Source organism: Notothenia rossii (assembly GCF_949606895.1).
Source record: "Notothenia rossii genome assembly, chromosome: 6".
NCBI lineage: Eukaryota > Metazoa > Chordata > Actinopteri > Perciformes > Nototheniidae > Notothenia > Notothenia rossii.
The window spans coordinates 63698307-63764053 of record NC_136909.1 but is presented as its reverse complement, the minus strand read 5'-3'; the positions used below and the strand labels follow the sequence as shown (position 1 = coordinate 63764053).

The 65747-nt window shown below is 42.7% G+C and overlaps 1 protein-coding gene and 1 long non-coding RNA gene across 2 annotated transcripts; both read left to right on the top strand.

The window, feature by feature from the left end:
* Window positions 1-22291: 22291 nt before the first annotated feature.
* Window positions 22292-35748, top strand: LOC307044424 (opioid growth factor receptor-like protein 1). The gene is made up of 7 exons (XM_079689650.1): window positions 22292-22844; window positions 28897-28983; window positions 29099-29177; window positions 30575-30653; window positions 32073-32139; window positions 32328-32473; window positions 32671-35748. Exons 1-7 carry the CDS (start codon window positions 22656-22658, stop codon window positions 33116-33118), a joined length of 1095 nt encoding a protein of 364 aa, XP_079545776.1. The 5' UTR covers window positions 22292-22655; the 3' UTR covers window positions 33119-35748.
* A 1477-nt stretch (window positions 35749-37225) lies between these two features.
* Window positions 37226-40053, top strand: LOC307044430. Its single transcript, XR_013809642.1, has 3 exons — window positions 37226-37656; window positions 38365-38444; window positions 39013-40053. It is a non-coding gene; the product is annotated as an uncharacterized lncRNA (long non-coding RNA).
* The last annotated feature ends 25694 nt before the right edge of the window (window positions 40054-65747 follow it).

The window sequence follows — 65747 nt, the reverse complement described above, 5'->3', positions numbered from 1 at the left end:
GGGCCTGGCTCATTTCGTGGCATCTGCAGGCAGTGGCAAGTACTTCCGGCATCTGCCACAGAGGCCGCTACTCCGTGGTATCTGTGGCAAGTATATGCCACAGATGTGGTATCTGTGGCAAGTATATGCCACAGCCACAACTTGCCGTGGCAAGTAAATGCCACAACCATGCCAGTATATGCCACAACTTATATATGCCACAACTTGCCGTGACAAGTATATGCCACAACTTGCCGTGGCAAGTAAATGCCACAAGTTAAGAGTTAAGAGAAGGTTTACGGTAGCTGCCACCCGCCTTCCGTGGCAAATGCTGATATTTAAACCCGTATTTATCGCGTAAAATGTCGCTGTTTTGGCATGACTTTATCGGACTGATCTGTACACAAGACTGATGATCTGTTACTGATGGTCCGATCATATTTTTAAAAAAGATTAAACATGTTCTATAGGTTTTACTTGGAGAACGTGGTTTGTTAAAATAAATAAACGTGCTATTTTTATGATAATACTCAAGATATATTATTAGTAAGTTGACATAAAGATCTAACATTGTTGACCAGAGGTGGGAAATAGGCTAACTTGTATACTCAAGTACTGTACTTGTGATTTAGAAATAGCCTAGTTGTACTTTAGTTGAGTATGTAAATGGTATGTTACGTAGTAGGCTACTTACCCCACTACAATTCAGAGGTAAATTGTGTAATTGTAGCCTACTCCCCTACATTTATTTAATACACTACCTTTAGTTACTTACTACAGATTCTGATTAATGATGATACATTTAATCAAGTCTTAAATAAGACTTTATAGTTACTCCTGGAGTAAATTCACAAGATACCCTACTACAGTATACAAAGTCATTCAAACTAGCTGCACCTTTACCAGCTTTGAGAACACTTTCATGATCAATCATTATAATGAAGACATGTAATATGCACTTTAAGTATATTGTTATGCTAATCATTTTGCGCTTTTACTTGAGTAACATTTTAATGCATGACTTTTACTTGTAACAGAGTATTCCAACATTTAGGTTGGCTACTTCTACTTTTACTTCACACTAGAACCACAAGGGGTCGCTGTATAGCCTACCTAAAACCACCAACGTGTCAAATGAACGAATGCATTGATTTTCAAGGTACAATGTTATTTTATTTATCATACTAGAACACAATGAGTGTTGCCACTACATCGCCGTGGCATGTGCCTTGGCATTTGTGGCATCTCCCACAGAGGCCACTACTCTGTGGCATCTGTGGCAAGTATATGCCACAGCCACAACTTGCCGTGGCAAGTAGGCTATATGCCACAACTTGCCGTGGCAAGTATATGCCACAACTTGCCGTGGCAAGTAAATGCCACAGATGCCACAACTTGCCGTGGCAAGCATATGCCACATCTTGCCGTGGCAAGTATATGCCACAACTTGCCGTGGCAAGTAAATGCCACAGATGCCACAACTTGCCGTGGCAAGCATATGCCACAACTTGCCGTGGCAAGCATATGCCACAACTTGCCGTGGCATTTGCGCATGCTGAACGGGAGTTGCCACAAGATGCCAGAGTTAAGAGAAGTTTTACGGTAGCTGCCACTCGCCTTCCGTGGCAAATGCTGATATTTAAACTCGTATTTATCGTGTAAAATGTCGCTGTTTAGGCATGACTTTATCGGACTGATCTGTACACAGGACTGATGTGCGATCTCTATTTTTCAAAAAGATAATAAATTATCATTTATATTCAATTTTACTTGGAATAGCCTACGTGGTTTGCTAAAATAAACAAACGTGCTATATCTATGATAGTATGCTAAACATAGGCCTATATTGTAATAAAAAAAGAAATATTGGCAAGTGAGCGTTGCAACGCAAGCCCTTGGCAATTGTCGCTTCTTGAGGGGAGTTTCCACTGCTTGCTACGATAACCAGGTGTATTGTTACTAGTAAAGACAAATAATTAAAAATAAATATCTGTATTGACACAGCAACGTGTACAATGGTGTTATTAGACTTGGCTACAGACTTAGGGCAGCTGTAACTGATTGCAGTTGCCACTGCTAGTGAGATGCTAAGATTTATATTTTATAAATGAGGCAAAGGACAGTTATATTTGATTGTACACATGTATAAATGTGTTATTTTAAATCCAGGCATATGTACTTAATTTGTATTATTTTCGTTGTTAATAAACAGATTAATGTCATTGTATCTGTTTTGATTTTAATTCTGGTTGAACATTTTTATTTAAATGCTTCAGATTATTCTTATTAGATATTGATATCGGTGAATCCAAACAAACCATGTTATTCCGTTAAGACAATCATGACAGTATATTAAAAATCAAGACACAATGCATGCTTTTTTATCCAATCTTTTATTGCGTTTTGAAAGTGGTGAACAATTAACATGAAGAATGTTCTCTTAAGCATGATACTCCAAGCAATCCTCATTTAACCGTATAAAGTTGATTTAATATGTTGAGGAAAGAGGGTTACAATGTAATATAATTACACCCTTGTTAAAACTTTTTGTGTGCATCAGTAAAAAGGTTATATGTCATGCATGCAAATATCAAATCATTGTGTTGCTAATTAACATAAACAGATTTTGATATGATACGTTGTATTTAATTTATTTATCTAAAATGTTGAAATCTTTGCGTTACAGCAAATAATAATAATAAAAAGAAACAGGAAATAATTTACACATTATTAGTAGATATTTATCTACAGAGTATCTAAAGAATAAACAATATAGCCTACTGAATATGTAAGAATACACTAAAATAAACCATCTCACTAAAACCAATAGAAACATATATTTGTCTTTCTTAACCCTTTCATCCATGAATTATGAAAGCCTCACTCAGGATTTTTTAAAGTGTTTTTATTGCTCTTGGGGCATGAAAAACAAGATTTTAACTTTAGTTTATTTTTATCTATTTTTTTCAAATTTAGAACATTTAAAAATACATTTAAAAAAATAATTTTAAGGATGATGTTTTCCTTATTAATAAGTCACAAATCACAAACTCAGTAAATGAACACTGACATAACAAAAACACAGAAAATGACCACTAGTTGTCATAAAGTAAAACAGTAACAATAGGAAATTACAGTCTTTTCAAGTGAATGTATATATTTATATATAAAACAAACAATAGAAGCACACTTACTGTCAAGTAGCCTATACCAAGATTAACATAAGATAATCCTTATGTGTATTATGTATGATGGAAATCCATCAAGGGTGAAAGGTTATATCATGTGCACAGCTATTGCTTATGGCAATGAAAATCGTATTGGTCCCGCCATGCGTTTTAGAAGGGGGATGATTTTAACCGTTTTTATTTCAGGGGGGATGCCATCCCCCCTCAACTCGAGTACCGACTATTATCATAAAAATAGCACGTTTATTTATTTTAACAAACCACGTTCTCCAAGTAAAATCTATAGAACATAATTATGTTTAATCTTTTTGAAAAATATGATCGGACCATCAGTAACAGATCATCAGTCTTGTGTACAGATCAGTCCGATAAAGTCATGCTAAAACAGCGACATTTTACGCGATAAATACGGGTTTAAATATCAGCATTTGCCAGGGAAGGCGAGTGGCAGCTACCGTAAACCTTCTCTTAACTCTTAACTTGTGGCATTTACTTGCCACGGCAAGTTGTGGCATATAGCCTACATGCCACGGCAAGTTGTGGCATATATAAGTTGTGGCATATACTTGCCACGGCAAGTTGTGGTATGGTTGTGGCATTTACTTGCCACGGCAAGTTGTGGCTGTGGCATATACTTGCCACAGATACCACATCTGTGGCATATACTTGCCACAGATACCACGGAGTAGCGGCCTCTGTGGCAGATGCCGGAAGTACTTGCCACTGCCCGCAGATGCCACGAAATGCGCTTGCTGTCTCTCCAGAAAAGTGCTACTGGACGCTCCAATCAGCCCGGACGGGCTGTTCGGACCCCAGTTCATGAAGACGGCCGCAGAACAGGTGGACGGCATTCGCCAGCATGTACAGCTGGCTCCAGTCGGCTCAGCTGCCACAGCGGCACCAACGCCCGCCACAGCGGCACCAACGCCCGCAGCAGCCGCGGCGTCCACGCCGGCCACAGGAGGCCGCAAGTGGAGAGACGCCCACAGCAACCGCCCCGGCGGCTCCAGGGGCTCCGTCCCACGTCTCCGCTCCCCCGCCACCCCGGAGAAAAGGTCTCCCGGCGGCGAGTCAAATGGGAGTGAGTCTCCCCCGCTCCTGGTCGGCTCCGCGAGAACCTCCGAGGAAGCGGAGCCGGTAATTAAGCCGGCTGCCACTAATCCGTTGATTAAGTTCACTCCGGCTCTCATCATGAGGCGTGTACACGCTCAGGGGGATGAATGGAGGTGTGTGCAGTGCTGTCCACACGAGGCGTTATAACAGCGCTCATGGGTTTATTATGACCGTGTATAGGAGGAGTATCTCGACAGAGGAAGGCCGCGTGTGTAATAGATATAAGTCATGGTTGATGACCTTCCGGGTCTGTCCAGCAGAGGGCGCGTGTTGCTTGCCGCGGGTGCATAATACATAAGACTTGAAGCAAGCTAACATCGTCTCTGTTTCCTTTGTCTTATATTTTCCCCATATTAGGTGAGTTCATCCGTGAGAAACGTTATATATGTAGACTGACTGTGTATAATATTAATGTGAATAGTGATAGTTGTTAGAGGTATTTTTGGAGGGTTTCTCTAGGTTCTGTAATTGTTGTAGCTGTGTATGCTAGCTTTGCGAGCGCCGTTAGCTATGCTAGCGCAGCTAGCTATGATAGTGTAGTTTAGCTCCAAGAAGGGGAGTTTGGGTGTTAATTTGGATATGTATGTTTGTACTGTGCATTTAAAAAGTGACATCTTGTGTGTTAAATTGGATGTATGTTTGCAGTACGCGCATTGTTAGTGGTTGTTTTATATCAAGAATCCATGTTCTGTATTATACAGCGTGCTATGTGTACCATGTTGTTGGCGGGCATAATACATAAGACTTGAAGCAAGCTAACATCGTCTCTGTTTCCTTTGTCTTATATTTTCCCCCATATTAGGGGCATAACATTTGGAGGCACTGCTGGGAGATTTGATTTGAGGACCATCCCTGAGTTGTTAGTGGAATCCTCTGATCAATCATCCCCTTAAACAACCCAGTCATCGGAGAAAGGAGCTTGGAAAGGCAGTCGAGGTCGTTTTCAGACAACGTTGGTAACCTGCATCCTGAAGTGTGAAAAGTCACCACTAGGGAGCAGCAAAAAAACCTAATTAAGTAAGATAAACCCTCATTTGCTATTTCTGCCCACTTCTCTGATACAATGGAGGCTGAATTGGAGAAGCTGCAGCTGGACATTACAGGTGCATTGTATACACTGACTGTAGAACAACTGATTAAAGTGTGCAATGAACTGGAGATTTCAGGACCGGATAATGTGCATGTGACTGGTAAATCTCGCAGTCAATTAATTTCTCATGTCACAGAGCATAATGAACGTGAAGAAATGGCCGAGCTAGAGGATGAAGGCATGTCCGAACTTCTTAATGTGCAGGATATCATAGACAAAGCCAAAATTACAACAAATGTACATGACAGTGTCAAAAGGGAAGATCTCCAGAAGGAGGTAGAGGCACTAAGGTTGTCATTACAAGAAAAAGAAAATGCAATGCATGACCTAATGAACACAAGCATGAACCACCCTGCCGGGTTCAGCCCCCCAGAAAGAAATCTGGCCCAAGTACTCCCCAGTAGTTCTATGTGGTGCAAAGATCTTAAGATCGCAGGCCAAATAGGCGAGCCAGGACAAAAAGATAGGCTAACATTTTCTAGTCTGGCCAGACAAATTGAAAATGGCTTTAGTAAGGGCTACCCAGAGTCAGAGATCATTGATGCTGTAATCCGTGCCATCACACCAGGCCTGCAGTTACGGAGTTACCTTGAAGGGAAGGAAAACCTTACACTGCCTGCCCTTCGCCGAATTCTCAGGGCTCATTACCAGGAGAAAGGTGCCACAGAGTTATACAAACAACTCACCTCTGAGGTTCAGAGTAGTAAAGAAACGCCTCAAAACTTCCTGATTAGAACTATGGACATGAGACAGAAAATCCTGTTTGCTTCTCAAGAAGCCGAGTCAAACCTAAAATATGACCCAGCACTAGTCCAGAGTCTCTTCATGCATACTGTCCTGACTGGTCTACAGAATGACAATATTAAAAGTGACCTGCAGCCTCTCCTCATGCAGATAAGTACTTCGGATGAGCTGCTGCTGGAGAAAGTGAACATTGCGTACACCAATGAAAAAGAGAGACAGGATAAAAAGAAACTTGCTGCCCCATCGCGAGTAACAAATGTGAATACAGTCAAGTCCACTGAAGTTCCGGTGGAAATGAAAAGCACCAGCCAGCAAAACACAGTTACTCTGCCCACTGATCTGCTGTCAGAAATCAAAGGAATGCGCTCTGACATGGTGCTGTTGCAAGCCCTGAGAGCTGAGGTCTCCCAAATCAGAGAAACGATCCAAACGGCCACATCTGCACCCCCACAGCATCCCTCACCAAGCAGAGAACCAGCTAATATTTCCGCCCCTTATCCTGTGTTTTCACCCCAACAACCCTCTCCCTATAGGGCTGAATTCAATGCCAACAGCGTGTACCACCAGCAGCCACCAGCAGCAGTGCAGGAGTACCGACCGGCATTCCACCCGGCACGAGTAAGAGAAACGGCTCAGTTTCAACAAGGGTATGCACCGCAGCGATACTACCCAGCACCACGCCCCCGACCTAGGTGTGTTTCCTGTACTCATGCAGGCGAAGAGTACTGTCAGCATTGCTTTAGGTGTGGAAGCAGTGAACATTTCAGAGCAGGTTGTAAGGCACAGAGGGTAGAGGGACCCACTAGGCGGAGCCCTTTAAACTAAGAGGGGTTGCTCCCATGGGACATGCAGCAACCGGCCACACAGATAAGTCCCAATCTTGTGCAAATTGCAATGAAGAGAAAAAGAGTAGGGAACTACAATACTGTTCAACTTGCAAAATTACACTGTATTGTTCTAAAGAATGTCAGGAGAACCATTGGCCTGCACACAAAAGGCATTGTAAGACATACACATGTTCAGGTATTAAGAAAGCGACACAGTCACATGACAAATCCAAGCACAAACAAAATATTGCAAAAGAAAAAACAGCTACTGTGAGAGAGTTAGTAGGGAAAAAGTGCCTCATCAGGTGTTTCCTACACGAACAGAAAACTCAGGCCCTCTGGGATACAGGCTCACAAATTTGTGCTATAGATGAGGTATGGAAAGAAAGCCATCTAACTGATGTACCGCTAAGAGATGTAGCAGAGCTAATTGACCCTATAGACTCTTTACAAATTGAAGCGGCCAATGGTACAGAAATGCCATATGTTGGTTGGCTTGAAGTGTCCTTTAAACTTACTGCAAGTGATACCGAGTTGCTAATACCCATGCTAGTGCTAAAAGGTAACCAACAGCAGTGTCCCATTATTGGCTTTAATGTCATTGAGCACCTTGTGATAGCCAGTCAGCCAGGCCAGAAAAGACATGGGGATAAAGAGAAGCTTGTACAGGCAGTAAAAATTGCCTTTCCTCATCTTCGAAAAAACAAAGCAAAAGCCTTTATTAATGCTGTGAGTGTAGGACAGACATGTGACTATAACGTAAGAACAGCAAATGAGAGAGTTAGTGTGCCTAAACGTAACTCCATTCAACTCGAGTGTCGAGTACAGGCTCCATTTTTCAAAGAGGATAAAACTCTGGTTTTTGAGCCAAATGAGAACCCACAATGGCCTGAAGGATTAGAGTTTTGTGATACTCTTGTGTCCGTGAAGGCAGATACAGTCCCAAGAATTATTGTTAGTGTGCAAAACACAACAAATCATGACATTACGATGGCAGCAAGAACTATTATTGGAACTGTACAGTCAGTCAGATCAGTATATCCTGCAAACATATTTAAAACAGACCAAAAACCTGCTGCATCAATCCACCATGTCAACGCCCAGATCTCCAGTGAAAGCCCCCCTGTGCATGAGCAGTGGGATCCTCCTGTGGATTTGACTCACCTTGATGAACACCAGAGACAAATAGTCAGTCAGATGCTAAGAGAAGAATCAGACTCATTTTCCAAGTCTGATGACGACATAGGCTGTGTGGAAAACTTGCAAATGAAGATTTCACTACAAGATGCTGAGCCAGTGTCAAGAGCCTACCGCTCTGTTCCAAAACCCTTATACAAGGAGATGAAAGATTACTTACTGGATTTGATAGCACAAGGGTGGGTTGAAAAGTCCATGTCTTCCTACTCCTCTCCAATCGTCTGCGTAAGAAAAAAGGACGGAACTCTACGTTTATGTATTGACTACAGGGAGCTCAACAGGAAAACCCACTCAGATCGCCATCCCATCCCCAGAGTACAGGACATTATGGATAACCTGGGAGGAAACACACTCTTTTCACTGCTGGACCAGGGTAAGGCATACCACCAGGGTTTCATGGCCAAAGACAGTAGACACCTAACAGCCTTTGTGACCCCCTGGGGCCTTTATGAGTGGGTACGAATCCCGTTTGGACTCATGAATGCCCCTGCAGCATTCCAGCGCGGCATGGAAGAGTGCTTGGAGGGCTTAAGGGATGAAATATGTGTGCCATATCTTGATGATGTTCTTGTGTTTAGCAGGACATTTGAGGATCATATCAATGCTGTCAGAAGGGTGCTGCAACGGCTGAGGGAGCATGGGATAAAACTAAAGCCCAGAAAGTGTGACCTGTTTAAAACACAAGTACGTTACCTTGGAAGAATTGTGTCTGCTGAGGGAAATAGAGTGGACCCTGCCGATACTGCTGCAGTAACGGCCCTGAAAAACAAACACCCAGGAACTATCGGTGAGTTAAGAGCAATAATGGGACTATTAAGTTATTACAGGCAGTATATCAAAGATTTTTCACGTATTGCCTGTCTCTTGTATGACCTGCTTAAAGCACCTACAGAAACTGAAATGCTGAAAAAAACGAAAACAAAAAAAAACAGTAGAGGAGTTTCATCCAACACACCCATCAAATGGACTGACATGCATCAGTTAATATTGGAACAGTTGATAGACTGTCTCTCGCAGCCTCCTGTTCTAGGTTTCCCAGAGTTTTCACAGCCATTTGTCCTCCATACCGATGCTTTCAACCAGGGATTGGGGGCAGTATTGTACCAAAAGCAAAATGGAAAGCTTCGTGTGATTGCTTATGGTTCACGTACTTTAACAACAGCAGAGAAAAATTACAATCTACACTCAGGCAAATTAGAGTTTCTTGCCCTCAAATGGGCAATCACAGAAAGATTCCGTGATTACCTATACTATGCACCATTCTTCACCGTCTACAGTGACAATAACCCACTTACATATGTACTGTCCACTGCCAAACTGAATGCAACAGGTTGTCGATGGGTAGCAGAACTGGCAGACTTCCATTTCATAATTAAATACCGTCCTGGTAAGGAAAACATTGATGCTGACAGTCTGTCCAGAATGCCTTTGGACGTGGAAGTATTCATGGATGAGTGTACAGAGGAAATGTCATATGATGTGATTGGAGCAGCTACACAAGCAGTGGAGAACCAGGATGAATCCAGTGTGTCATGGTCCATGGGTGTCTCATTAAGTTGTGCAGCATTGACTGTAGACGCATCCATCATTCCATTGACAATAGGACAGATCAAACATGACCAAAGAAATGATCCCAATGTTGGAGCAGTGATTCAGTACAAGCTGGCAGAAAAGAAGCCATCAGGCTCAGAACTCAAACAACTCAGTTCACAAATCTTATGTCTGCTAAGAGAGTGGGACAAGTTGGAGATGAATGAGAGTGGAGTGTTGTACAGGAAAACTTCAAACCGAACACAGCTTGTGCTTCCAGAAAAGCACAAAAGTACAGTATTAAAGGAGCTCCATGATGAAATGGGCCATCAAGGTGCAGACAGGACTACATCTTTGGTACGGGACCGGTTTTACTGGCCCTACATGCAACGAGAAATCGAAGATTATGTCATGAGGAGATGTGTGTGCCTCAAGCACAAGAAACCAAGCCGTCAGACAAGAGCGCCACTGACGAACATTGTCACCACTCAACCGTTTGAGCTTGTCTCAATTGATTTCTTGCACCTTGACAAATGTAAGGGTGGTTATGAATATATTCTTGTAATTGTTGACCACTTTATACGTTTTGCCCAGGCCTACGCCACGACTTCCAAATCAGGAAAAACAGTTGCAGAAAAAATCTTTAACGACTATGTGCTGAGATTCGGCTTTCCGACAAGAATACACCATGATCAGGGTGGTGAATTTGAAAACCAATTGTTCACACAATTGAAAAAGTACTGTGGAGTTGCTGGGTCGAGAACCACTCCCTACCACCCACAAGGAAACGGACAGGTCGAGCGGTTTAACCGAACATTACTCCAGATGTTAAAGACCCTCACAGAGAGACAAAAGACTAACTGGAAAGACTCACTAAATACACTGATTTACTCCTACAACTGTACTCGTAGTGATGTAACAGGTTTCTCACCCTTCAACCTGTTGTACGGACGCTCTCCACGGTTGCCAGTTGATATGCTGTTCGACTTGACCGTGGAGCAAGGGGACAGTAATCATCATCGTTACATGGAAAAGTGGAGGCAGGGCATGGAGGAGGCATACGAGATCACAAGAGAAAATGCTCACAAAGCTGCTATGAGAAGCAAGACACATTATGGCAGTAAGGTGAGAAGCTCAGTATTACAGCCTGGTGATCGTGTATTAATCAGGAACATGACACCTCGCGGTGGTCCTGGCAAACTGAGAAATCACTGGGAAGATGCTATTCACACAGTTGTGCGTCAAGTGAGTCAAGATATCCCTGTTTATGAACTCAGACCTGAGAGAGGGACAGGGAGATCAAGGGTTTTACATCGTAATCTTCTCCTCCCATGTGACAACCTGCCGCTGGAAACTCAAGTACAGCCACGTGCAAAGAGAAAGAGTGTGGAGAGAAATGAGGAAGCGGAGCAAACAGGGGAGGAGGAAGAGGATGATGAGTATTATCTAGCACCACTTAAGCAGCAATCAAATCCATGCCCACCTGAGACAGTGAATCCTGCGTGCACTAGTACACCTGTGGAGCTTGAATGCATACACTCTGAGGAAAACCTGTCAGCTGAGCCAGAGAAAGAACAAGAAATGGCACACGAAGTTGGGTACTTGCCGGAGGGGGAGGACAGCTACGTTGAGGACAGCTATGTTGAGGATCTACCTGTGGAGAATGACAGCTACGTTGAAAACAGCTGCGTTGAGGATCTACCTGTGGAGAATGACAGCTACGTTGAGGATCTACCTGTGGAGAATGCTGTCCCATCACCTGCTCAAAGTGACCCCAGTAGTAAGGAGCTTCAAGGGCATCGACGACAATGCAGACGACCAAAGGTCTTCACATATGATAGGCTTGGCTCACCAGCCTGCTACAACATAAAAGCACCACCTCTGCATACAAACTTAAAGGTGCCATGGACACACACTGTACCGCCATACCACTTTCAGCAGTACTATGGATATGAGGGTAGTGACATTGCACACCATTGAACTGAGTAAATGCACATACATTACACTCAAAGAACACATAAAAAGGAAAATGGACGGCAGAGGTCACATTCAAAGTGATTGTTGACATGAGATACATTTATGGGCTGTGTTTTCACACAATATATCATTACATGACACTGTTACAGTCAATCATATCTCACTCACCTGTTTTAAAGGAGTGTAGTTCACTTGGACATGCTGCACAGGCAGAACTGTTAACAAGGTAGCAACGGACTATGTTGAAACTATGTGTGACAAAGGAGGTCAAAAACAAATGTATGAAAAGAGTTCCAGACTGTAACATTGCACTTTATAGGTAAATGTACTAAACATGTTTAGCCTGAAATAATGCATATTCGAGTCCGTTTCTTCTGGCCACATATGCAGCAAGAAGTAGAGCACTCACACACACAACATACATTCAGGGACTGTAAAAAACAAAAACAAACAGAGAGCTTGTGAACATATGTTTGTCATACAATGATGGACTTTCTACTAAGCCAAGGGCTTAAATGTGTAAATTGAGTGTGTGCACTTTTGCCAGACTGAACAGTGAGCGTGGTATGTGTTTAATAAATGTTATAGATGTTACTGACATGTAGGCATAATATTGTGGATTAGAATGTCGGGACGACATCTGTTTTGAAGGGGAGTGTGTAATAGATATAAGTCATGGTTGATGACCTTCCGGGTCTGTCCAGCAGAGGGCGCGTGTTGCTTGCCGCGGGTGCATAATACATAAGACTTGAAGCAAGCTAACATCGTCTCTGTTCCCTTTGTCTTATATTTTCCCCATATTAGGTGAGTTCATCCGTGAGAAACGTTATATATGTAGACTGACTGTGTATAATATTAATGTGAATAGTGATAGTTGTTAGAGGTATTTTTGGAGGGTTTCTCTAGGTTCTGTAATTGTTGTAGCTGTGTATGCTAGCTTTGCGAGCGCCGTTAGCTATGCTAGCGCAGCTAGCTATGATAGTGTAGTTTAGCTCCAAGAAGGGGAGTTTGGGTGTTAATTTGGATATGTATGTTTGTACTGTGCATTTAAAAAGTGACATCTTGTGTGTTAAATTGGATGTATGTTTGCAGTACGCGCATTGTTAGTGGTTGTTTTATATCAAGAATCCATGTTCTGTATTATACAGCGTGCTATGTGTACCATGTTGTTGGCGGGCATAATACATAAGACTTGAAGCAAGCTAACATCGTCTCTGTTTCCTTTGTCTTATATTTTCCCCATATTAGGGGCATAACACGTGCTCTGCAGGTTATTAACCGAGGTTAAAACGGGCAGGCTTCTGCAGCGAGCCCTGCTGGTAATCAACAGATTAGTGGCAGCCGGCTTAAATAGCGAGCTCTGCAGTTAATTAACCGATAGGTTAAAACCAGCAGGCTTCTGCAGCGAGCCCTGGCGCCGTGGCGCTGCGGTCGCTTCCGCTGGGGGCACTCAGCCTGGAATACTGTTTATTCCCCAATTCTGGCTTCTCTGTGATGTGCTGTGATGGTCGTCATGGTGACGAGCCACGCCATTGCCCTGGCCGCCGCTGCCCGTGAGGCGAAAGGGCTGCGAGGAAACCTCCACACGCTGAGTTTCACTCCGGCTGTGATCATGAGGCGTGTACACGCTCAGGGGATGAGTGGAGGTGTGTGCAGTACTGTCCACATGAGGCGTTATACCGGCGCTCATGGGTTATTATGACCGTGTGTAGGAGGCGTATCTCGGACAGGGGAATGCCGCGTGTGCAGGTTTATTAACCGATAGGTTAAAACCAGCAGGCTTCTGCAGGGAGCCCTGCTGTCTACTTAATCAACAGATTAGTGGCAGCCGGCTTAATTACCGGCTCCGCTTCCTCGGAGGCTCTCGCGGAGCAGACCAGGAGCGGGGGAGCCTCACTCCCCTTTGACTCGCCGCCGGGAGACCCTGTCTCTGGGGTGGAGGGGGAGCGGAGACGTGGGACGGAGCCCCTGCAGCCGCCGGGGCGGTTGCTGTGGGCGTTTCTCCGCTTGCGGCCTCATGTGGCCGGCGTGGACGCCGCGGCTGCTGCGGGCGTTGGTGCCGCTGTGGCAGCTCAGCCGACTGGAGCCAGCTGTACATGCTGGCGAATGCAGTCCACCTGTTCCGCGGCCGTCTTCATGGACTCCACCATGGCGTGGAACTGGGGTCCAAACAGCCCGTCCGGGCTGATTGGAGCTTCCAGTAGCACTTTTCTGGCCGTCTCCGTAACAGACGCCGCCGCGCTGTGGTGACGGAGAGGGGGAAAGCATGTTCGGCCGCCAAGCTGGCACCCTGCTCAGACTCTGTCTCCCCCGTCCGGGGGAGAGGAGGGAGGGGAGAACCGAACGGTGAACCGTGGAGGGAGGCGGGGCAGGAGTTGCTTCGGACTCCTGCCCGGCACTCTGCCCCAGGGACACGAGGCCCCGTCCGCGGGCTCGTAAGCCTGGACGGGCCAATCGTCCTCCTCGGCCACAGCAGCAAGAGTGTCCGCTCTCCGCTTCCTTTCGCCCGAGGGGAGACGAGCGCAGTGCATGCTACCTGCTGGGTTAGAGCCGCGTACGCGTGCTCTGACCCCCGGCAGGATTCGCATACTGCTTTTATCTCTGCAGGTCATAACTCATTATGAACCCAGAGCCACATGAGGGACAATCACGGACGCAGTTGTTGCTCATGATGATTCTCAATTGCTGTGCTTCAGTAACTGTGCTGGTTTGCTGAAAAAAAGAGGGAGCAGATTGCCGGGCCTCCTTCCTATTTATACCGGAAGGAGGCCCGAGGGTGGGGCCCATCTTGCGGGTGGGCGTGGAATACAAGTGTTTCAGTGCTGCGCGGGGGCGCAGGGGGATTACCCAATAGCGATAGCCTTAGAGGGCGAAGCCATATACGAAATAGAACCTATGGCTGAAACCTACCAGAGTAGGGGGCGGGTCTTCACAGCATACGTTTGGGGAACAAAATCAAGCTTTTTAAAAGGTGAGTGGATTTTGGCAGGCAGTGAGTGCGGACCAACGATTGAACGATAAAAAGAATGGCTCTCACCGAGTACGACTCGGTTCCCCTCGTTCTTACCAAAGAGCCGTTTAAAATAATCGGCTCGTTCGCGACAGACACATCACTAATGAATGACATAAATAGAAAGACCTGACATGACGTGAATAAACATGAAATGACAGACTTAATACATAAACATAACTAACACATTTGACGAGACACAACAAAAGGCATTGTTTGGCAAATATATTATCACTATTAATACACAATATTTCTAAACAATTTGAATACAGTAGGGCATTCTGCATGTCCACACTGAAATCTAATGTTTGCAAGATTTCTGTGAATTTTAACATGCAAAATGAATGCAGGAATGGACCCTGTACTGAACTTACAAACCTTACACGTGTAAGACATTTTGATAAGCTAGCCGAGTACAGCTTAACTTGCTTTTTCACTAAGCGGCCTGACGTCGGACTGTCAAACTTTGGTTACGGTTACATAAATTAACTGACACAATTGTTTGTATTAATTGCTTTCTTTGTCTCTTGAGTTACCATGTCCATTGGGGGAGGTTATTTCCTGGTTCAGCAAAGGGCGTGGCCGAGCGCTGAGGACTCAAATAGTGCAAGGAACAACCCACCTGCTTTCATGTTAAAGGGGGATTTGGGTTTTGTCTGTGTCCTTTGTGTTTTCTGTTACTATTAATTATCCCTCGGTTTCAACTTGGTTTGGCCAAGCCACTATATAGGTTCCTTGGTTTTTCATTATAGCAGGTCAGTTAGATAACCCCTGTTAAGTTGATGCCATGTTTCTTTGAGGTATTTTCTGTTGACCTCTTTTATAGGCCTAGTTATTAGAACTTATTGATTTATGATGTTTTCTGTGGACTTTTGGGTAAATAAAAAAACCCAGTCCATGGGTATTTCTCAATCTCGAGTACGCTTGCTAGGTAGCACATGTCTTCCGAGCTTCTAGCTTCAGAAGCGAGGCAAGGATACTTCCTAGCATTCAGAAAACGAAGAGTGGAACAGGCTGGCAAGTGTGCAGGTGTGCGTCATATGAGAGGCCCCACCTTACATTTTCCTCTACAGATTTGGGGAAATTGGTCCGTGCGCAAAGCATTGTGGGGATTTCAAGACCGCGGAGTCTACACATGTGCAGCCTTGAAATTTCTCCAAACGAAGTACGCCGGGCTCGGTAGAATTCCAAGTATGCTGGACATTAGAACAGTACTTCGGCGGCACTCGATGACACAGTATGCTTGAAATAGTGGCTCTGGAGCAGCTTTACTCAAGATTGAGAAACACCCTATGTGTCCTGTTGCCTTACTGCTTGGTCCCTGACAATTGGTCAGCAGCTTTCCTCGACATTGAGAAACTCAATGTCAAGGAAGGCTGCTCCAGAGCCACTATTTCAAGGATGCTACTTCACCGAGTCCCACCGAAGGACTGTTCCAATGTCCAGGATACTTGGAATCCTACCGAGGCCGGCATCCTTTGTTTGCTGGAAATTTCGAGGCGGCACATGTGTATCCGCCGCAGTCTTAAAATCCCCACAATTCTTTGCGCACGGATCAATTTCCAAAATCTTTGGCGGAAAGTTTAAGGCAGGGCCTCTCATATGACGCACACCTGCACACTTGCGAGCCTGCTCCATTCTTCGTTCTCCGAATGCCAGGAAGGATTCTTGCCTAGCCTCTGATGGACCTGACTCGGAAGACATGTCTTACCAAGGAAGCGTCCTCGACATTGAGAAACACCCCCAGTTTCCCATTGGTGGTGTTTACCCCGTGCTGGGGATGAAACTCTCCAATTTGCTCTGCAAAAGTTTTTTTTCTTCTTTTGTGTCAGTTTCACGTCGCCACTTCCACAATGTTAATCATGAAATTAATATCTATATATGTTATACTTTACTTGCAATACTTACCATTTTCATACTTTATATATCTTAGCATAGTCATACACACTGGTTAATACTGTTCATACTGCTCATAGGCTACTGTGTATATCTAGTGTATTCATACCCCTCACTGTTTATTCATCATTCAATTCATTCTATATTTTATTCTGTACATTGTACATTACTTTTCACTTTATTGCTTTTTGCACTCCTGGTTAGAAGCTAAACTGCATTTTGTTGTCTCAGTACCTGTAATCTGTGCAATAACAATACAGTTGAATCTAATCTTGAGCAGGAACAAATGTATTTACTTCGTACATATCTGACATTAACGATTAAACACATTTGCGCCTTCTTTATAAATGCAAACCAAATCAAGACCACTGACTGAAGCAGTTTTGAAAAGTAGTGGTTCTGTCTTTTACATGTAGGATAAAATGAACAGACACTTGAGTCATTCATTTGTAGTGATATAATAATTGTGGGGTTTCTATTGCATCCACTTGACTCTGAGCTGTCCGACTTCAGGCGAGCTTTTTGAGACCTCCCCCAGCTGTAATCGGCTATTCTCGTCTACTTTCAAACAAGCTTATTTTTTCTGTTGACCGTTTTTGTCCCTATAGTTTGTCGTTCGTTTTTGTTTATTTAATATTGTCAGACTATATTACTTCGGTGTGGACTTTCTCTTTGAAAACGCGTCACAGCCTATAGCCATTCCACATGGCTCCTGCTTTGAAATACTGACCTTTGAAACTTGACCTCGGTGCATGTTTGAAGGCTTATAATTAAGCAACAAAAGCGACTACAGACATGGGACACACTGTTATAGAGAGCTCTTCACCTCAGCTATCATGTGAGTATAGTCAAAACTGGGTACACTGTCAAATTTGGGTCAAATATGGTTAAAATGAATTTTCACCCATTTCACAATTTGATATTTAAAATCTGATTATACACCTGTGTTTAGCATCCCCTTAAACCCTCAGTGTATTCTTAATTCAGTATTTATAACTTCCAATTTTAGGAAAAACACTAATATATTTAAAAACTACAATTCCCTAGAGCCACACTATGCAGCTTGGTACAAATCATCACCACAGTTGTAGTTCTTCTGGTTTGCAAAGACATAGGGTCTTAAAAATATATATTTACTAAGTTTATAAAATATCTAGTATAGCCAAACTAGTAATTACACTGCATCAAGATTATGTATATTAAGAAAAAGATGTTGGTTTATTTAAGATATTTTAGATATTTTAGCTATTCTAGAAATGGGTTTTTTCGGTTGGTTCTTTCTTTTTTGGTTACTGTGATCTTCTACAGTACATTGTTGGTTACTGTGATTATCTACAGTACATTGATGGCTACTGTGATTATCAACAGTAAATTGTTGGTTACTGTGAATATCTACAGTACATTGTTGGTTACTGTGGTTATCTACAGTACATTTTTGGTTACTGTGGTTATCTACAGTACATTGTTAGTTGCTGTGATTATCTACAGTACATTGTTGGTTACTGTGGTTATCTACAGTACATTGTTGGTTACTGTGGTTATCTACAGTACATTGTTAGTTGCTGTGATTATCTACAGTACATTGTTGGTTACTGTGAATATCTACAGTACATTGTTGGTTACTGTGAATATCTACAGTACATTGTTGGTTACTGTGATTATCTACAGTACATTGATGGTTACTGTGATTATCTACAGTATATTGTTGGTTACTGTGAATATCTACAGTACATTGTTGGTTACTGTGAATATCTACAGTACATTGTTGGTTACTGTGATTATCTACAGTATATTGTTGGTTACTGTGATCTTCTACACAGTACATGGTTACTGAAATGTTGTACAGTTGGGACGTTACTACTGATATTTTAAAGTAACTCCAGAGGTACTGTAATTTTTGGTTGGAAATACGGTATTATACTCTAAAATAGAGTACAAACACTTTAAATAACTGTGGATTTCCCAGCCATTTTTTTTACAGTGCAGTGAAGTCTCTCCATTGAGCTCATATTTAGACCCAATGCTGATACCATCACATGGTCTTTATCAGATTAAGAGGTAAATGTGGTTGTGTTTACTTCTCCGTACAATGTTCAAAGGACTACATATATCCACCCGAGTGTGTCTATGACTGAACTTCACTAAACAGCTGTTTCTCTTAACATTTCAGAAGTATTTCTCTATAATATATTTGATTATAGTAGTCATCTGATGCAGGGCTTTCCCCTTTTTACGTTAATTGATTAGCAGTTGTAAGAATTCTGTCACGTACTCATGCGGTAGTTGGGAAGTACAACACATGCAGCCTCCAAGCTGGCATTCACTTCCATGTTTACTAAAACTGTAGGGGTTTCCAGCTTTGTTTTGTAAGATTGCACTAAAAATATTAAAGGGGCCCTATTATGCTTTTTGTAGTTTTCCATTTTGTGTGGTGTGTAGGTTTTTGTGCATGTAAATGGTCTGCAAAGGCTAAAATCCCAAAGTTCACCCCAGGGAGAGTTTCTCTTCCACACTACCCCTCTGCCTGAAAAGCCCCCATTGTTCTCCTTTGTTTACTTATGTAACAAAATGACATCACACTTGTGCTTCTATTATAGCGCTCCAACACATTGTACGTGATATAAGTGATGGGACATTTCTAACAAATCTCCAAGCAGTTAAGCAATCACAACAGAGCCAGCTAACCAATCAGAGCAGACTGGGCTCTGGTTTCAGACAGAGGGTGAAAAGAGGTGCAGCAGCAGAATCAGAATCAGAATACCTTTATTAGTCCCACAGCACAGGCAGTGTGAGAAAAATAAAGAGCTTTTTGAACATTGAAGCATGGAGAAATGTCACAGTGGAGGCACAAAATATATGAAGCTGAAAATGAGCATAGTGTTTCCTCTTTATGTTACAGGGGTCACTCAAAGGTCCAGTTCCTGTACTTGCGTAAACAGAAACTAAGCGTCGATACTGAGGTAGAGACTCGATTAAATGTATTTCCCAGATTTTATTTTGGCACGAAAGAAGACTTTCCCCTGACCTCTGTGACTCACTTCCTCCTCTTAGCATCAGCCCAACAGGAGGCCAGGACACATTCTATGATCGGTCACATCAATGTCACAGGTGTTGTTACCGCTGGCAACAACTGCAGCTTCACCTCCAGGAAGTCCTCTGCAATGTGGGGGGGGGGGTGAACTCAGGTGTGATTTTGAAGGTCGATGCTAATGTCACAAGCAGTTAAGTTTCTTGTAACTGGCACTGATAGTCTAGTAAAACAGGACACACCTTGTAAACTAAGAAGTTATGCTGTTTTCACGCTTCTATAATCAGAATCAGAATTATTATTCAATACACATCCTGTAACAGTTCTTAGGATTTAGCAGCCAGGTATATATAGCACAGTTTTAACGGCATTTATAGCACATATTGCACATAGTTGGTTGGCAAGGGGTGTTATAGACTCTAGCCACACGACGACAGTAACGAAAACGAACCAAATTCGATATAAAAAAAGTCACACGCAATCGGCACCAGAAACGTGTCCGTCCACACGAGACCGCTCGAGTTGCTGGACACGCTGTATTAGATATGCCGGGCCTGTAAGTGGAGCTGTACTTCCGCCACAAAATACACCAAAAGCAACAAGGAAGACTTCACGAGCATGCATGGGTGCCTTTCTGTTTATTCTCCACGGTGGATTTAGCAGCAGAGGTGGGGAGAGGCAGGGGCCAGGGCTCTGGCTCTTTTTCTCCCTCCCTGAGGCAAGCGTGTGCTCCTTCTGTATATCTCCCCGGTAGTCCACCAGCAGATGAAAAACACCCACATCAGTTTCCGTTATAATTTTTAAAACAAATGAATAACGACTCTATATAATAATATAAGAATAATATACAGAGTCTTTCTTTTCCTCCCCCTCTCCTGACAGCCCGTCAGTATTTTCGTTATCAGGAAATTATCGTATAGGGCGTAATCACGGAGCCGTTCGGCCCCCCAGAGCGTTGCATCTGCAGATCTATACCACCTTGGGACCCGTTATCGTTATCCTTTCTGCGTTTCCCTGTCGGCCGAACCGTCTATAAACAGAACTGTAGCGGATACGATCCGTATGGTCTCCCTGTGGCTGCAGCCTATAGTCTGTGTTGTGTTGTGTTGTGTTGTGTGTGTGTGTGTGTGTGTGTGTGTGTGTGTGTGTGTGTGTGTGTGTGTGTGTGTGTGTGTGTGTGTGTGTGTGTGTGTGTGTGTGTGTGTGTGTGTGTGTGTGTGTGTGTGTGTGTGTGTGTGTGTGTGTGTGTGTGTGTGTGTGTGTGTGTGTGTGAGGGGGGGGGGGGTTCTACAGTCAGTTTAAGTACAGAAATGTCAAATAATAAAGGCTGTGGTATAGTACAGTGATAGCATAAGGGTCTGGCCCCTCTAAAGGGTCACAAGATTAATGTGAGAGGCCGCACGTTAATCTTGATAAATGTTTTAAATTCAAGTTTTAGTGGATTAGTTGTTATTGCATATGGGGAACAGTCGTTTTTCAATTAAATTCTTCGATTTCAGACTCCCGTGAACAATAATAAAAAATAAATATATAAGTAAAACTGAGAACCTATACGATTTAAAGTACTTAATGCATAGGTTCAATATTTTTATTCGGGATAAAATATACATATAAAATATATAATAGGATTAAAAACCAACCCGTGAAACAGGATTTATTTTCTCTCAATTGTTATTTTTTGGGAATATTGATGAGTTTCGACATATTACAATGAAACTATATCAGAAGCTAAGAGGGAAAAATCCCTTTTTGATGAAACTGCAAAAAAAAAGTATTAGACATTTGAAATTTGTCACAAAAAACAAAAATGGAAATACTTGTCTAACAGTTAATAATGCGTTGTAGCCAATGTTATACATGATCACATGCTTTTTTATGTAAAACCATGACCTGAAAAATTACTAGTAACTATACCTACTATAGTAAATGTAATTGTAATGTATGTATATTTTATCTATCTCTAACTAAGTGATCAATGATCAGTAGTATCTTTACACAATTTCTCAATTTATAAAATATTTTAGGCGAGGTAAAGTGAATTGAGACAAAAGCGAAATATTCTAATATTTATTATGTTTAAACAATAAAACTGTTAAATAAAAACAAAGCTTGTATTGCCCACAACCTTACCAGCATTCCTCTTTTTACTTGAGGGAGATTGTTAATGTTATGGGGGGTGTGTAGCGTAACCTCCTCCTGTCCTAGTGTCACGTGACGCAGCTCTGGTCCTGATGCTGCTGTTACCGGGATACTGTATGAGGAGTGATTAATGCCACTGAGCAACAGGATGAGGAGCAGCAGGAGCTCTGTCAGCAACATTGTGAACCATAACATTGTGTGTTACACATTGTATACAGGAGATATATACAATATACACGCTATATATAATTTTTGGAAAACAAATTGTGATTTAGATGATGAAAAAATATATGTGTTGTAAAGCCAAAATGTGTTTGCTTGCTTTTCATTGTCATCATAAAATGCAGCTGAGGTGCTAAGAACAGTATTTTTTCTCTTAACATAACGTCTACTTTTCAGCTAGACCAAAAACCAGACCTGCAGCATTCTGGATGGGCCCAAGGTGTACAGGCCTGAAACAAATACAAATAAACCTTAGCTTCTTGAAACATAATAGTCACTTCGGGCTAGTTTAGTGACATCAGTTAGTTGTTTATGCTAATAACTGTAATAACCTAAAGAAAACGTGGTTGTAACAATAAAATAGTATTTTGGTTATTTAGATATAGGCCTATGGTTAAAAACAATCCCTTCAGATTAATGTAATGATATTTCCAACAACCATCAAGACCATTATCATGTAATCAGTTCACAATCCACGGTTTGTAGCTTTAAGACCTTCCTTTCGCTGCTTTGGGGCACTAATCACCCCCCATACACGCATCATCGGTGCTGATGTGGAAATTCCCTTTCTGCCATTTAAAAGCTCCGCTCTGAGGGCAATGTGAGCTCAATGCGCTGCGGACACAAATACCAGGTTATGAACAAAAATATGTAGGATAGCAGCTTGTGTAAAGAGAGGGACAACAGAAGAGAGCAGGTGTTGCATGTTTTTTAAATGGGAAATCTGTTGGGCAGTTGGCGTTTCAAGGAGCCGAGCACCGTTGAGGAATGCGACTCGACGTGGGGGTCGGACTCCGAGGGCGACGAGCCGGCGGCGGCTGGAGATGACAGCGGCGTGTCGGGCTCCGTCAGCCCGGCGGACAGCGTGCGGGCCGCCGGAGAGCCCGGGGAGATGTCCCCGCAGGTACAGTGAGGGTTATCTTGGCTATGTGATGACTCAACGGGGGGCAACACAGGGGACACTTTAACATGTGTGCCCCGGCAGCACGTTATTGTCGAGGCCAGGACACAGAGAGGGCGACCGAGCATGCTGCTGGGCGAGGAGGCTTCATTCGGAAATATGTCAATTTAATACTAAATGAAAAGACATTTACTCACATGGTGTGAACTGTAGGCTTCTTTACGGTGGCTGAGAGGTGCAATTGACAATTAAAAAGTGTGAAACACTTTAAAAAAGCTTGAGACAAATTTAAATTTTATAAAACAAAATGACACTATCAAAACACTTTTACCAAAGAAAAACAATTTAACATTAACAAAAACAAATTAACAAGATGCGAAACACTTTTACAAAGCTAGAGACACATTTACAAGTGTCGAAACACTTTAACATTTCCCGAAACACTTTAACATTTCCTGAAACACTTTAATATTTCCCGAACCACTTTAACATTTGCCGAAACACTTTAATATTAACTGAACCACTTTAACATTTGCCGAAACAGTTTAACATTTGCTGAAACACTTTAACAAACTCATGGGCGTAGGAAGCATCCTGAATGTGGGGGGACATTTTTAATGGGGGGTTTGGGGATCCCCCCCACGAAAAAAAAATAGATTTCCTGTATTCTGGTACATTTTAACAGGTGGTTTGATACTTTTATGTGGCTATACTAGCATGAGGAAAATGATGGGTATATTTTGTAATTTCATCCAGTAGTAAAGAAAGGAAACATATTTGATTATTAATTCAGAGCCGTCTTTGAATTAATAAAAAGCAGTTTAAATGCCCATTTTTTGTACATTTATAAACAACAATAAATATTTGTGAGTGCATTGAGAGATATTATTGTGGAGAGTCATTTATATATAAATCGCAAAATACATTTGTGAATCCTTCTGTGAGCATTTATTAATATTGAGACTGATCTGACTCCATACATATGTTAAGTTCACCTAGGAATGGTATCATTGACTTAAATGTTCAAATAAATGTTGCTCGTCAGTCTATATTGGTCATATGATGCCCCTTGACTGAAATGTTTCCTGTTCAGTATACCCACTGATTTCCTTAAAATTCTGGGATGAGAGTCCACATCACAATTTACTCTAAACTGTCATTTCCCTTTCATCACTCACCTCAGTAATGGACCTCTCTCCACTGTCCCTGTGTTCTGCCTCTGACTCAATCTCAAGCGCCTAGATGTCAAGAGAGGTGGTGAAGTGATAATTATTTATTGAGCAGTACACTCTTTCACATTGAATCATAACAAGTCATACTGAATGTAAATACAACTGACTCTAAAGTAAGTCCCAGTCTGTGACATTGGACATTTTGAAGACTCAAAGTCCCAAGCAGTAGGTAGAATATTAGCTAGTCTATGTAATGTGCACAGAAAATAAATAGTTAACTGAATACTGGGATGGAAATTGCCTATAAGCACTCAGTAAAACATAAACACACACAAAAAGCTTCTGAATGATAAGAAGTATAATTAAAACATAATGCACATTACCATTTTGAGAGAGAGTACCTTAAAGAACTCAGAAAATAATCTCTTATCGAACTGAGGCTCCAGTAAAACACACTGACTGCATCTCTGGACATCAGTAAGCCGTTTATGAGTATTATCCCGGTTATGATCATATTGGGAATATGGTGTTTACATGAGCACATAGAGATCCCTGTTTACATGATAAATATTAGTAACCTGGCATTTTGATGCCTTTTCTCATCTAAACTATTCAGTATTTGTATCTCTCTATCATGACATAAAGACGAAACTCCTCTCCAGAAGTGAGGCGCTTTTGCCGCCGCTGCCGCCATCACTGTTAACTGATTAACTGCTACAGCTGAAGACTTACTTTCCTGTTCTTTGAAAAAATTGTTCTTATGTCCATGTTGTCTGGGGGTGGAAACATATCAAACCAAGAGATCGTCAGCTTTGATTTTCGCTGTATTAACAATGTCCTGAACACTTGGTGTGTGTGCCTTACCTCTGCTACCGGCATCGCTTCATGCAACAGATCTGAGCTGTCCAACTATGGCAACACTCCTTGAACATTCGCACGCTATGGGAGAATCTGTGTGAAGCTGACAATTGAGCGGCCTGACCAAGCAATGAGGCAGAGGCAGAACGTCCAAAAATACAACCCGGTGTGGACATTTATTAAATCATACACATATGATATGACACAGCCTCAATCTGCTGCTCCTGTGCGCACAGTCACCAGCCACACCAGGATCTCACACACACTCCTTTTCTAACGGCAAAACCCCAGAGCCTAAATGCCCAACCCAATCAACCCAACAGGACACAGGTGAGGGGGGAGGAGACAACACAGGGCACCAGGTGCACATAATCAACGACAGACATGGAGGAAGGGGAACACTTTTCAACAACAAAAAAGCGAAACAACCCGTAACGGAGGCCGAGATCTATGAGCCCAGAGATCACCTCTGTGAGAATCTGCCTTGGTACAAAGTAGCAGTGAAAACATGGTACGGAGTTTCATTGATTTGGGCATTCTCTCAATAAGCAAGTGGAATGGATTTGTTAGTGAAGCACTGACACAGCGCTCTACAAAGTTTGGCGAGTGGATAGACCGATTCACAGACTTTCCACATGGTAGAAGTGGGGGGGGTCTAAACTAATCATTTCAAAAAGTGGAGGGGACTTGTCCCACCCTCATATATTGGCTGCGACGCCCATGAACAAACTAGAGAATCAAACCGGAAAGGGGAATGTCCATCATACCAGAAGTGATGTGCAAGTGATTGACACAAACTTAAGTTTGTTTTGGCGGATAGACCACCGGTACCTATGGACCTTTGTGGTCGTTAAACATGTTTTGTCCGTTCTGTGGAAACCCCCTGGGCCAAGTGACATAGTTTTGCTCATCACGATATACTTTCTATTGTGCAAGAGAAAAAAAAGTAAAGTTACACTTTGTAAATGTCGATTGCACCTCTCACCCACCGTACTACTTACTACTCCTCATGGCATCTAATCCACCCAGCTGCACTTCACTGTCACTGACACTTTCTCCATACACTAAAAAACCGAAATGTTGACTTTAATTAAGTGTATTTTGTCAACGAATGTCCCATAACTGTAAAAGTTTAGTTGAACACAATAATATTACGTTTTTATTTAAACGTAACATTATTGCTTTCAACTAACCTAACACAGTAATGTGAAAATCTGTTGACATAAAATACATTAAAGACGTGGTAGAGTTTACGCCCCCACTTAAAGAGCAACTTCCAGGTTAAAGACACCTGTGAATAAATGTGTCGGAAAATGATGAATACACTAGATTTTCCCAAAAATATACAGAAATATACAATACAGTGACATCTGGCGTCGTTTTTGTAAGAAATGTTCACTTCCGCATAAAAAAGCCTCGGCACGTGACCTCCCGCGTGTGACGTAACAAGGGAGAAACAAGGGGGAGAGCGGCCGGTGTAACTTATTAATAAACATGGATCCCAATGCTAGTTTCGACACAGAAGACACAGAAGAAGTTGAACGTGAATATTCAAATGCATATGACGGACCACAACCTTATAATTATGAGCCTGCTAGGCTAAGAGACCAGGAGCAGCCAAGGATTAGAAGAAATAACGGCCATCGGAGAGAAATTGAGCTGTGGTGTGAGGAGAACCAGTGGAGAACTGGGCAGCTATCTTGGTGAGTGACCGACGTTAGCTACAGAATGTTAGCTTACGTCACATCACAACATTGTGAAGTTAGCTATCATATATCAGGCTATAACTAAAGTAGTTTTGATAATAGAGTAACGTTACTGGCAGGACTGTTGATACTGATCCATAACAGAAACTAATGCGCAAGTATCAGCCGTATCTCGCGTTACCTAATGCAACTCCACACTACGCTGCTGTCTACCGGAGGAGAGACGCGAGATACGGCTGATACTTGACGATCTGGCGGAGAAAGGTTGTGGAGCCTCCGTTGATATGTCGTTGTAAATGGCTTGATGGGAAGCAGGTGTGTAGTCGGGGAGGGTGCACAGCTGATTGCAGCAGGTGAGTGGAGGTTGAGCCGGGAGCCAGGAGTGACAGCCACCACGCCCACACAAACAAAACAGACAGGGGGAAACAAACAAACACAAAGGAGACGGCTGGAGCAGTACAGCCACCACAGCGTTACCTAATGCAACTCCACACTACGTCTTACGGTGCCGTGTACCGGAGGGGAGAGAGAGAGAGAGAGCAGCGAAGGGGGGGGAGAGAGAGATGTAATAGGGTTTCCTGATAAAACTGTGGAGAGTATGTGCTGCAGGGAGGTGGATGCACAACGCACCCAGGAACGAACGCTAGCTCCGGTCCTTTTTACTGTGGACTCGATGTCCTGACAGGCTGGTATTTGTGCAACCTGCACAAACACAATACTGCACCATGATTACAAATGGTGAAATACAATGTAAAACTACAGAAAAATACCAGTTCACTAAAACACAACCGCTCAACTCAACGCAACTACTAACTATGCCCGCGGTCAGAGAGCGGAGATGTTTACCCTTTGTGATGTAATATGACGCGTTTGATGTATGACCTTAAAAAAAAGCCGTTTTTAAGAGCAGAGCTCAAAATTGCTCCTTTCCATCTGAATTCCTGCCCTTATGTCTCACAGACATAAAACATATCAAATCCTACATTCACTTTTTTAATTGTAATTTTCAAGCAAGTTTAACCATAAATGTAGAAAAAAAAAAACCCTGCAAGATGTTATTTAAGGGTCGTAGTGTGGGAGTATTATATTGATGTCATATAATACTACATGCATTTTTTTGGTAATTATATGGAATATGCAAACTTGGTGTTTATTTCCTACTTACACACACAGGCGATATTTAATGATCAAATAAGTTGGTTATTCGCAGTTGCTTATTGGTTTCCTCTTTATTTGACACTGTTAAACTTTAATCACCTTTTCTAAGATTTTGGTCAAATCTGACTTTTTTCAATGAATACTATTAGAAATGTGCTTTAAAACGTTTCTCAAAAGTCAGGGTGCAGTTTGTCGAAAAAAAGGTCATTTCTGTATAATTTAAGAATATCAAAAGCCTCTACATAAAATCAAAAATCAGGGAATTTTACATTTTCATAGCTTCAAGGTGTTTGGTGAAGACTTTAAAGGAATATAATGCCTGAGTTTTGGTCGTCTGTCTTAAAGGGGCCTTATTCTGCTAATTTTCAGGTTCATATTTGTATTTTGTGCCTCTACTGTGACATGTTCTGCTTGGTTAGCTGGCTGGCTCTGTTGTGATTGGTCAACCGCTTAGATATATCACGCCCCTTAGCCTATAACGTGTGTTGGAGATCTAGCAAATAGAAGCGCAACTGTTACATAGTGGTGTCATTATTTTACGGGAATAGACAAAGGAGTTCACTGGAGGGGTTTCAGGCAGAGAGGGAGTGTGTGGGGACACTTTGGGGATTTTAGCCTTTGCAGACCATTTACACGAACACAAAACGCATGACAGGAAATGAAAACCCCAAAAAGCATAATAGGGCCCCTTTAAGTTATTTAATTGTCCTTATGATAATATAAAACAAAAAAGAAGATACATTCAATTATATATAAAATACACAAGTGGAAGGAAAAAAGCTGAGGGACTTTAAAAAGAACCCAAACATTTTACAAATAGCTGTACAGTATATGCATAATAACTTTACATAAAAAAATTCAATTTCCGTACAACAAGGTTAAAAAAAAAGAAGTATATGGGAAAGTTACTTTGGAGTATCGAAGGTGGAAGTTAGCGTGGCCCAGATTTAAATTGAGAATCAGATCTAGTTTCTAGCTTCCTTTTGTAGAAATTGTACGGCAGCCCTGATGTGAATTGTCCTCCTTTGCTGACAGAAATGGATGATTGACCTCAAAAGAGAAATCAGTGCTTTATTCAGCTGAATGCCAGCTGAGTGCTGTACTGAATCTGTTTTCTTTCCGATGTGCATTTAAACTGAGTCTCTTTCTTTCCTTTGTCAGCTTACAGATTCTCCAGATTCCGTTCCAAAGATGAAGAGGAGTTTCTACGCTGCCAGGGACCTCTACAAATACCGTCACAGCTACCCGGTACATGCACGGGAAAATAAAGACGGGTGGCATACAAAAAATTCAAATGTAGAAATGGGATGCACGGTAGTTACCTTATTGTTCACACCCAGCTTTGTTCTGTGTGCATTTGCAGAACTACCGAAAGTCACGGCAACCCAACGAGTACCGTAACCTGCGCTTCTACTTGAACAAGATCCCTCTAGTGCCTGATGGTAAGATCAGAAACACACACACACACACACACACACACTGAAGGAATGTTTGCTTTAGGTTTAGTGAGGTTTTATTTGACTTGAAAAGATAAAAAGATTAGTGACAGATCCCATGTTCAAACACACTGACACACACACACACACACACACACAATCATGTGCACACAGACACACATGTGCACACACACACACATGCGCACACACGCACACACATGCGCACGCACACAAACACACCAGAGTTCCCGTTAGCCGGTAATTACTGGACTATGACCGGTAAAATATGCTGAAGACCGGCAAATCTAAATCTCTCCGGTCAAAATTATTTCCCCTTAGCACAATACTGCATCAGTTGCGCAACTTATGTGACAGACAAGAAGAATATGTGACAGAAGAGAAGAGTCAATTCTAATGTCTAACACTTAATGTGGAGAAAGAGATGTCCTGTATAGGTTGATTGTGCGTTGATCTGTTGGTAATGACTCTGGGTTCCGGTGGGCATGTAAACAAATGCATAATGCTGCGCTATACTTTGTGGCCACACCCGGTTGCATATCGACGCTTATTGTTTAGGTGTCTTTTAATAAGCAGGTAGTCATATCATTAGCTAGAACTAGCTAGATCTGATCGATATGGACATAAACGCGAGTAAAGTCTAATCTGACGGGAGAGAGAGATCAGCTGCTGCTGACGAGTCGACACGCAGCTCTGCATGATCACCTGCAGCGGTGAGCGGAACAAAACACACACTTCAGGTTAGAATATCACACGTAGCTATTTTAATTACCTCTCAAACTACCTAAACTAGTTATAGATATGTTTAGTTTTACTGTCGGTTCACTCATTACTGGATCCGCGAGCTGCATGATACTGGCGGGCTGTCAGGAGAGGGAGAGAGCGCTTCGTTTATTATTCCCGTGTTGTTATAAATTACTGTACAATTTAGAATAATGTAGTTAATCTACTATAATTAGTTTGTTTAATATCGAATCATATCAATTTGTTTTAAAGCTCAATACATAACAAAGAAGGCCTTGGACTGGCACTTTTCTAATTTTGTCCGTAAGATTTAAACTTTAACGGACATTTTGACTGGCAAATAATTATTCTAACAGGAACTCTGGCGCACACATACACACACACACACACACACACACACACACACACATGCGCACACACACGCGCGCGCGCACACACACACAGACACACACACGCGCACACACACACGCACACACACACACACAGACACACACACACACACACACACACGCGCACACACACACACACACACACACACACACACACACACACACACACACACACACACACACACACACACACAGACACACACACACATTAGAAATGTGAGTGGCAGCTAATCAGCCCCTGTTTCTTTGAAGGTATCTACATAGAGGAGATTCTGACCAAGTGGAGAGGCGACTATGACAAACTGGAGCACAATCACACCTACATTCAGTGGTGAGACATTTTATCTGTCTATTTTTGGACCTTATATACAATTGCAAAAACGGTTAGGAAGTGTGCATTGTTATTTGGGTTTTTGCATTATATGCCATAGTAACTGACAAGTCAAACCTGCTTTTTGCTGCGCGCTAAATTAATGTAAGCTGACTCGTTTTTTTTATTTAAAGGTCCCAGGACATGGCCATTTCTACTGATCATAATTCCATTGTTGAGGTCTACTAAAATAGATTTATACTGTGCAATTTTCCAAACTCACATTGGCTTCTCATACAGCATCTCTGTAAAGTATGTGTATTCACAGGTATTCACTCTCTGTCCTAAACGGCTTGTTGGAGCTCGCCCCCCCCCTGTGAGCCCAGTGTGCTCTGATTTGTCAAGCGACGTGCAGCTGCTCGTGAGGAGCTGCTGTGAGGAGCGGACAGGCTTCCGGGTTGGCGATACAGCGAGAACAAGCGAAACTCATCCTGAGCACACACAGACACTCACAGCCGAAGTAAAAACAATAACTGTGGCTTGATATTGAGTAAGAAAAAGGTTTAGAACGCTGTGAGTATGGGTCTCTGCGGAGAGCATTTCTCCGCCATCCCAACTTAGCAGTCCGAAAAACGTTTGCCCATTTAAACAGTCGTGGTAGACACCTTGTTTGTTTTAAACATCATAAATACACAAACAACAATGAATACTTACAGGTTGTGTAGCCGAATCTCCCGCTGGTCCAAACAAAGTAGGAACAGCATTGTTCTTCAGTGCTCTACGCTGTACATATCCGGCATGAATCGCTGAAAGGTTTGGGAAGCTTTGTTTCCTGAAAGGCTTGCAGATCGTGCAGCCATAGCTCTGGGCGTGGCTACTGGGTATCCCAACGTAGCGATACCCAGGAAGAAAATGAGAAATCTCCAACGAGGTATTTTCTGTGTTCGAGTTTTACTCCCTACAGGGTGTACTTTGAGGGTTTGTGACTCTGCAGACCGTTTACATGCATAAAAACCTTCATAACACACAAGGCGACGGGTAATAACCGGAAAAGCATGACATGGGACCTTTAAAAAGACTGAAGCTGTCTCAGGCGATAACATTGCATACTCCCAGTTGATGATGCACATGAAAAACAGTTTTGATGCTCGTAAGTGAGTTTGCAGTGATGATGTATTTGGGGTTAGCATCACAAGGGCTCCCTCAACAAAACCATTGGGATTTTCCATTGGATTTTGGAATATTGGAGAAACTAAAACATGTTTAGTAAATATTTATGATACTTACACTCTTTATTCAGGATGATAATCTCCACAAAGTAAATCCGGACTATACATTTTCCCTTTTAGCAAAAACTATTCAATATATAATGTACATGTATGTTTTTACCACTTCCACAAACCTTTTTTTCATTTTTCTATTCCCTTTTGCTTGTGGCAGGTTGTTTCCATTGAGAGAACAAGGGCTCAACTTCTACGCACATGAACTGACTCAGGAAGAGATCAAAGTAAGAGAGGAAGGACAGTACTGTATATAAACATACAGCTGTTTGCACTCTATCATTGGAAGTCATATTTTCCATTCATCCAATACATTTAAAACATTATTTTAATAATAGGGATGAACCTTGGTGCATTTAGTTGTGATATTGTACCTGTGTGCAGGCCTCTGACCCGCTGTGTTTAATCCCGTCAGGAGTTCCAAAGCACTCGGGAAGCCAAGCGGAGGTTCCTTGCAGCGTATTCCCTCATGCTGGACTTCTACGGCATCAAACTGCTGGATAAGAGTGGGAATGTTGCTCGGGCTCACAACTGGAAGGAGCGCTTCCAGCACCTTAATGAGTAAGCACACACACATATACAGATAAACACAGATTTCCATTACCGTCAGAATGTGTGTGAACATCCCATTGCCCATAATGAGAGTGGATACACAGTTTGTATCTCATTCCCTCGCTAATCTATTGCTGATCAAAGGTTGCATTGTAACAGGAATTATTCGTAGGAGACATTTCCCCTCATCCTGCGTTGTTTTTCAGGTCCCAGCACAACTACCTGCGGATCACTCGCATCCTCAAGTCCCTGGGCGAACTGGGCTACGAGGCGTTCAAGGCCCCCCTGGTTCACCTGTTCCTGGAGGAGTCTCTGAGCCACAACACTCTTCCCAGCATGCAGCACAGCGTCCTGGAGTACTTTGTGTACACCATCCGTCTGCCAGCCACCCGCAGGCGCCTGCTCCGCTACGCCCGCAAGCACTACCGCCCCCCCCACGGCTTTATGTGGGGGCCGCCGCCTAAAAAGAGAGGCGGGGGAGGGAGCACGGGGGCCAGGAGCAGCGGGATCAGAGCGCCCGCTCCCACGCCAGAGCAACAGAGGAGGGGGGAGGAGATGTCCCCGTCAGCAGGGAGCAGGATTATTGTGTCTTCCCATGATGCCGTGGTGTACCAGGAGGGGGCCGGGGGGGGGGCTGAAGGTCGGCCCCTCTAAAATGGCCGGACTGGAGGGGGCGCTGATGATGGCGGGGGCCCGAGGGGAGAGGAACGAGTACAATAACATCGTTCCTCTCTAGGTGTGATTGGTAGCTGTCTTTAAAATGACCCGCTTCAGTTGTTAGGTAGGGGAGATAATTACATTTTTAACGCCAGAATGTTTTTATTAGCAGTAGATATTACGCTTCTGGATTTAAAATGAAGACGGTATTAGTCAACACATTCACAGAGTCTGACGAAGATGTTATTAGAATACATTCAGGTTAAGGGCTTACCATAAACTATTGTCATGTCTTCACAGATACATCTATTCAAGTGTTCTAAATAATGGGGGGGGACTGATATGTTAGTGGAGGGGGGAGGTCATGGAACAATCCCAGAACCACCCAAACCAGTAGAGCGGCACGATCTGAGAAAAATGACTAGTGAACATTTTAACAGATTTATTTTTAGAAGATCTGGATCTAACAAGGATGTTGTAGTATACCGTCTCTGCAGCTGCTTAAACTTCATTCAGATATTTTAGCATATTTTGACTTTATTATGTATGTTATTCCATTTGTTGTTAATTGTGCTGCCCAGTAGACACCCAAATGATTGTCCTGAGGTTTTTTCTAACCAGGGCTGTGATTACATTACATTAGACAGAATGTTGCCTTATTGAATATTTTTGGTTTTCATGGTTTGGTCTTTTGATGGTTTTGGGTCAGTCTCCTCCTGACACACTGTAGCTGAGCTCCACAGCAACAAGCTGGACTGAGGACAACTATAATGTGAGAAAGGAGATCAGGTTGAAGTTGTTTATTTTTTTGCCCTGATCGTGTGAAAGGACATGAGGGAAGGAAGAGTGATAGCAATACTTTAAAAAACATAATTTTTGGACTTGAAAACCTTTGTTGTTGATAATATCAGGCACAATTTAATATGTATCTACTCTGAAACTTTATTATACTGTCATCACTGACAGGTAGCCCCCCACTGAAAGCTGTACATAAGTATGGATCAACAGACTTGTTAGTGACTAATCCTAACCCTAACCCAGCAGAGGGGTTTCCAAAAAGCAAATCAGTAGGGAAAAGCAGCAGAACTTTACAAAGCTCTTTATTTTTGCAGCAGGTGCTGTGATCTTACAGGTCATGTGATCTTACAGGTCATGTGATCTTACAGGTCATGTGATCTTACAGGTATTGTGTGGTGTGTTGCACTTTTTTGACAATCTGTGTCTTCCTATTGAAAGGGTTTCTCTCTATACGGTTGATTTATGTGCGATCAATAACAGTCAGGAACTTGCCACGTTATGAACATGGCTGATTGTTCTCATATTGACTCACCGCGCTCACATTGACTCAATAGCAGTAATCCTTCGTTTTTTAATATATTAAAAATACGTCATGGTTATGCAGTTGACTTTATCCATGTAAATATGACTTTTCATATGTTTTACAAAACGTCCCTTTCTTTTAAGGAAGTATTATATGATGATGAAGTGCAGGAAAGGATGGACACTACAGGTTAATAGGGGTTGGATTAAAACTATTATATTGCCTTTCATAAAAATTACGCAGTTAATTATTTACATTAGCACAATTATTTGTTGTATTAAAATGTTCCTTTGATGATATGTTTAAATCTACAAATTAATCATTTTGAGGCTACATTTTTGAGAATTTAAGAAAAATCTACAAAAAAAATTAAAAAAATAGTAAAATGATTATCTAAATGTGTATTTTTATTCTTCATTTTCCTTGAAATAAGAGATTATATACAAGCATAATCTGCAAAAATCTCAAAACTACATGGAAAACAATATGTTGTGTCTCGACTGTTGAAACTCGTAATAAATTAACACTCCACTGCGGCAGAATTGACACCCCCCAAGATGTTGCTAAGATACATAACACCACCTCCATCATGTGAGAGGATAGCAGGTCTAATTTAAAACAGACTTCCTGATGACTTGGATAAGAAAAAGCCATGCGAGGTGTCAGACAGCAGCGATGCATTTTATCGTGGCTCAAACGTTCCTCGTTCTTCCTGCTGGTTGAGCCTTCATCATCACCATAATCATCATCATGATCAGCTCATAAGGTCTAACATTGCTCCAGCCAAGATCTGATATAATTGTAAAAATAACTTCAGGTGAATTGTGGGAAAACATGGGCTCAAGTTTCTGGATTTTATGTGTGTGTGTGTGTGTGTGTGTGTGTGTGTGTGTGTGTGTGTGTGTGTGTGTGTGCGTGCGTGCGCGTGCGTGCGTGCGTGCGTGTGAGTGATATTCTTAAGTGCCTATTTTGTATTTTTTATGTTTTATGCAGTGTCTTTCCCAACTGATTTCCTGTACATCCTGTTGTTTTGTACAGCATTTTGATATTGACATTATTGTTTGCATTATAGTCATATACAGCATTAATATTGATGTACAGTAACAGCAGGAATCCATCTAGGAATTGGTATAAAGCAGAGGTTAATAATATATGATACTTGAAATGGTTTAACTGGCCTACTGATGAGATTGTGATTGTTCTATACATGAATATTCTCTGCTTGCTGGACATAACTGGACATTTGCCCGAACAATGTGAAATTGCCACACCTACTCAAATAAACATGGGGAACGTGAAATAAGAATTGTGTCATCTGCAATTGTTTAAAGAACGTGAGCACTGTGTATATCACTGTACATTTTATTTTAAAGTGGATAAGCAGATATCTATCAGATGCAGAGTTGTTCTGAAAGCAGGAATAATCCCAAATGTTGAGGTAAAACTCTGTGGTTAGGGCCAAAGAACCTCATAAAGAACACATATCATCCTAGCATAAACTTAAAGGTCCCATGTCATGCTTTTCCAGTTATTACCCGTCCCCTTGTGTGTTATGAAGGTTTTTATGCATGTAAACGGTATGCAAAGTCAAACACCCTCAAAGTACACCCTGTAGCGAGTAAAACTCTAACACAGTCTCTGCTGCCCCAAAACGCCTCGTTGGAGATTTCTCATTTTCCATTGTTTACTTCCTGGGTACTGTGACGTGTGAATACCCAGAGGCCGCACCATCTGGCAGCATTTCACGAAACAAAGCTTCCCAAACCTTTCAGCGATTCATGCGATGATATGCACAGAGTATAGGGCACTGAAGAACGATGCTGTTCCTGCTTTGTTTGGACCAGTGGGAGATTTGGGTACACAACCTGTAAGTATTCATTGTTGTTTGTGTATTTATGATGTTTAAAACAAACAAGGCTACCACGACTGTTTAAATAGGTAAACGTTTTTCGGGCTGCTAAGTTGGGATGGCGGAGAAATGCTCTCCGCAGACCCATGCTCACAGTGTTACAAACCTTTTTCTTATTCAATATCAAGCCACACGTATTGTTTTTACTTTCGACTGTGAGTGTTTGTGTGTACTCAGGATGAGTTTCGCTTGTTCTCGCTGTATCGCCGACCCGGAAGCCTGTCCGCTCCTCGCAGCAGATCGCAGCAACGAGCCCCGCAACGAGCCCCGCAACGTCCCGACCAATCACAGCACACTGGGCTCACAGGGAGGGGGACGGGGGCAGGAGCTCCAACAAGCCGTTTAGGACCAACCCAGTCTCATGGCATTTCGTGTTTACCAACACGATTTTTTAATCTATTGATTCGTGTTCACAAACACGATTTTCCCCTTTTTTTCGTGTTGCACAGCACGATTTTAAAAGCAATGTATTTCTACTGGTAATGTGTTTCGTGCCTGAAGCACATCCTTTTCTCCGGTCGGATCGTGGAAGAACGGAAGCTGTGTGGTTCATAAAAATAGGTTCTTACTCAATATCAAGCCAGTATTATTGCTTTTATTTAAATCGTATAATTTCTGACTTTTGTTGCTGTCTGTGAGGAAAATAAATGGGGCTCAGAGCCTCAGAATACTGAAATCTATATTTTTAAAATCTTTTTTTCCTTCTAATTTGTTATTCTTTTCAAAATAACACACTGTTATTTACTCACCAATAACACACAATTATCCTTGCTTTTATTTATTGGTTTAATTCAAGCGGCAAACTCTGTGGAAGAGCCGGGACGCCAATACGGAAGTGGCACACACTGCAGTTCATATATTGGCCGATCGGGACTGACTGCAGAAAGGAGCAATTCCCATAGACCCCCATGTTAAAATGCCCAACTTTACAGCAGAAAAAAATATGTTTCTACCCATGGATGCAATAAATATTATTATGAATATAGTTAGATTCCACCTTCATGATTATGGATCTATGAGTGAATTGTTTTCTAGCACGACTCTTTTATTTACATTAGGTCTTAATGTTTTTGCATAAATTAGGGCGTGGTCACATTGAGTGACGGCACTGTGATGTGACTGCTGCTGTTATCTTCTTGTCTCTCTGCTAGCTGCTCCGTGAAGCTACAGGCACTCTGCCTGTTCAGCTCATCCAGGGAACACAACTTGCCCCCGGCCGTGTTTGTTTGTTCTTCATGCTTATATATTGGACTATTGTGACTCGTTCTGCGGTTGGAACAGACGGTGCATGAATGCGGTTTTGCGGTAAGTGAAATTCGAGTACTTATTTATATGTTAATGATTTTAATCAGCTACGTAATTAATGTTAAGGCTTGGGTTAGCGTGTAAGCGAGTGGTAGCTACATCGGTGCTAACGATGCTAATAGTAGCCTCCAAGTTAAAATCATAGACTATATTTATAAAGGTTAAAACGAAATAGACAAGTGTTAAGCGATGTGGGATAATACTGTACACGGCTTCTTTTTGAGGTTGATAAAATAAGGTTATTCTTGTAACTTAGAGAGATGATTATTATGTAGGTAGGAACTGTATGCATCCGCTAAGGTTAATTTAAATTGGCTATGCTCAAGTATGTAGACAAGCTAATGTCGAAGTAGTGTATGGGAAATCAACCTCACAATAAGATGTGTGTATATTACAATTATTAATGTCATATTTCAAGATGATTACTTAGATATTACAATATGGTTGGTTGAGCTGGAGTTCATTATTGAGCTTACACGTTAACATCACAGTCATCTGAAGAACAAACCCAAATCTTGTTGTTTTTATGAATTGCATTACCAAATTGGTATCAAATAAACAGTAAGCTAGGTAACAAAACTTCCAAAGTTACAGTAGAATAAAAAGGACCCTGACTCGGACAATACACAATCCAACATGTTCAACAGAAGATAATCAGTTATATTGTTTGTACACATGGTACTTTACATATATATCTGTTTGTTTAAGGTGTCCAGGTGATGCAGACAGGCTGGACCAGAGAGTGAGAGACAGAACTGGACTCCTCACAGCAGTGAACTTCAGCTCAGGTACAAAGACTCTTTTTTTCATCCTGTACAAAGAATCAAGAAAGATATTTTAAATAAATGAAGTATTGACTTTAATACACAGATATACATTCCATTAAACAATACTAGATCACCTACACATCAGTGGAGTTGAGGTTTTTTCCATGCAAAAAGTTACATTTAGATCTTAACAAGCAATGTGATTTTGTCAGCTTTCTAATTTAATGTATTGAAGGCAAAGATATTTAACACATAGTGAGAACTGCTACTATTTATCTCTCAATATTGTCTGTAAAAAACGTGGTAAAAGTTATTCTTTCAGTGAGACAACAGAGCAAGCTTCTACAGTTGCACTACGTTTTGATAACAGTTAAATATTATTTTGATAACATATATTTCAATGTTGATGAACTTCATACTGTTCATTCATAATCTGATTGTCTTTGTAGCTCACTGTTGAAATAAAAAAAAACATTACAATTACAAAATAATTATATCTACAGCCCCTAAACACACAAACACACTGCTTTCATAAATAACACACTTGTTCTGCAATAATATGTTTTATGTTTCCTGTACATTTCTTTAGGAAAGGACATGACTGAAAGACACAACATTTTCTCTTTCTCTGAGGGTCAAGAAGAACATCCAAGAGGAACATTAAAAGCTGATGTTATGAGATTTTAAGACCAGTACACAAAGAAACTACTTTTATTGTAAAAACAGTCAGCTGATCGAATGCACCTATTTCCACATCTACACTCCATCAGCTGATTATTTATATTTGCCTCGCTTTATGAGCTTCACATCACTTGTGCCTTGTACCGCAGAGTTTGCAACGTCACAAATAAATAGGGCCAATCTTCAGTCAGATGTGAATGTGTAATCTAACATTTTCAGTAAGAATAATGGACAAAAGGAGTGCAAATACAAATACAATTTATTGAAATGTGAACCAAAAGTTAATCAAATGTTTTAAATTAAACGCACATATGGACAGAAGGTGTAAAACTATTAAATGTATAAGTAAACACATTTAGTCAAATAAAGTGACAGACTAGGCCTGTGCAGTTGGTATCAGCTTTGCCCAGCATTGGCTCCTCCATCAGGCCTGGTCCCCCTCGCAGAGGAAAGACCCTCATTCCTCTCCAAACCAACAGACAGGATGTCCATCACACAGAGGTTTCTCCCTGAAGTCTCTGCAGTTTTCTGGACACCACGCTGTCTCAATCTGTCCACACTGAATATGAGAGGGGGAAAATGAAAATAATAAATGCTTTAAACAATAAGAAACATAAAGTTGACAGTTGAGTTGCTCAGTTTTTTTAGATTGTCAATACTATTACTGTATAACTAATATATCAGGTTAAGAGGCACATTCAAATAAAGATTGGTCTTTAAATACATGTTGTCTTTTGAATTGTTTGTCAAAGTCAAGGATCTAGAACTGGTACTTAGTTTTAATGATACAGTCTGGTTATTAAGCTGTTTGGAGGAGGCCTCACAGGTAAGAGCACTAACTAGCTACCATCGTATGTACCTTAGCTTGACTCAAATGTATTAAACGTATAATTAAGTGATATCAAAATATAAATAACTAATGTCATGCAAACATATTAATATTTGCTTGATTCCAGTGTTGAATTTAGCTCAATTGCATACAAACGTTAAGGGATTTTAAGATTCTGAAGTATTATGCTAAAAACTCAATAACTTAGATTATTATTTACAGTTTTGCTGAATAGTTTCATGTCCGCTTACCTTAGAAACGTAAAATGCCACGGCAGTGTGCAGATGGGGAGCATGTTAGCTTAGCTTGGTAGCTTCAGCTAGCTCTGGAACTTTCAGCTCGGTGGCAGCAGGTCCCGCCTCGGCTCCGCCTCTTTTCCCTTATAGAGAGACGAAGTCCCTCCCCTTCCGGGAGACTCCATGGGACCCCGGAAGCGGAAAATTATACATTGAAGTCAAAGGAGAGAGAAAAGTTATCTTTTGATCCCGTTTGAATTGTCCCACGAATGACACATATGATGTTTGTCAATCTTAAACAATAATTTCCATGTAAAAAAAGTCACAGTTTGTCGTAAAACCTTTGAAATATAAGACTATGAAAAATACGCAACTAGAAAGACTACAAATCCCAAATGCATTCTGGGTCGCGTAAGTGATGTCATAGGCGATAATGCTCCGAGACTGGTTGCGACTATAACAGACAAAGATTCATTCTGAAAACTGCACTGGAACAACTCAACATCAAGGACATGGATTTCAAAGCAATATATGAAAGTAAATCAAGAAATGAAGCAAACAAGCTGATCGTCAAATTCCTCAAAAGCACTGGTCTGAGGACAAGGATTTAATATGAACATGTAATAATAATTCCTGTGGAGGTTGGGGACATTGAACCAGAGTGGTCGGTGTTCAAAGCCTCTATTGCCGAAGCCGCGGCGGGGAGCTGTGGTCTCAAGGTCCTAGGTGCCTCAAGGGGCGGTAACCCTCGAACCTCCTGGTGGACACCGGTGGTCAGGGAAGCCGTCCGACTGAAGAAGGAGGCCTTCAGGGATTTGTTATCCCGGGGGACTCCCGAGGCAGTTGCAAGGTACCGACAGGCCCGAAGGGCAGCAGCCTCAGCCGTGGCCGAGGCAAAGCAGCGGGTGTGGGAGAAGTTTGGAGAAGACATGGAAAAAGACTTTCGGGCGGCACCAAAGTTGTTCTGGAAAACTGTCCGACACCTCAGGAGGGGGAAGCAGGGAACCATCCAAGCTGTGTACAGTAAGGATGGGACGTTGTTGACCTCAACTGATGGAGTGTTAGGGCGTTGGAAGGAGCACTTTGAGGAACTCCTGAACCCGACAACTCCGCCCTCTATGTTAGAGGCAGAGCTGGAGTATGACGGGGGATCGACACCAATCGCCCGGGGGGAGGTCACTGAGGTCGTCAAACAACTTCAAAATGGCAAAGCCCCGGGGGTGGATGAGATCCGCCCAGAAATGCTGAAGGCTCTGGGTGTTGAGGGACTGTCATGGTTGACACGTCTCATCAACGTTGCGTGGAAGTCGGAAACAGTACCGAAGGAGTGGCAGACCGGAGTGGTGGTTCCCCTTTTCAAAAAGGGGGATCAGAGGGTGTGTGCCAATTACAGAGGGATCACACTACTCAGCCTCCCCGGGAAAGTTTACTCTAAGGTACTCGAAAGGAGGGTCAGGCCGATTGTCGAACCTCAGATTGAGGAGGAACAATGCGGATTCCGTCCTGGTCGTGGAACGACGGATCAGCTTTTTACTCTCGCAAGGATCCTGGAGGGGGCCTGGGAGTACGCTCATCCAGTCTACATGTGTTTTGTAGACTTGGAGAAGGCGTATGACCGGGTTCCCAGGGAGTCACTGTGGGAGGTGCTGCGGGAGTATGGGGTGAGGGGGTCTCTAGTCAGGGCCATCCAATCTCTGTACTCCCAAAGCGAGAGCTGTGTCCGGGTCCTCGGCAGTAAGTCGGACCCATTTCAGGTGAGGGTTGGCCTCCGCCAGGGCTGCGCTTTGTCACCAATCCTGTTTGTAATATACATGGATCGGATTTCGAGGCGTAGTCGTGGGGGAGGGGGTCTGCAGTTCGGTGGACTAAGGATTGCACCACTGCTTTTTGCAGATGATGTGGTTCTGATGGCTTCATCGGTCTGCGACCTTCAGCTCTCACTGGATCGGTTCGCAACCGAGTGTGAAGCGGCTGGGATGAGGATCAGCACCTCCAAATCTGAGGCCATGGTTCTCAGCAGGAAACCGATGGACTGTCCACTCCAAGTAGGGAATGAGTCCTTACCCCAAGTGAAGGAGTTCAAGTATCTCGGGGTCTTGTTCTCGAGTGAGGGAACAATGGAGCGTGAGATGGGTCGGAGAATCGGAGCAGCGGGAGCGGTACTGCAGTCTCTTTACCGCACCGTTGTGACGAAAAGGGAGCTGAGCCAGAAGGCAAAGCTCTCTGTCTACCGGGCCATTTTCGTTCCTACCCTCACCTATGGTCATGAAGGATGGGTCATGACCGAAAGAACGAGATCGCGGGTACAAGCGGCCGAGATGGGTTTTCTCCGCAGGGTGGCTGGTGTCTCCCTTAGGGATAAGGTGAGAAGTTCGTTCATCCGGGAGGGACTCAGAGTTGAACCGCTCCTCCTTCGCGTCGAAAGAAGCCAGTTGAGGTGGTTCGGGCACCTAGTTAGGATGCCACCTGGGCGCCTCCCTAGGGAGGTGTTCCAGGCACGTCCAGCTGGGAAGAGACCAAGGGGTAGACCTAGAACCAGATGGAGGGATTATATCTCTTCTCTGGCCTGGGAGCGCCTTGGGATCCCCCAGTCAGAGCTGGTTGATGTGGCCAGGGAAAAGAAAGTTTGGGGCTCTCTGCTGGAACTGCTACCTCCGTGACCCGACCACGGATAAGCGGGAGAAGATGGATGGATGTAATAACTCAACAGTAGGTGGCGATATATGCTCCAAGTGGAAGCGATTCGCCATTAAAGAAAAGAAGAAAAAGAAGAAGAAGAAGACTGGTTGCTTCTCTACAATAAATAAGCGATTGCTCCAATAAATTCACTTTTACAAGATGCCTGTGTGCTTTGTACCAGGTTGTAATCACAAAAGTGATCATACCACTTGCTTGTTCTATCGCTTCCCGTCTGATGAAAGGATCAGGAGTCGTTGGACCAAACATATCAGGTAATATACATGTTTTGCATAGAACATAGTCAAGTTAGCTACCTAGCTAGTAGTGAGCATGTTAGTTAGCATTACATTACATTACTTAGCCTTGTCATTTGTATTAGCCTTAACATGAAGTAAACCAAAATGTTAAACAGAAAGAGTAGTCATGATGGTAAGTATTTTGTGAAACATTTGAAGAGTAGCCTATCACCCCCTCCACCAGGTGCTAAGGGGGCGGGAGGTAGGCTAACGCCACATTAGCATCAGCAATCTTTTCTACTTAATGCTATCTGGACAAATGGTTAACATTGAACATTAAAAGATCAGGCAGTTCAGGGAGAGTCGAAGGAAGGAAGGCAGGCAGCTTTGCATGACATTCTTCTGGATGTGTTTCATTGTGATGATCGTGAGAGTGAGTCAATCTGTTTGTTGGAAAGACAGTAGTTGAGTGATTACTGAGAGAAAATTATTAAAAGAGATAATTATTCAGTGTTGTTACTTTAAAGTGTTGTTACTGACCTTTTTCTCTTTTATTTTCTTTACCCGTAACTGCTGAGACCCTGAGGAACATGCAAACTGGACTGACCTGCTCTGGCAACCTGATTTCCACTGTACGTAATAGTATTTGGTTATGGTATATTATTTATATACATCATAGGCACAATGCACCCCCCAGAGACACACATGTATTGAGTGTGATATTTTGCATTGGTCATGTGAAATCATCTTTACATACTAGAAAACTGTAGGAGCGGCAACTTGTTTTGAAATTGAATTTTTAATATCCGATAATAAAGTTGATCTGTTTTCTTTATTCTTCTTTCTTCCCAGCTCCATCCATCACCCTTCTCTGTTCCTGCAGGTCCTGCTTGCTAATCAATGCTCATATTTATTTACACAATTACAAATAAAGTCAATGTATTGTATGACATGAAGTTGTGCTTCATTCTGAGTCAATAATAAATTCATTCTGCCTTCAACTGCAAAATTATTGTGGACTGCACCGACATTCATGTAGCTGCCCCCCAGTAAGATGAACCAAGCTAAGTTGACATACTCAACATACAGCTGTGCTCTTAAGTTTACATGAATAATTTGTGAAATATTGGTAATAACAGGTGTAATGATTATTAGTAATTAATTATATAATTGTCTCATTGTAGACGAGCAGACAGGGAGCCAGATGAGAAAAGCAGAATATGCAGCTGCCATTTTCCACATGGAAAAGAGAAAGGGCCAAGTGTATTTGAGTGGACAAAAGAGAAATCCCAAATACGAAAAATAAAATTATACAATTTACAGATATGTATACAAATATATATATCCTATATACACCATGTATAATGATGGTGTATGATGTAGAAGGAAGTGTGGTAGATAACAAGTAAATATAGAGTTACATACAGATCCATGTTACAGCAAAAGATGGAACAACTAAGAAGCACGTAGTATAATAATAATTACATGCAACAATTAAATAACTGCTCAGCATCTCCAGCACAATCCCAATCTGCTGTGTCCTGTTTTCCTCCCCTCTGCATAACACCCCATCACACATACGAAACACAACGCAGAGTCAGAGGATGTTAAGAGTATGTTTATTTCAATGTCCTCCTCTCTACTGGCCAACACAGGGAGCATATGCTGGGTGTAGAATTTTTCCAGGAGGAGGAGATTTCCATGCCATGCAGGGTCTTTGGGGATGGGGATGATGATCGCCTCCTTCGTGGTCCACAGTAGCAGAGACTCCGGTCTGTGAAGTGCAGCTGTTATATAATATACAATACATTTTTGAAAGACATTTGATCAACAAAAAAGGATTTGGTCAGGATCTAGAGTCAGTGTTTAGTTTATTAATTAATCAATGCTCTCTACATTAGGAAAACACATACCAGTGTACCAGAGGGAGTCACACACAGCTGTGCCAAGATAACCAAACAAATTGACAAGATAACCAAAATCCTTGAATCTACACACAGCAAATAAACTCAAATGACACAACGAGATGTAAAAAGGAGATCACACATACAGTCGATATAAAACTGGCCGCTTCAATCTGAAGAGCAACTAAAACAAAACACGGGAGTGTATCTTGTGAACACTAATGTTATCCACAGCATACACAGAGACCACAAAGTTCTTAAGGAGAAAACTAGTTGCTAAAACAAAACACGTTAGTCTACCTTGTTAGCTAATGTTAGCTAGCTGACATTAACCTTAAACATTGCACTCATATTACTCACTGAAACCTTGTAAAGCCGGTCCCGCATGCTGGCTCTTACAGAACCCACTAACTCCCCTTTCGTGTATGTACAGCTCTCAGCATGCCCAGACTTGTAGTGATTTTCACCTCGTTTTATACTTTTTCGCCTCTTTCGAAAAGAAACAGGTGAAATTTGCTAACGTCACGGCCATCTTTGTGATGGTGACGCGTATTGTGCAAGACCAGAGACCTGTAGTTCACTGAGTGGTTTCACACAAAAAAATGTGTAACTTCACAGTTTTACGACACATTTTTATTTTTTTGACTTGCAAAATGTTCTTTTAATTTGACAAACATCGTATGTGTCATTCGTGGCACAATTCAAACGGGATCGAAAGATGACTTTTCTCTCTCCATTGACAAATTGTATAATTTTCCGCTTCCGGGGTCCCATGGGTCGGAAGTAGATGGGCGGGACTTCACCTCTCTATTTGGAGCAGGCTAGAGTTGAACTCTGACGTCACTGTCGAGCCGTTAGTGGCCGACTCCGCCTACTAAGGGCTTCTTGGCAACTCTGCAGAATCCTATGGGTGACGTCACGGACCCTACGTCCATTTATATATACATGGTTTAATTCCATAATCTCTGGCTTTTTTGGCGTCCGTCAGGAACTGAATTTCAAAATAAAAATAACCGGAAACAGACGTAGGCATTTCGAGCGATTACCCAAGATCCTCAGCTATGGTTTAAGCTCGCTGATTGGATGTTTTAGCCGGAATGCATGCTGGGATTTGGTGTTTATATTATATGAAATCCGGAAAACATTTTACAAGAATAAAATAATACTTAATTCCGAGTGTTCTTGCTTTTCTCTTTGAAAGTCATCACATAACGGCATTGTAATACACGGCTCGGCTGCATTACATATTACAGATCTGCCGTAGTTCTTTATTTATAGAGCCCTGATGAGAAGACCTTTGGAAAAACTGGAAGAAATGCCGCTGAAACTGAATACTTGAGGTGGATCATAAATTATCAACAATTAAAAAACATCTTCAATTTCTCTTCGCACAATACGTCTCCTTGCAGTATCAACACTAATTTGGCTGACTTTTACATTTGATCTCATTCATAGATAGGTTATATTTACACCATAACGGTGCACAGCTGATATAAAAGGACTTGTAGTTTTTAAAGATATTACTGATTTTCTTTGAATATAAGAATGTAAATAATGAGTCTGAAATAGTATAGCAATATGCTGTAAAATTATGTGAAAACATGAATAAAACTACACATCTTCAGATGTTATACATACATAAGTGTCCTACAATAATAATACAAAGTTATTATGGCTGTGTGTACCTTGTGTGCACCGCCTAGTGGTTAAAGCACGTTATTGAATTATTGTTTTTATGTGTTATATTTGAGTAAAAAAATATTAAGAGTACATACTTTCATCGGGGGAAAGTAGAAGGTCTGTGATAGAAATATAGAATATAAAAAATCAAGAAGATACTGTAAGTGATCTCTACAATAAAACAGTTTAGTGCAGGATGTACAAAGATATTAATAGGAGGAGGTGCAAAACGAATTAATTTTTATTTAAACATTAAATAAGACTTTAGATTAAGGTCTTCTTTTAAATAAGAAAAGAACTTTGGGGGTATCTATCTACAGATAAATATTAAGCCTGACAAAGTACTTAACGTCTAATATATTGCTTTCCTGCAATGTTAACTATGTTGAAGCACTTATTTTAACTGATATTATGAATTATACTCTTATGTATAAGAAATGTGCAGAATATGACAGTTTAATGGTGGAGGTACACAAATATAGATAGATGTCTTGCAATGCCTTTTCTTATCAAGTTCAACTTTTGTGGAATCAGCTTCCAATTTGTCTGGGTCTGGGGGGTCCGAAAACCAGTCAGTATCTGGTATGACCACCATTTGCCTCACGCAGTGCAAGACATCTCCTTCGCATAGAGTTGATCGGGTTGTTGATTGTGGCCTGTGGAATGTTGGTCCACTCCTCTTCAATGGCTGTGCGAAGTTGCTGGATATTGGCAGGAACTAGAACACGCTGTCGTATACGCCGATCCAGAGCATCCCAAACATGCTCAATGGGTGACATGTTAGGGTTAGGGTTTAACCCTAGGGTTTTCGGACCCCCCAGACCCCCCCAATAAAGCCAAACTGTACGTTTTAGAGTGGCATTTTATTGTGGCCAGTCTAAGGCACACCTGTGCAATAATCCTGCTGTCTAATCAGCATCTTGATATGCCACACCTGTGAGGTGGGATGGTTTATCTCGGCAAAGGAGAAGTGCTCACTATCACAGATTTTTTCAGATTTGTGAACAATGAGAGAAATGGTTATTTTGTGTATATAGAAAATGTTTTAGATCTTTGAGTTCATCTCATGAAAAAAAGGGAGCAAAAACAAAAGTGTTGGATTTATATTTTTGTTCAGTGTATATTTAAGCAATACCTCACGACAGGCCATGGTATATGCTCATTATATCACAGCTAAGGGACGTGGTTCGGCCCGACGCGAACCGAGTAGGCAGTTTGCTTTTCAGCCCAATACAGTTTCTCAGACGCGGATGGATACTGACTTGTTGTGAAAAGTAACTACAATTCTACCCGTGCTATACGCTCAGTATATCACGGCAAATAACTAATCAGATTGCTTGATTTCAATCAGGAGAGACTTCATTTTTACAAGAACATTTATAGACACATGTCACATGATAAATGTTAAGTCTTTGGCGATTAGACCCCGATTCTGAAATCGTATATCTAAAGGGGGAAATGCAGCCGTGAGCATATAGGGAATCCCCCGGGGTCTAGACACTGGTGATGATGCCGAAGATCTGGATTTGATGAGGAGATGGGATGAAGAGGAGGTGTGATGAGGTCTTTGGATTAACTCTCCTGGCACTGGGTATGATGAAAGGAGGTGGATGGGGAGGAGGCGGGCGGCAGCATGACAACCTGAAATCACAGCTGACTGCAGGAGAGAGGAGAACCATTTTAAAGTTTGGCTGCAGCTCGGTGATTGGCTGCTGGAGAATGAGGTGAATGTAATAGGTTAAAGAGAACGCCCATGATGAGCTGATTATAAGCAGCTGCGGACTGAATGTATAGCAGTCTTCCTGAAAGAACTTACAATAAGCTTCATTTCAATCAGGAGAGACTTCATTTTTACAAGAACATTTATTGACACATGTCACATGATACATGTTAAGTCTTTGGCGATTAGACCCCGATCCTGAAATCCTATATCTAAAGGGGGAAATGCAGCCATGAGCATATAGGGAACCCCCAAAAAAGAGGAAAGTGAATTAAATATAAGGAGATCGGACCACTTGACGAAGGATCTTAACTTACCAGGTGGCATTTCATTTCATCTCAAACCTTTATTTAACCAGGTGGTCCCATTGAGATCATCGATCTCTTTTCCGAGGGAGACCTGCAGCAAGTAGGTTACGACATGAAAACAGGAACGACAGAAACAATAAAGGACATCAAACATCGTATTACAGGGTTACGTTTACATACCTATCGACATTGACAAGTACCAACAATATCAAATGGCATTGCACATATCCAAGCTTAAAGCGTGCATTGGACCAGATTGCTCGGTTTCAATCTTTGAGACTGTTACAAGCAAGAGGAGCTGCGCACGTAAAGCTTTCGAGCCCAAGTCAGCCCTTGCAACTGGCACATCTAACAAAATCACATGTGATATCAGCAATAGCTTACCAGCAACTCTCTGTGATCAGAGAGCAGATATAGATGGGAGTTACCCGCCGTGGCTTATAGATGAACATATGCCATGGCTAGCCTCTGTACAGTTAGTGAAGCAAACCTGCCCTGCAACGGGGTACGGTGATGAGTAAGTGCTTTACAATTAGTAACAAATCTCGGTGCACTGTGATAGGCAGCATCTAACTTGTTCAGTAATGGGCCGGTGCATTAATAAAATCAGATCACCATAATCCAGCACGGCGTGGATTCTGCTGAGACATGATTGATCCTTCGCTCTCTCCTCCGAGTATAACTATCTTAATACTTGTGATTAGACCCCATGTGACTTGATGATTAAAAGGGGAGGAGATGCTAGGGAAGGTGAACCGGTCGAAATAGTAAATGTTGATCATATGATGATATGAGAAATACATTAGGGAGGTGAGCCAGTTGTTTACCAGTGAAACAAGCCTTGTAAATGAACGTAGGACTTTACCTACGTGATGGCGAATACATCTGATGAAAGAATTAATCGAGTGTTAGACAGAGCTTATGCAGAGAGAGCAGAGTATAGAAATAATATAAATAAGGAGCTTGACTGCAGCCGGTATGAAGGCTGCTGGACATGAAGATGCAAATCCGGATCCTTACTGACTCAAGGTATTCTGAGTTAGTCATTGAGGAGATCCGGATCATACGGGTCTTTGAGTCGTATGAGTCAGCATCGCCAAGCGTAGGATCCTACCGGTGAGATGGGGCTCATAGTATCCAAATTAAAACGTACATATAGCGCAACTAGTGAGGGCGGCAGTCCACTCTTTGTGTATTGTGATTTGAATTGCATTTCGCGAGCATATTAAACCAGTGTTACATTAACCTCCGCTACGCAAACATGATCTAAGACATTTGTATCTTAATGCTTGTTAATTGCAGTATTGCTTCTTAGACTTGACTAAGAAGTCGTCGAATGATCTGTGTACAGACGCTGACGCTCACTGGGTCTGAAAACCTTGACGAGACCACCCGACAAGTTTGCTGTTCCGCGCTGAGTGGAGTAATGCGCTCATTCGGTCCGCTCACCGAATCCGCTCAAGTCATTAGTTGATATCGTTGACAGTGCTTGAATTGGTCCGGTACTCACCGGTACGCAGTACCGGCACTTCTGATTTTTACCCATGTGTTACCGGCACTTCTTACTGAGTACCGGCACCAAAATGCTGGTACTTATACGTATGTATTGTGAACGCAACGCTGCGCAAATGTGGGTCTGACTCTGCCTCACAGAGGGTGACTGGCTGTCTACATGATGTGGCCTGCCGACATGGCCACTTTCATACAGACCATACTAATGCCGTCAATTGGTCTCTGTGTGTCATTCAAGCTCGGGAGGGTGTGTGTTAGTGTATGTGTGGCGCGAGCAAGCGAGAAAGCACGCGCACCGGTTACGTGTATTGTTGTTAGCATCTGGTGCTACTAGGGCCGTGGGAAGTAGGGGTGCTAAGGGTGCTGCAGCACCCCCTGGTGGAGGACAGGGGATCTGCACTTCCACAAGATTAAATAAAAAAAAAATGAATTTTCAGCCTTGATGTAACAACATTCATAATTAAGTAAAGATAACACCCTTTTCACCCCGGTTACATTTTCCATTTGCCCTGTACGATGGGCCCTGTAAGTGATGAAAGTGGGGGATGTTGGCTTATCAGGCGCCCGCAGCTCACAGCCAGCGTGAGAGAGAGATAGATAGAGAGAGGGGGTGCACCGGTACCGGCGGGGAATGTTGTTAGCTTCTGCTGCGCTAACGGATATAAGAAGCTGTTTCTACAACCAGGGTGGAGGAGAGCTCTCCTGTCAGACTGAGAGGCACAGTGAGGTAAAGGACTTTGAGTGTTTAGATAGTTAACTTAGTCTAAGTTGTCTCAGTGGGTCTCGAACAGTTCGGTCACCATTTATGTAAACACATATTTCCTTTTGAGGGGGTGGTGATTAGTAAAATATGCATGAGTAATAAAAATAAAATGTTAACTAGGTGAAAAAAGGTAAGATAAAGTTGTTGAGAGCTAAAACTAGTCTTTGCTGCTGCCTCAAAGAGGAGCAGGGGGAGATGAGGGAGACAGGAGAGGCTGATTCAGGAGCACAGAAACACTATAAATGAACCAAAAACGAATAATTAAACAAGTTTCAATGTTTTTTCATATTGGATATGGTATGTTATTGGTTATGGCCATGTACTTATGATTTTATGATTATTAGTTATGTTTCATATGGGCTTAGTCTCTATATTTCCCCCTCAAAGTGCACCAGATTGATGCATTTAAAGGTGGGGTCGGTAAGTTTCAGAAACCGGCTCGAGTGCACTAAAATTTGAAAGTACGCAGCCAAAAAGAATCCGCCCCTTCCTTCAGACTTCCTTACAGAGCACCTCCTCCGTGAGAGCAGGCTGCAGTAACGTTACATATCAGGCAAAGCTAAACACATCTAGGTTAGCAATACACAGCCAAAGCAACTCCGATATTGACTTCTCCTAGTTTCCACTTTCTTTTTGTTCTTAATTTGCTCCGTTACATTTTTTTTTTTGCGACCAGTAGACGATGTTGAACCTAACTCTGCCATGGTGAAAGTGGCCGCCTGTTGCTGGCGAGTCATTGAAGTACTGCTGCAATGCACGCCCAATGACGGCACGCCCAATGAGGGCACGAGATACATTTGTGTGTGCACGAGATGGAAGGCTGACCGACAGGGCGGCAATCCAATCCGTTTCCCGGCTAAACGGATTGGTTGTAGTTTTTACAGTATTACGGGTTCCACAGATGACATTTTTGTATGGATTTTTTTTCAAAGCACTTAAGATATTCATTGCTATCGGGATGTTAAGAGTATTCCATGGAATATAACAAAAAGTGTATCTCGAGCCGGTTTCTGAAACTTACCTACCCCACCTTTAAGTCAAACATTTAAAAAAAATCTTACCGGGGGAGCATGCCCCCGGACCCCCATAGAGGATTTGAGGTCCACCCCCACTTAAAATATGTTCACATTGACAGGTTCCTAAATAGATTTGCATTTTTTTTTAAATAGTAACCCATCTCCATATGTTTATTTTTGGGTAGTAGATTTAAACTAGAACTAGGCTATCACTATGGGCAGCAACGCTGTAAATATTGACAAATAAATCCAGCGAAATGGCACAAAAAACAGTTAGTGGCCTGGCTGGGTGTATAATTCCCGTCCTGACTTATTGTCCCAGTCCGGCCCTGATTGACGCATGACAACAAATATGGTCTCTTTATTTCCCCCTCAAAATGCACCAGATTGATGCATCTACTGTAACTTCAATATTTAAAAAAGAAATCTTCCCGGGGGAGCATGCCCCCAGACCCCCCTAGAGGGTGACTGGTCCACTCCCCACTTATAAAAATAGCACTTTACCACTTCCCCCCCCTTCTAATCTCAGATGCACCCTGAGTCATTTTTTTTAAGTACAGTGAGCCTTTCTAAAATATAAAGTAAAAAGACAAACACACCAGCATTATAGGATATACTATATGACTTTGAGCCAAATACTTGTTTTTGGGCTGTTTAAATAAATTGACTTGAAACAGTTGCTGATTTAGAGTACTGGCACCTTTTTTTATTCCAATTCAAGCACTGGACTGCTATATTAGCAGATTGAAGGAATTTACCTTGATTCAGCCAGGATTGCGAATCTGAGTCTGCTGTTGACTCGTGTATGATGAGTCTGAATCTCTGGATCTGCTACGGTACAGTCTGCGGAAGTTTACTGATCTGCATCCCCTGAATCGAACAACACTTCTGCAGCTATCCTGCTGCTAAAGCTAGGCAGATGACTGGGGTACACTGAAAAATGATTTACATGTTATAGGGAGAGTAGCGAGTGACACGATAGTTTAATTTGTACGTCCCGTGTAGGACTCAAGGACTCGGGTTAGAGAGGGGAGACTCGCCACTCCCAGGTCATACTAGGATCCGGGTTAATGATCTGGATGAATCAGACTCACCCGACTCTACTGGACATTAGCTGAGGAAGAAGTTCCCTAACTTCTATAATGATCATGTTTACATGAATTAACTACTGTTCGCTTGTATTGTCTGACGACGCTGACAGGGTAGACATTGAAAGAGAGTGTAAGAGACGTACTTCCAGAAGTGCTTGTGCTGATTTCATTAATCAGAACTTAGTTCGCTAGTGTAAAACATATGTGTTGCCGTGTGAACGAGGGGAAATATATATGTTGAAGATAAGACCCCATCATGCTGTGATGATTTAGGGGAGGAGGAGCCTATTAGGAGAGAGAAACCCCCAAAAAAAGAATGATCGATGAAATGAATCATTACGATAATCCGTGAGGTGTTACGATAGTGGAGCTGCACTGAACGTGATCTACCTTACCTTGTATGATGCGGCGAGTCTAGGAAAACAACCAGGGTTAGACTGGAATTACGCAGTGAAAGAGAAGGGAAACCGTTAGAATGAAAGTGAGCTGCGGCCATTAAGAGGTGCTGCTGATGCATCTGTTAAGTGTTCTCTGGCCTGATCTTACTGACAATGAAGTTGAGTCGTGTTTAGGCAGAGCTTCTCCCTGCCCGCCTGTGTGTGATGGAATACTACTAACCTGATAATAGAGAGAGCTTTGGGCCACGTTGGGGAGTGCATACTCCTGTTAGCTTGGCTGTGTTGCTGAGGCGTGTTTATAGGGTCTGACTCCCTGCCCCCTGATGCTTATGTGGCAAGGAGTATGGCTCCTGATAGCTCGCTGAGCTGCGTTATAGGGTTATAGGGTTATAGAGGTCTGAGGCTTGTGTTATAGGGTCTGATCTCCCTGCCCCCTGATGCTTATGTTGCATGGTGAATAACTCCTGTTAGCTTGGCTGACGCTGGGGCATATGTTATAGGGTCTGATCTCCCTGCCCCCTGATGTTGCATGGATTAAAACCTCTAAGACAGGGGTGTCAAACTCAATTTCATCTCGGGCCACATTCGCATTATGGTTTCACTCAAAGGGCCGGTTGTAACTTTAAGACAATATAAAAATACATATATAAATATTTAATATATATAAAATATTGTATTATATTACATCATCGCCTCTGCATTGGATTATTATCGGATAGGGTAATAACTTTATAATTAACTACGTCTGAAAGCAGAAGTCTAGGGCAAATAATTGCAAGTATTTTCAGTGACACAAAATGATTTAAAAAGAAAAGCAAAATAAAAAAAGGTGACATTTTGGAAAAAAGTCAATTCTGAAAAAAAAAAGGCAAATGAGAGATGCATTGTTGGACATGTAGTTTATGGGCAACGTGCTTCTGTAAATCGCCATTGAAACCGTATAATAAACATATTATATTCTTTCAGAGCTCTTGTGGGGCCACATACAATGAAGTCACGGGCCGGATTTGGCCCCCGGGCCTTGAGTTTGACACCCCTGCTCTAAGAGAAGCATTGCAACTTGAAGCATACGTGCAAGAAGCCGTGATGAGGTAGGCAGAAATAGCATACCATATAAACACAATATACAGACAGGGATACGATTAGTGATGTTACGTAATGCGCCGAGGCTTCGGAGCATGGTCTGAGTAATCCAGTGAAGCGTGTATCAAGGCTTGTATCGTTAGAAGCCTCGCTGTCCGTCTATGCCACGTGACTGCTTAGATAGTGCTCAGATCTGTTGAACCACTGACACGTTTAAAACACTCATGTTACCCCTCCTGTAGAGCTCAGACCCTCACGTATAGAGGAAGGAACATCCCGTATGTATAACTAAATAAATGCATAAATGAATGTATGAATACCAACATTAATAATAAATAAATAATAAGGCGATGAATAAATAAGGCAATGAATAAATAAAATAAGTAATAAAGACAAAAAAATAATGCGTACGATATTGATACACATGTGATATGATTTTGTGTTCATTGTCGAGGGTTATTCTAAGGCTTAATCATGGGAACTTAGTACGAGAAGATCACGCTGTTGAGATATATCTGCCTGTTTTATGCGTGTTGACCAGCAGGGGGATAGTGTTCAAGTGAAGCCTCATGAGATACCCTTTTGCAAGCTAATTGCTGGAAAGCTTCATCTCGCCATCGCTACGATTAGATTAAACCGTTAAGGAGTGCTGATTAATGAATAATGTAATGCAAGAAGGTATTCTGCAGATGATTAAAACGAACGCTGAGTGAGTGACTCATTGCTGTGAGCGTGCACTGTAAGGCCGTTGACGTGAGTTGTTATATTGCATCTATTCTTATGTGCTTGATGGAAAAGTGTGAACTGAGACATATTAAAGAACCAGATAGCGGGATCGTATGATCATGTAAAGCAAGAGCACGGTTTGCACCACCACCAGTTATATGCATGAAAGTATGAAGGAGAAGCTGTGCATACTTTCTTCTTTATATTTATTCATTTTAAATATAATATTATCTTATTTTATTCATTTCATCCATTATATATCCATATTATTTATTTTATTCGTAACCTAAGAGAGAGGAGGGGACGCTTTAGAGAGCCCTTTAAATAGGGAATCAGAGAGACGATGCGCCTCTATCAGAGAATACGGTAGTTGTTAACGAGGTGCAGCAAGACTAAACATGTTTTTAGGCTACTTGTAATTATCCGGAATGGCCCCAACCACGAAGGGGTGCAAGATACGATCTGATGAGACACTGAGGCGATCGTGCCTAACGTTACTGAGAAAAAGGATAAACGTCACTTATCTGCTGTTTGAATTTTTTCCGGGAGGGATAGAATGCGGCGTAGAGGGCCTGCTCGCGTCGGCTTGTGCGTAATGCAACTTCCGTGTTCGCGGATCAGCTGATCCGAGAGCCTCGACTCCGTTATGATGCCGGATCGGCTCGTTCACTATGCCGAGACGGCCGGCCTGTACCCGTGTTTCTGCCGATGGAGGTCTTTTCCTCTCGCTCTTGAGAGGTTGCTGAGGCTTAGAGATGAGTATCTTTTCCCCATTATTTTCCGGAGCCGCACTGGCTGTGCATGGACGTCATTGAGCATCAGAGCATTATGGTGACCCGGTTTAACCACACGCTGGGTTTTTGAATGGTGCTGCGAGGGCTGGACGAGACTTGATATCTGCTTCGAGGATCTGCGACGAGGATCTGGAACGGGTATGGCGGCAGCATGACAACCTGAAATCACAGCTGACTGCAGGAGAGAGGAGAACCATTTTAAAGTTTGGCTGCAGCTCGGTGATTGGCTGCTAGAGAATGAGGTGAATGTAATAGGTTAAAGAGAACGCCCGTGATGAGCTGATTATAAGCAGCTGCGGACTGAATGTATACCAGTCTTCCTGAAAGAATTTACGCTAAGCTTAATTTAACTTGTCCGTTTTATAATGATATACAGTATATATCTGCAGTGACTCTGAGTCAGAGGTTATTCCACTGCACCTCACTCTGTGTGGACCTTCAGTGGCAAGTCTTTAAAGCTCTCCTTTCATGCTATTCTTAGGCATATATTATGGTTCTCTTTACAAATATATAAAAACATATCTATGATGTGGTTTGCTCAAAATACCAAACAGATCATGCATTTTAGACATCCCTCATATCCCTCTATTTGAGCCCTGTTAGAGAAACACAGATTTTGGGTCCTTAGCTTGGAAAAAAAGGAAGAACTAATGCCTGCTCAGAATTACCGGGCATATACAGTTAAATTCTGCCGTGATAAAACGCCATCATGTTCCAAACCACATCAAGGATTATTTCTGAAACAGCATGGAGTCCTTTTTTAATTTCCTGATTTTTTACACACACTCTCTCCAGTTGAAAAGGTTAGCTCTGAGTAATAATAATAATAATAATAATAATGGGTTTCATTTATAAAGCACTTCGTATTTGACTTCAAATCCCGAAGTGCTACAAGCAGTGAGCATGAGTGTTAGTGATGCATTGCTAATGTTAACAAAGACCATATTACGTCCAAAACAGTTGTGCATTGTTTCTGATAGCAACGTTTCTGATAGAGCCGTGGGTCCACATTTCCGATATTACGTCATATCGGACGCAAATCTGGATCAGCTCCTTTGTAGCCCCGTTTTTAGAGATTTGGGTATGGAGAAAAAGAGAGAGGGTTCTGTTTTCTGACACTTTGTGAGTTCCCGACACACATTTATGTATAAAGGACATAAAAAAGTGCATTTTGCATGATAGGTCCCTTTTAAGGTACAGTATAACATGGCTGATGGTGTCACAAAGCTTTTTTAACAGATTGAATTGCTGTGTACAATTAAAAGATGAACTAAACCCTTTATAGAAGTCTGGCAAACAAACCAAATTGAAATAGCGCATGTAAAGAACTGCCTGTTAGGGAAAGCAGCCAACGAGCAGGAACCTAACAAGTGTGTTTCTGTTATAACAGGGAACATCTCAAGGTACGTGTCAAAAACATTCAACACCTTAACAGATATTGATAAGTGAAAGAGTTTTGTTTCTGTAGGTTTTAAAGTATATTATCTAGTATGTGTTTCTTTGCAACTTTTAAATGCTGACACAGATAAAGATTCATGTCTTCCAAACAATATTGGTCTTCACAAATTGGTAGGGATTTAGAGGAACATGACATTTCACTATGGTCTTCACCGCATCACATAATGCATTCATGATACTGTGCATCATGTCAATCTAAAGTGCACACTCACCTGATTCAGACTGACAGAATGAGGAGGCCTTCAGTGTTTGCTCAAGCAGAAGAAGTGAGCGAGCGCGTGTTGGGGGGGGTTATGGGGTGATGTAGGGATACTTGGTGTTGGCAGCTGACTGTAAGAGAAAACCACGCTACTCATCAACGGTGGTGGAATGTAAGTAAATGCTTATTCTTGAGCTGAAACATGTAAATTGAATCCTAATGGTGGACATGTTACAATTTTAAAGACATGGTGGTTCAAGTTACGTATGCATGTCTTGCCCTGACCAATTTGCTGCCCTAGGCAAGATTTTAGCAGGCGCCCCCCCCCCCCAAATGCAGACACTCACTATGACCTGCGCATGCATGCACGGTTGTGGCATGACCACCAAAACAGAAATATATGGACACAAGATGTGTGCAAATGTATTTAGTATCCTATCCATTTGAACATGATTTAAGTGGGGGGTGGACCTAACCTCCTCTTGGGGGGTCCGGGGGCATGCATCTTCCCCCGGGAAGATTTCTTTTTTTTAAATATTGAAGTTAAAAGCATCAATCTGGTGCACTTTGAGAGCAACATTAAGAGATCTATGGATGCATCTCTCAACACCCATATGAAACAGAACTGTAAGCAGATGTTCTTCTTATTTATAGATATTTTAAAAATCACTCCCCTTTTAAACTGTATTCTATTAATAAACATTTTTTTTACTGTCATATAGTATTTTATACTATAAGAGAATAGATGAATATCTATTCTCTTATTTTTGCTTACACAGTAAATTCCAATGTTAATAAAAGCTGTATATGTTTTTTGGGAGTTTGATTTATTTTAAATTAACACAAATACAAAATGAAAACCTATAATTGCACACTAAAACCATGATTTCAAAAAAAGAACTATTTCACATAAACCTCTGGTTTTTACTGGGGCTGGGGCAGTTCAACTTGATTTGGGGGGGGGTGTGCGCCATAGTGTATGGGCGCTGTACGCAATATAGGCGTAGTTCTGTTAGTATAAGATAATAAGACGTACTTTGTTGATCCAAAATCGGGAAATTGTGTTGTTTATGAAATAAAAAACAAAAATATCTTTTTAATTTCTAACTTTTTTCAATTTTCGGTGCCCTCCATTGATTGGTGCGCCCTTAGCATTCGCCTATACTGCCTATGCAAAGGGCTGGCCCTGCATGTTCCCATCTTCAGAATGCATTGGAGCCCGCCTTTCCAACATTATGTTCTTCATACTCAATGTTAGGGAATAATTTGCTTTGGTATTCAACCTTCGAACAGTTCATCATTTTCTCCTCTCGCTGTCTCCTTTCCCATGGCATAGGTCTACGGCCTTGGGCATTGCTGCTATCTCTCTTAACGGCCCGTCTACACTACAGGCATGAAAAAATCTTGAAGCTGGGCGTGTCTGAAGCTTTGCGATTTTTTGCGAGCAACCAATCACATGAATCTCCCGCCCCCGACATACAAAGCAATAGCTTATGTTAAAACAAAGTAAACTGGATATAAACTCTCCAAACAGGCGAAAAAACTATCAGTTTCACCCACTGTCTCTGCCACCTCCCTCCATGCCTGGTTCCTCCGGTTTGTATCCCGGTAAATAGTTCCGGTCGTAAAGAACCGGGTGATTTGCTACCGTAATATCTCGTTTGGAATATGAGGAAATGAACTGCGGTCTGGCTCTCCCAGCTTGCACGCGGTTTGATTGGCTGCGCTTGCACTGGCGGGATTTGCATAAACGGGATTTCATTGGCTGATGCCGATAGATGCTCGTGATGCTTGCAAAGCCATGCCATGCTCCCCACAATGCAGTTCGGCGAAGATTAAAAATCTTCTACGTCACCCCATTCAAGTGAATGGGCGAAGCGTTGAAAGCATTTTTTGATGCCTGTAGTGTAGACGTACAGTAAGGAGGGGCAGCTTTGGCGCATTGTTGTTGCCAGTCTATGACAGAGCACAAGCCGCCATGAGGTAGTTTACTGTTCAGGGACGTAGGTTCCCTGGCGCACATTCTTTTCTATGGCCGAGAGCTTTAGTTAGATTCAGGGTCCATAATGTTTGGTCTCACTGATAAAGAATGTTGATTATTACACTCTGAACTAGTTAAAACCTTGAGCTGCAGAAGAGTTCTTCAGAATTGGTTTGGCAACCGCTGTGTCAACTCGTGACACACCACGTGTCTTGTCAACTCTCTGGCCGAAACTCCAAATGAACCATCAGTGTTTGCCATCAAAGCTCCAGCTCTCCTCGTGTCTCTCTGAGTCCTGACTCTCCATTGCTACAGAAGTTTCCCCCACACTCAACATACTGCTCCTGACACTAAATTATGGAAGCAGGTAGCAACAAATGGCTGTGTGTGTGCGTGCGTCCGTGCGTGTGTGCATGTGTGCGTGTGTGTGTGTGTGTGTGTGTGTGTCATACATCTTTAAACACCCCTAAAAGGTCTGCAGGTGCTCTGGAGCTTCAGGGTCAGCTTAGCCTGGAGCAAGATGCTAACTTTAGCATGCTAACATGTCCACCATGGCATCAAATGCTGATGTTCAGCAGGTATTGCTGAAGGAAGTGTCTTAGCCTTGCAGTTAATACATGGAAATTCAACATTATCCTGATGGCGCTGCCCAGTTTATGTGCAGGGATGAGTCCTAAAACCTGGAAATAAGATGGCATTCTGCCACTTCAGGTTACCTCGTCTCAAATATGGTTTTCTAAAAGGCTTTTCTGGTTTGATGCATAAAATCAGGTCTGTGGTTAAGACAAGCATAAAGGTCCCATGTCATGGCCATTTCTACTGATCATAATTCCATTGTTGAGGTCTACTAGAATAGATTTATATTGTTCAATGTTCCAAAATCACATTGGTTTCTGTCACGATTCTCATGTTATGTCACGTTTATAGTTTTGTAGGTTTGGGTGTTTCTGCTGTTTTCCATGTCATGTTTTCCTTTGGGTTATTGTCTGGTCCTTTTCCCTGTGTTTTTCCTCTTGTCATTAGTTTCCCTGGTGTGTCTAATTGTCTGATTATGTTCACCTGGGCCCCTGTGTTTTCTCCTCCCTCCTCACCTGTGTCTTGTTGTGTGATTAGTCTTGTGTGTATTTAAGTTCTGGGTTTTTCTGTCTGTCTGGGTCGGTTCGTCTTGTTCCAGGACTAGTTCTGCGGTGAGTGTTCTGTTTTGTCATTGTATAGATATATCATAGCCTTGAAATAAAGGAATTTTCAGTTTATATCTGCGTTTGGGTCCTGCTTGTTTCACAAACCGTGACAGTACGAACCGACCAAGAAATGGGCCCAGCAGATCCGTTCGAGCTGGAATTATTACATTTTTCCTTTTTTTTGGCTAACTGCTCGGATAGATGGAAGAGAGCACCCGGAGTTCAGCAGCGGGAGGCTGTGTTGTCGGAGGCGCGCCAGATGGCTAGAGAGAAACCAGGTATGGTGAAGTTCTTACCTGGCTGGATTTCAAAGATCCTCCCTGTGTGTGATTCCCGGCCTGCTAGCCCCAGGCATGCTAGCTCCCGGCCTCCCAATTCCCAACCTGGCACCATACGCCTCGGGGGGTTCCGTCTGCAGTCAACCCATGCTTCTGCCCCAGTTCCTGCTCTTGTCCAGGAGTCATATTCTGGAACTCGTCTGGCTTATGGAGGTCCACGGAGTATTCAGGCGGCTGCTAAGAGGAGGAGTCACAAGGCCAAGCTAGCAGCTCAAGCCCCAAGAGCCATGGTTCCAGCCCCAGAACAGGCCCCAGCAGCCATGGCTCCATGCTCCAGTACCGGCCCACGCAGCTTTGCTTCCATACTCCATTACCTGGCTTCCACAGCCAGGGCCCAGGCTTCCGCTCCGCGCCCAGCAGCCAGGGTTCCGGCTCCAGAACCGGACCTTACAGCCATGTTTCCGGCCCCAGAACCGGACCTTACAGCCATGTTGCCGGCTCCAGAACAGGACCTTACAGCCATGTTTCCGGGTCCAGAACCGGACCTTACAGCCATGTTTCCGGCTCCAGAACCGGACCTTACAGCCATGTTTCCGACTCCAGAACCGGACCTTACAGCCATGTTCCCGGCTTCAGTGCCGGCTCCAGTAACCATGGTCCCGACTCCGGCTCCTCGTCACCTGCTGACTCATCGGCCGACGCCAGCTCCTCGAGTCCTGTCGGCGTACCGGCCGACTCCAGCACCTCGTCTCCTGTTGGCTGTCCGTCCGACGCCAGCTCCCCGTGTCCTGATGGCTGTCCGTCCGACGCCAGCTCCTCGTGTCTTTTCGGCATACCGGCCGACTCCAGCATCTCGTCTCCTATTGGCTGTCCGTCCGACGCCAGCTCCCCGGGTTCTGTTGGCGAACCAACCCACTCAAGTGTCGTTGGAGGTCCCGCAGACTGCCCTTCTGCCGGGGGTCCGCCAACCCCATGTCCTGAGCCGTTGGAGGTCCCGCAGACTGCTCCTCTGCCGAGGGTCCTGCCAACCCCATATCCTGTGCCGTTGGAGGTCCCGCAGACTACTCTTCTGCCGGGGGTCCTGCCAACTCCATGTCTTGTCACGTTGGAGGTCCCGCAGACTGCTCTTCTGCCGAGGGTCCTGCCAACCCCATGTCCTGTGCCGTTGGAGGTCCCGCAGACTACTCTTCTGCCAGGGGTCCTGCCAACTCCATGTCTTGGCACGTTGGAGGTCCCGCAGACTGCTCTTCGGCCGGGGGTCCTGCCAACCCCATGTCCTGTGCCGTTGGAGGTCCCGCAGACTACTCTTCTGCCGGGGGTCCTGCCAACTCCATGTCTGGAGCCGTTGGAGGTCCCGCAGACTGCCCTTTTGCCGGGGGTCCTGCCAACTCCATGTCTTGCCACGTTGGAGGTCCCGCCGACTACTCTTCCGCTGGGGGTCCTGCCAACTCCATGTCCTGTCGCGTTGGGGATTCCGCCGACTGCTCTCCTGCCGGGGGTCCTGCCGGTCCTGTGTCCTCTACCATGGGGGATCTTGCCGACACTGGCTCCTGACCTGCCTCCGGAGCTGTCTGGTCTTCACCCCTCCTCGGACTCTGCCTTGCCCCCTGGCCGTCCGCCCGAGATTCCCTCCATGGACTCTGCCTTGCCCCCGGGCCGTCCGCCCGAATTCCCCTTTTTGAACTCTGCCTTGCCCCCGGGCCGTCAGCCCGAGACCCGTCCTCCAGACCCCCTCCACCCACCCTGCTGGATTTTGTTTTTTTTGGGGACGTCTGGAATCCGTCCCTTGAGGGGGGGGTTATGTCACGATTCTCATGTTATGTCACGTTTATAGTTTTGTAGGTTTGGGTGTTTTGCTGTTTTCCATGTCATGTTTTCCTCTGGGTTATTGTCTGGTCCTTTTCCCTGTGTTTTTCCTCTTGTCATTAGTTTCACTGGTGTGTCTAATTGTCTGATTATGTTCACCTGGGCCCCTGTGTTTTCTCCTCCCTCCTCACCTGTGTCTTGTTGTGTGATTAGTCTTGTGTGTATTTAAGTTCTGGGTTTGTCTGTCTGTCTGGGTCGGTTCGTCTTGTTCCAGGACTAGTTCTGCGGTGAGTGTTCTGTTTTGTCATTGTATAGATATATCATAGCCTTGAAATAAAGGAATTTTCAGTTTATATCTGCATTTGGGTCCTGCTTGTTTCACAAACCGTGACAGTTTCTCATACAGCATCTCTGTATAGCATGTGTATTCACTCTCTGTCCAAAACGGCTTGTTGGAGCTCCTGCCCCCCCCCCCTGTGAGCCAAGGGCGCCGGAAGCAGGGGGGCCAGGGGGCCATTGGCCCCCCCACTTTTCAGCCCTGCCCCACATTTTCGCAGCAGCAGATGCCGCGGAAAACTGTACAAATCCCGTTTCAATAATTCCCCTCTACTCTAAAGTCGCATCTAAAACGCGATCTGATCTAGCTGTGTACATTTTGTTATTTTTGATTGTTATATTCAATCACTAGCTTCAGGCATGTTTGAAGCTTGTAAAGGGAAGATGACAGCTCTCACTCGCCACTCTGCTGTTCCTCAGCGCCGCTCCCCCTCCCTCCCGCTGAAATTATGAATGTAAGGTGTATAGTAATCATAGATAACACGGCAGGGTCCGTTACAGTTTGTTTTTATCTGATTTCAAATAAGCAAAGTCTTGGCTTTCAGTACATTAAACTTGTTTCGGCAAATTCAGATGATAAATAGGCCTACAACTTTGAAGCTTGTAACGGAATAATTACAAGCGGAGAACGGAGTAATTTAACGTCACTGCAGGCATAACAACAGCCGGTGTTTCTCGTGAGTCTTTTCCCCGGGAAACAAACACAATACACACAAACGCAAAAATACACAAACACACACGTATATACACGCGGCGCGGAACACTGTACAAATCCCGTTTCAATAATTCCCTTCTACTCTAAAGTCGCATCTAAAACGCGATCTGATCTAGCTGTGTATATTTTGTTATTTTGTATTGTTATATATATTCAATCTCATTAGCTACACGCATTTTTTAAGCTTGTAAAGGGAAGACCACAGCTCGCCTCTCACTGGCCACTCTGCTCTTCCGCAGCGCCGCTCCCCCTCCCTCCCGCTGAAATTATGAATGTAAGGCATAGTAATCATAGATAACACGGCAGGGTCCGTTACAGTTCGTTTTCATCTGATTTCAAATAAACAAAGTCTTGGCTTTCAAAATATTAAACTTGTTTCGGCAAATGCAGATGATAAATACAGGTTTGAAGTTTGTAATGGCATAATTACAAGCGGAGAACTGAGTAGCCTAATTTAACATCACAACAGGCATAACAACAGCCGGTGTTTCCCGTGAGTGCAGTAATCCAAACGAAAATATCTTCCCTCCGTAGTATTTTTGATCATTTGCTCCGCTAATAATCAATCAGATCGATGGATTCCAGAGAAGAGAAACACTTTAAAGGCCTTTTTCTCAAAACGATGACTCTGTAACAGTCATTATATAATGTGACATATTTTGCTTAATATTTGGAGTACAAAAACAATCCTGATCTCATTAGAAAGCTAGGAATCAAAATGTGTCTTTGGGTCAATGCGAACGATTTCGATGGAGCAGGTCACTTTGCATTAGGTAAAATAAAGCAGGCAGACATAACAGGAAGAATATGTACATTTTAACCCAATCAAATAGTACATTGTCACACCATTCAAATGTATCCATGTAAATTACAACCAATAAAAAAGCTTAGATTTGTTTATTTGTTACGTTGTTTACTTTATTTGTTACGTTGTTCTGCTCTGTGTGTCAGCCGTTAACCTAGAGATAGGCCTATAAAGAATATATACACTTGCAAACATGTCAGAAGAACCAGCGCAGAAGAAAACTAAATACGGTCAATCTAAACTTAAATTTAACAACTGGAAGGTCACATCCCTGACTACCACATCTCCGGAGGCTGGACCTTCTTCAAACAGCGAAGCCAGATGAACCCAAAAGCAGCAGCTCTAGTCTGCGGCCGCAGAAACTGTCAAAACCGCCGCCGACCCCACCGCCGCCGTTGTTGAACCGAAACAGGCTGGTTCCAACTGCATGGAGGTTTGCTGTCGGGACATTGAGGCGGTTAAAGCTGTACAGCTAACTATCAGAAAAAAGGAGACCGCTAGTAGATTATTTGGGCAAAGAGAAGGTACTTCAACGCAGAATGGTACAAAAACAGAGTGGTTAATTCTTTGCAAAACCACTAAACGATAGTGATAAATTGCGATGTTAACAACCTCATGATAACCTCATTTTTTTTTTTACTTAGGATCATACCTGTGTTTAGTCTAGAAAAAGGTGAATGTGTGCATTTTATTATAAAATTGTGTATATTTACAGACTGTTGCAAACACTAAGAAGCTTATAAACATCAGGTTTAAAACTAAGAGCTTTACAAAAAAGTAACACAATTAAAGACGTTTGGAGTTTTATTTGAGTTATTCATTTACATTTTTTGTCAAAGAGATGCTGATTTGAAACCGTTGTAGCCGTTACGGCATTTCCTGTTTCTGCCGGAGAGAGGGGAGTTTGTC

What these genes read in the sequence shown, in the direction of transcription:
- LOC307044424 (XM_079689650.1), top strand. Translation starts at nt 22,656, where the DNA reads ATGGGAAATCTGTTGGGCAGTTGGCGTTTCAAGGAGCCGAGCACCGTT. An exon ending in AATACCGTCACAGCTACCCG is followed by an intron (nt 28,984 to 29,098) that starts GTACATGCACGG and finishes GTGCATTTGCAG; the next exon opens with AACTACCGAAAGTCACGGCA. An exon ending in GATCCCTCTAGTGCCTGATG is followed by an intron (nt 29,178 to 30,574) that starts GTAAGATCAGAA and finishes GTTTCTTTGAAG; the next exon opens with GTATCTACATAGAGGAGATT.